General features: G+C 40.6%; 2 protein-coding genes across 3 annotated transcripts in view; both read right to left on the bottom strand.

Annotated features, from left to right (window-relative positions):
* The window catches only part of GCGR (glucagon receptor), a 23740-nt gene extending 16805 nt beyond the window's left edge, over window positions 1–6935 (bottom strand). Inside the window, exon 1 of one of the 2 annotated variants that reach the window (XM_031965641.1) lies at window positions 6770–6935. The gene's annotated coding sequence lies outside the window, so the exon portion shown is untranslated. The remainder of the gene's footprint in view (window positions 1–6769) is intronic. The other variant, XM_031965640.1, reaches the window with a different exon arrangement.
* A 31535-nt stretch (window positions 6936–38470) lies between these two features.
* On the bottom strand, window positions 38471–71835 carry LOC100922058 (mitochondrial dicarboxylate carrier). The gene is made up of 11 exons (XM_003768608.4): window positions 71502–71835; window positions 54539–54658; window positions 48938–49052; window positions 48760–48808; window positions 47033–47074; window positions 46282–46325; window positions 44896–44966; window positions 43697–43789; window positions 43074–43151; window positions 42589–42645; window positions 38471–42415 (listed from the first exon to the last, which is right to left on the bottom strand). Exons 1-11 carry the CDS (start codon window positions 71589–71591, stop codon window positions 42320–42322), a joined length of 855 nt encoding a protein of 284 aa, XP_003768656.1. The 5' UTR covers window positions 71592–71835; the 3' UTR covers window positions 38471–42319.
* Window positions 71836–72089: the final 254 nt, after the last annotated feature.

The following is a 72089-nucleotide window of genomic DNA, read 5'->3' as shown; positions in this document are numbered from 1 at the left end:
TGGGAGGTTTGTAGGGAAGAGAAAAAAGAGCAATTCAGGCTAAGGGAAAGACAGAAAGAAGCAATGTCTTAATTTGTCCCCAAGGCCTCTCAGACTCCCCTAGGCTCTGGGGAGGAAGGGCCAGAGAGGACCAGTGGGCACCTGACCTCATCCTGATTTCTAATCAAATAGCTCCATTTGCTTTGGCTTCTCAGACCAATATCTGCCTGGCTTTATTGCAGCTTTATAATGGCTTTATTAAACCAGAATTGTTCTTATTATTTGTCCTTCCTTCTGGAAGAGACTATGACATCAGGGAAGTGACGCCATGACATACACATCAATTGGATTTAGGGGAGAAAGGGCTGGGCAAGTTGGGCAAGGTCACCTTGTTCCTCCAGAGCATCTGAATGCATTGACCAGATACAGATCAGGATGACTAGAAATGGCCCTGGATGAAATGGGAGACCTTTAAGATAAGGTCTTCAGCAAGTTTCAGTTTGACTGAGGCTGCACCTATTTAGTGATTAAGGGTGGGCAGCAATTAAGCTAAAGATAATTTTCAATGAACTTCACCCCTGCAAAACCTTGTGTTCCAGATTTTTTTCTTCCCTTCCCCCCACAATCTCCCCATAGATAAAAAATAATCCAATATATGTGAAACATGTTCAATTCTGCTATACATATTATGCTGCACAAGAAAAATGAGATCAGAAAGGATATTTGGATGTATTTTAAAAATAAAAAGCTATTTAAAAAAAAAAGACTTTCCTCTTTCACCTGGTCAAAAAAAAAATCTAAATAAACCTGGAAGGGGAAGGTCCTCGGGTTTCTGGCCAAAACAGAACTGATTGCTATTTACATTCAATCTGAGTCAACAGACCCTCCTGGTCCTCTCAGTTTCCTGGATTGAGAATATAGTCACTTTTCAGGAATGTTCCTATGGGAATTCTCCAGTGCATGTAGCTGCAATGATACTCAGGTTGTTACTGAACTGTATTCTTATAATTAGACCAGTGCCCTCACTACCCATTCCACTAAAGCTCTAACCCTGAAGATGCATGGACATTAAAGGTCTGCCTTAAAACTTTTAGCATGGGAAGGGTGGGGTATATATTAGGCAGAAAAGGCAGAGCTCTGGGGCCTGGCAGAGTCATCTGGCTAAACCTTGGACTGTACCCCATATTACCTACTCATCCTATCTTATCTTTTTTTCTCCTATTTTATTCTCTGCCAATCTAGGGCGGACAGAGCCAAGTAGGTGAAGGTGAAGCTTGGGATGGATGGACTGAGTAAGGGAGGTAGGGAGAAAAAGGAGCTGAGAGTAGAATAAAGAGTAGAGTGAGGAGAGAGGGAATATGAGGCTAGGGGCAATGGCTAAAAAAAGATCCGGCTAGACATCCTGGATCAAGTGCTGGAAAGATCCAGCGAGGGATAGGAAGAGAAGAAAAAAGAGGAAAGAAGAGAAAGGTCTTTTTAGTTAGTTGGGAAGAAACCTCCTGGATAGTCCTGAGAAAATTTCTTAAATCAGAGGGAAGATGGTGATGGGTACCACAGAGCTCCCAGCTATGAGACCAACTCTGGTTTGGGCAGCTGGGCAGGCCAGTGAGTCCCTGGTCTCTGGGATTCTCATCTAGAGATGGATCTTAGGGAGCAGGTGGGGTATGTTGTGGAACAGGGAAGAAAGGTGTCAGTGTTAGCACTCTGCAGAGAACAACTCAAGTATAATTATTTCAGATTGAGGCAGAAAGAGAGAGAAAAATGTGTGGGAGGAAGGATTGAGCTCAAAAGCCCCAGGCTTCACTCTGGAAACACTGTCCCGTCTCCAGCGGCCTGGACCAAGATGTCTCCAAAGCATCACAAGTTAGGCAGTCGGATTGGGACCAGAAATATGGAGATGAGGGATAGACACTTTGGGTGCCCACTTCTGCCTTGCTGCCTGACCCTTAGCCAAGGAGGGAAAGTGAATCTGGACCAGACGGCCTGAAATCACAGAAAACACTATGGTGGCCACACCTCCTTGGGTCACATCCCTCCTCACTAAGGCCTGCAGGTACCATGCCAAGGCCTTCCATGTGTCTGGCAGAGGAACATGCCAGCCGATGGCAAGTGCCAGGAGGAAAAGTTCCCTCTTTTCTGGTAGGACATATGGGGTTCTGGCTGGGCTTCTTGGCACTGAGGGCAGAGAAACCCCTGGGGCAGAGGGAGAGCGTGACAAGGAGCAGCTCTGGCCCATCCAGCCCAGCACAAATATTCTCACTTTCTCAGATTCCAAGGAACCTGACCTCAATGTCTTAGCAGCGCCAATCCCAAGCTCATGCCAGTCCCTGGCAAGGTTTTCTAGGTCCACTTAACCCAATGCAATGAGAATAGAGTAAATAGGAGGAAGAAATGTAGCTGAAAGAAGGAATCTGGTTCAGGATGGCTGGATCCATAAAATTATTGATTTAGAACTGGATGGGGGCCTTAGAAGCCACCGAGTTCAGTCCCTTCATTTTACAGATGGGGAAACTGAGGCCCAGTTAGTGACTTGTCCAATTTCACTTAGGAGTCACTCATGTCTAATTCATTCTGCTATCAGTTGATTTTTGGAATGGCTAAAAGAATAGGAAAGTTGAAAAAATGTAGCAAAATTATCCTTTGAATATTGACATAATATTTTTCTTGTGCAGCATGATAAATATGGAAATATGTATAGAAGAATTGCACACATGTTTAACATATATTGGATTAGTTGCCTTCTAGGGAAGGAGATGGGAGGAAAGGAGGGAGAAAAACATTTGGAACACAAAATTTTGCAACAGTGAATATTGCAAACTATGCATGTGTCTTGAAAATAAAAAGCTTTATAAAAAAAAGGAAAATGACATCACAGCAGCAATTAATCCTTCCGCCCAACACTGACCACATTGGAATCAATGAGCTAGCACCATGCAAATAACTCCAGGGCCACTGTGTACTAATGAGTCAAATTTCCAGGAATATCACTTTCCCACCATATTTCCCTTTTCTCCTAGTCATTTTAAAGACTTAGTTTCCTTTCTGTATTCCTTGTTAAAGGATTGAACTTCTTCTCTATAGATAAACTGCTTTCTGGGATAACTTTGAGATATGAATCTCAATTGAATGTTTTGGATGAAGATCTATAAGGAATTGATTCAAACTTATGTCTAAAAGTCCTTCTCCAATAAATAAATGACCAAAAGATATGGACTATTTTCAAAACAACATATCCACATTATTGATACCATGTCAAAAATGTTCCAAAACACTAATAATCAGAGATAAGAAAACCAAAGCAACTCTTGAGTTTTCACATCCCTACGATTTGCAAAGATGATGAAAGGGGATAATGACGAACGTAGAAGGGCTGTATGTACATTCATACACTGTTGGAGCTGTGAATTGCTCCAGCCATTTTGAAAGGCAATTTGAAACTATATCTCTAAAGTTTTAAATTTTATACCCCTTGATCCTACTGTGCCAGTTCTATACCCCAAAGAGATCAAAAAAGGAGACAAAGGATCCATATTATAAAAATACTTATAGCAATTCTTTTCATAGTAGACAGAATTGGAAACTAATTTGACCACTTATTGGGAAACGGCTAAACAAACTGTGGAATGGGAATGTGATGGAATAAATATTCTCATGTTGTGAGAAATTATGAAATGGACAGTTTGGGAAGATACTGTTCATAGACCTCTATGAACTTGGTGCTGGGTAGAATAAGCAGAACTATTATTTATATAATGATAACATCATTACTGAGAAAAACAAAAAGTCCCTAGAACTCTGATCAATGTAATAATAAACCATATGTTCAGAAGATTAAAGATGAAACACATCACTCACCTTCCAGAGAGTGTGGGAATTTAGGGTTCAATGCCAAATTGCATTCAATTGCAATTATCAATGCAAATTAATGCAAAATAAGACATACATTCTGGACAAAGTCAATGTGGGAGGGATTTGTTTTGCTGGATTGTAAAAATTTATCATGAAGGGTTTTTTTTTTCTTTTGCTGAGGCAATTGGTATGAAGTGACTTGCCCAGGGTCACATAGCTAGGAAGTGTTAAGTGTCTGAGGTCATATTTGAACCCAGATCCTCCTGACTTCAGTGCTGGAGCTCTATCCACAGCACCACCTAGCTGCCTTCTATTATGAAGGTTGTTTTTTTTTAATTATTCAATTGATGGGGCAGTGGGAGAGAGTAGTAATAAATGCTTATAAAAATAAATAAATGGATGAATAAAGAAACAAAATAAAATTGGGAAGTAGGCTAAGGACGCTTGAATAAGGTGGGTCATGGTTAACCTTGATGGGCGGTACAGTAAGCCTCCTATGGTTTGGGGATTACGAGTCCTAGGAAGGCCCAAGATCTCAGAATTTCTTTTCCTCCCCTGGCCACAAGAAGGATACAGAAATCCATATTGGCAAAAAAAAAAAAAAAAAAAAAAAAAAAATAGAAAGGTGCTAGGGACTGAGGGCAATATTAGGACAAAAAAATCTGTATGTGTGGTGAAAGAAGCTAGATGGTCCTCAAAAAGTGTGTGTTTTTTTATATGTATCTTCCTCAGACTATAATTAACTTGAGGGAAAGGAATTTTTCCCTTTTTGTCTTTATCTCCTTAGCTATTTATTGAGAGTGTCCAAGTGCCTTAATAAATGCTTGTTGATTAAATGTATACATGTGTTTGTGTATGAGAGTGAGTCAAGCAGAGATGAGCCTAGATGGCTGGGAGAAGCATGAAGGAGGGAATAAATAGTGGCCATTCCTTGTTGTTTTCTTGTTTCAGTCATGTTCCCCATTCCATTTGGAATTACAGATGAGGAAATTGAGGCACACGGTGTTAAGTGACTTGCCCAGAGTCTAGGCCAGGGAATGTCTGAGGCCAGATGGGAACTCGGGAAGACTCATTTTCCTAACTCCCAGGGCTCTAGCCGCTGACCCATGCAGCTGCCCCAAGCTTCCTCGGAGCCCTTAAGGACTAGGCCGGGAAAAAGCCAAGGAAGGCAAGAGGAAGGACGTTGGGCACATTTTCGCGTCCGCCTGATCTGGGGTACCGCAGAGGCAGTCACAAGCACATGTGGGGTTGGCCCCGGGCCCGGCTTTTCACACTCACACTCCCTGCACACAGTTGCGTGCACACGCTCGTGTCCACGCTTGGCCGAACAGGCTCATGCATGGCTGCTCATAGAGTCTCTGCTGGCCAGGGCCCAGGCCTCCCACCGGGCGCTCGGGCCCTGCTGGACCAAGGTGACGAAGGTATCAGAGCTCCCAGGGACCATCACACTGGTCTCCGAGGATGCTGCAGGAGCCGGGAGCAGCAGCAGCAGACTTTTGAGGGAGTTAGAGGTAGGGAAAAGGGGTGGAGGATGGGAGGCAGGCGTGGACTATGGATCTGGGAAGTTTCCTGCCCCGCAGGAGGCACCCGAGCCCCCTCTCAGGGGCTCCTAGAAGGGGAGATGAAGTTCAGGGGGTATGTGTGAGTGTGAGGGGGGGTGTTGTTTGTGTGAAACCCAGTAGGCAGCAGGAGGTCATAGCCCCGAGGGCACTAGAACACGGGCTCCTGCAGTGTTGACACAACTAGATTCCTGGAGCCTACAAAAGGTTCCAAATAAGGGCTCCCGGGCAGCCAAGGGCTGGGGGATGATTCCATCCTGGGCTCATGGCCCTTCCCTCTAGAACCTCAGGGCTGTTAGCCCCCCACAGTGGAGGAAGCTGGGCTCTGAGGGTCAGAAGTCAAAGACAACCCAGGAGACTTGATGTCACCTTCCCTTCCCACAGGGCTACGGAAAGGCTCCATGATGGCAGAGGGCAATGACCTTTACTCTGGGGGCAAAATAGCATCTGGCTCCCAACTGAGGTGGCTGCCCCCAAGTGGGAAGGAAGGGAGGGACCTACTACTGGGGTCTGTTCACCCCCCCCCACCCCCGTTGGAGGCGGACAGAAGAAAGGAGGGTCCCAGGTGCTGAGATTATTAGGGCACACACCTCTGTTTGTGTATATGGGTGAGTGTGAACAGTGTGTGCGTAGCCGGAAAGACCAGATGGTGTTTAAAAGAGTGTTTTCTGAGTGTGTATTTGTGTGTGTGTGTGTAAACATGTACGGGTACATGTGTGAGGGTAAGTCAGGCAAAAAATAAGAATAAAGCCGGCAAAAGGCCTGGGAGAGCTGGGTCTCTGAGGGAGTGGGATGTAACGGCAGGGGGAAGAAAATAGTGACTACCGGCCCTTTCCCCCCCTCCTTACCCCAACTCCTCCCAGGAGTAGCTAAGGGGAAGGTAAGGGGGGAGTCTGGGCTCTTGGAGGAGAAGCCCGTTGGGTCCCGGAAAGATAACAGCGCCGTCTCCCCCAGTTTAGCAGGAGCTGAAGGGGGCCATCATTCCCGGGGGAGCTTTGGGGGCTGAAGCTCGTTCTAAAATGCAGCGTTGAAGCGACCACCCTGAGTGCCTCTGGAATTGGGGAGGGGGCCAGTCTCCGACCTGGGACTCGAGATGAATGACTGGAACAGGAAAATATTGGCCGGCGGTCTCAGGTGGGCAGACAGGTTGTCCCTGGCAGACCCCCGCGCCCGCAGCTTCCCCTGTGCGGAAGCTCCTTCCCCACGGCGTCCCCTCCTGCCCTGCTCTCCCCCTGTCCTGCTTCCTCTTCTCCCTCCTCCTCCGTTAGCCTCGTCCTTCTCTGCTTCACCTGCTCCCGGCTCCCTTCCCCGCTGGTCCCTCCCCGCAGCCCCGCGCCTCCGCTCCCCTCCCCGGCCCCTCTCCCGGCCCCGGCCGCGCTCACCCTTCCAGCCGCCCGCAGGTGTTGGCCGCGCGCCGGCTCCCGCGCCTGGCCCCGGCTCCCCGAGCCCGAGCGCCGCTGGCGGGATCGCTGCTCGCCACTCCCCGGCGCTCCGCACAAACTTTCCCGACCGCGACAGCCGGTGGCTGCAGAAGGAGGGAGGAGGAGGGGACGTCCCCGGGGGCCGCCCCCCCCCCCGCCCCCCCGCCCGGAGAGCGTCACCCGCCGGGCGGCTCCCGCAGTCCGAGACCCCCGCGAGCCCCGGCCAGCGCGTCCTTCCCACAGCCAGAGCGGGCGTGACGGCGATGCGGGCGCCGGGGCTCCGCGGGGGAGCGGGCTCTCTGAGGGGTCACTGATCCCTCCTTCCATCCCCCCCGGGGGTCCCGCCTGCCCCGCTCTCTGACCCTCAGCCCTTCCCGGGGGTCCCGCCTGCCCCGCTCTCTGTCCCTCAGCCCTTCCCGGGGGTCCCGCCTGCCCCGCTCTGTCCCTCAGCCCTTCCCGGGGGTCCCGCCTGCCCCGCTCTCTGTCCCTCAGCCCTTCCCGGGGGTCCCGCCTGCCCCGCTCAGCCCTTCCCGGGGGTCCCGCCTGCCCCGCTCTCTGACCCTCAGCCCTTCCCGGGGGTCCCGCCTGCCCCGCTCTCTGACCCTCAGCCCTTCCCGGGGGTCCCGCCTGCCCCGCTCTCTGACCCTCAGCCCTTCCCGGGGGTCCCGCCTGCCCCGCTCTCTGACCCTCAGCCCTTCCCGGGGGTCCCGCCTGCCCCGCTCAGCCCTTCCCGGGGGTCCCGCCTGCCCCGCTCTCTGACCCTCAGCCCTTCCCGGGGGTCCCGCCTGCCCTCAGCCCTTCCGGGGTCCCTGCCCGCTCTCTGACCCTCAGCCCTTCCCGGGGGTCCCGCCTGCCCCGCTCTCTCGCCCTCAGCCCTTCCGGGGTCCCGCCTGCCCCGCTCTTCTCAGCCCTTCCCGGGGGTCCCGCCTGCCCCGCTCTCTGTCCCTCAGCCCTTCCCGGGGGTCCCGCCTGCCCGCTCAGCCCTTCCCGGGGTCCCCTGCCCGCTCTCTGACCCTCAGCCCTTCCCGGGGGTCCCGCCTGCCCCGCTCTCTGACCCTCAGCCCTTCCCGGGGGTCCCGCCCCCCTCAGCCCTCCGGGGTCCCCTGCCCCGCTCTCTGACCCTCAGCCCTTCCCGGGGGTCCCGCCTGCCCCGCTCAGCCCTTCCCGGGGGTCCCGCCTGCCCCGCTCTCTGACCCTCAGCCCTTCCCGGGGTCCCGCCTGCCCGCTCAGCCCTTCCCGGGGGTCCCGCCTGCCCCCCGCTCTGACCCTCAGCCCTTCGGGGGTCCCGCCTGCCTCTCAGCCCTTCCCGGGGGTCCCGCCTGCCCCGCTCTCTGACCCTCAGCCCTTCCCGGGGGCCGCCTGCCCCTCTCAGCCCTTCCCGGGGGTCCCGCCTGCCCCGCTCTCTGACCCTCAGCCCTTCCCGGGGGTCCCGCCTGCCCCGCTCAGCCCTTCCCGGGGGTCCCGCCCTGCCCCGCTCTCTGACCCTCAGCCCTTCCCGGGGGTCCCGCCTGCCCCTCTCAGCCCTTCCCGGGGTCCCGCCTGCCCGCTCTCTGACCCTCGGCCCTTCCGGGGGTCCCGCTGCCCGCTCAGCCCTTCCCGGGGTCCCGCCCCCGCTCCTGACCCTCAGCCCTTCCCGGGGTCCCCCTGCCCGCTCTTGTCCCTCAGCCCTTCCCGGGGTCCGCCTGCCCCGCTCGGCCCTTCCGGGGGTCCCGCCTGCCCCGCTCTCTGTCCCTCAGCCCTTCCCGGGGGTCCCGCCTGCCCCGCTCAGCCCTTCCCAGGGGTCCCGCCTGCCCCGCTCTCTGACCCTCAGCCCTTCCCGGGGGTCCCGCCTGACTCGCTGTTGGAGATTCTGGACCCCCTACAATCCCCGCCACTCTGACGAATGACAGGAGTAACTATGAACCCCTGCTGACCGGTCCGTAGCGCAGACAGAGGTGATGGAGTGAGAGCGGGTGGGAGTGGGGGAGAAGCCAAGGGGGCCCTGCTGGAGGCCCGCTGCGGTGACCGGAGGGCACCGGACGGGCGCAGACCCCTGGCAACCGGGGAAGCAGGGCCAGAGCCCAGCGCTGGCCCCAAGTCCGGCTAGGAAAGGGGCACTTTTATCTTAGAACCGCTCCCTTACTCCTCCGCATCTGGGCCTTTTTAACCCTTCGACTCCAAGTGACCAAAAGTCTCACATCAACAACAATTACGATCGATCACATTTGTCCTGCCCTTGAAGATTTATCACTTCCACTGGTCTTGTTTCACTTATTTCTCATAAAACTTCAGGGAGGAAAATATACATTATTAACTCCATTTTAATCGAAGGGTCGTGCTAGAAGGGACCGTTAGAAGTTCTAATTTCACAGATAAGGAAATTAAGAACACTTAGGTTAAGTGCTTTGCCCCAAATCACCCCTGTAATAAGGAGGTCTGCAGTAGAACCCAGATAGAACCAGGTGATGTATCATTAATTCTATATTATAAAAACAAAGAATGCTGGTATTATTATTTCCACTTTACAAAGGGAGAAACTGAGGTTCACATAACTGAAGTAACAAGCCCAGGGTTTGTCATTAGCAGAGCCAGGTCTAGAATCCATGTCTTTTGGTTCTAAGTCTAGTTTTTTTCTCTCTCCTGGACCCTCCTAGAATGAAACCCCCTCCATTGCATCTGTTATTTCACCAACTTCTAAGAATATTTCCCCCTTTTTTGGTACCTGACTCATAGCAAAAAGGAGTTTATGGTTGCCGGGTCATGGATATGCTCTCGATCTCTCCCTCCTTTACTACCCAGCCTTTCCCCCTTTGTCTGGCCACTGCTGATCTAATAATCCTGTAATGCATCTTGGGCTTTGGGACCTCCCTTCCTTCTGCACCACTGGTCCCTGTGTGAAGTGTGATGTGGACCCAAGCAAGAGAATAAAGCTGTCTGGGAACGGCTGGGAGAGGATCACAAAATCCTCTCACCAGCTTCCTATGAGACAGACACTGAGCCTCAATGTAAAATAAAGTTGAACTTTACGACTCTTAAGGGATCTTCTAATTCTAACTTTCAATAAGCCTTTGATCAATCATCTACTGTCATGAATGGCCAAACCTAAGTCTCATGGACACATTCCTCTTTGCTTTTCACAGAGTCTGAGATCTGTGTATCTTGGCCTAAGACCTATTCAGCAGTCACAGGTCAGAGAGTAAAGGTCAAAAAATCCTGCCTGCACATGACTGGATATTTTGGCATAGTAGGGAGGTGAAGCAAGCTTGTTCGATTTAATTTATTAAATCAATTCAATTGAACAAAATTTTAAAATAAATAATATTTTAATTGATATATTTTGTTTCTATACCAACTTCTTTTCTGTGTGTATGTGTATATATATATATATATATAATCTTTTCTTCCTTCTCAATGAGTCATCCCTTGGAACAATGTTAAAAAAAATAAAGAAAGGAAGAAGAAAGGAAGGAAGAGGGAGAAGAAAGAGAGAAAGAATGCAATTTGGCAAAATAAACCAGAAAATACATCAGGAATAACCCTTTATACAATGTTCTACATCAATAGCAGCTCACCTCTAAGAAAAAGGGAGGAAGGTAAAAGGGATGAGCATGCAGCAGCATCTCACTCACTCAGGCACTGCTTCACTCATGAACTGAGTGAAGAAAGTGTCACAGCATAAAAAAGAAAGATGGACTAACATCCACAAAGGGATTTAGATAACAAAGAAACTGAGGGGGCTCATATCTGGTACTTTAAATGGTTTAACCCCCATGAGGGGCACAGAGAGAATAAAGAAAGAATGAGTCAGGGACCAGTGATTCTCAAAGTACGTTCTAGAAAATCCTGGGGATCTCTGAAACCCTTTAAGGTCTACAAATTCAAAAGTAGTTTTTATTTCCAATATGGTAAATGTCTATAAATATAATCCAGATAAACAAAAACGCTTTGGAGAGATCCTCGATAATTTTTAATAGCATAAAGATACTGAAAACAAAAGTTTGAGAACCACTGATATAGACTATATACCAAAAATAAAATTCAGAATAAAGTGGAAGGGAAGAGAAATAATGAAGAGACTAACAAAGAAAAATGTAGGAAAAGGTGCAATAGCTTTAAAAGATTTAACTCTTATCAGTGTAATCAATAACTGCTATAGAAGAGGATAGATCAGGAAGCATCTAGTCACCTACTATCAGAGAGGTAAAGTACTCAAAATGCAGAATAAAGCACACATTTTTAGTTATGGACAATATGAGAAATTGTTTTGCTTAGATATACAAATATATTTGTTGTAAGATTTTTATTTTTATTTTTTAAACTTTGGGAGGATGGAACAGAAAGAGGGATGGGGGCTAAAGTTGTCCCACCCCCAAACCTATCCCTCAAAAAAAGACAATTAAAAAGGAGCATCATTGAAGTATTTTTAAAAAATCTATAAAAAATAAGAAAAGAAGGGGCAGCTAGGTGGCGCAATGGATAGAGCACCAGCCTTGAAGTTAGGAGGACCTGAGTTCAAATCTAACTTCAGACACTTAACATTTCCTAGCTGTGTGACCCTGGGCAAGTCACTTAACCCCAAATGCCTCAGCAAAAAAAAAAAAAAAAAAAAAAAAAAGGAAAACCAAAAGAATAACAACAGATAAATAAAACAGCTTTGAAAAGTATCAAATCTATCATATAATTGAAAAGAAAAGCAAGCTGTACATAATAGAAATTCACATATTCATTTATAATTCTTATTTTCTGTCCTACTTCAGAATTTTTAAAGGAATTTTTTTAAAGAAAGAGAAAATTAGTAAACTTAAGAAAATGGAGAAAAAATTCTGAAATAACCACTTTATCTGAGTGGGAAAATTGAAAGGACAAAAGAGGGGGAAAATAAATATTATTTAAATTTTTTTGAACATTATATATCTTAACAACAATGAGGAAATATATTATTAAGTAAAGAAAATAAAAGAAAAGTAAAGAAAAATTAATAGCAATAGAAAAATAGATTATCTAATAACCTATTTTTCTATTACTATTATTTTTTATATTTATTTTATCTTTATTTAATAAAGAAAATAAAGAAAAAAATTAAGTAAAGTTCAAGAAAGTATAGACAAATCAGCATGGGGGAGGAGGAGAGAGCCTGTGGAAATAGATTAACAACAAAGTAGTAAATAAAACTAATCCAGGGACAAAGTGCTGATTTACAAGAGGAAGGAGAATTTTTTTTTAAAGCAATACAAGAAAACGCAAGCATTACTTTAAATGTGAATAGATTAAACAACCCAATAAAAGAAAATAAGAGTGACAAAATATATGCAAAAATGAATCCCAACAATCTATTAAACATGAAACATATCTACAAAATAAAAATATATACAGAATAAAAAAATGAAAGATTAGACTAAAATTTACTCTGAATCAGATGTTTTTCTTTTTTTGTTTTTTGTTTTTTTTTTTTTTTTGCTGAGGAATTTGGGAATGAATGTCTGAGGCTCCTGACTTCAGGGCTGGTGCTCTATCCACTGTGCCACCTAGCTGTTTTTTTTTTTAAACCAAGAATTATTATCTTGCTTTAGTCCAAACTTGAACATTGTAACTAGCAACATTTGATTTCTCCTTCCTCCCTTCCCTTCTCCTCCTCCTCCTCCTCCTCCTCCTTCTTCCTTCTTCCTTCTTCTTCTCCCCCTCCTTCTCCTCCTCCTTCTTCTCCCCCTCCTTCTTCTTCCTTCTTCCTTCTTCTTCTCTCCCTTCTTCTTCCTTCTTCTTCTTCTCCCCATCCTTCTTCTCCTTCTTCTTCTTCTTCTCCCCCTCCTTCTTCTTCCTTCTTTCTTCTTCTTCTTCTTCTTCTTCTTCTTCTTCTTCTTCTTCTTCTTCTTCTTCTTCTTCTTCTTCTTCTTCTTCTTCTTCTTCTCCTTCTTCTTCTTTCTCTCTCTCTCTCTCTCTCTCTCTCTCTCTCTCTCTCTCTCTCTCTCTCTCTCTATCTCTATCTCCTAGCAGGGTTAAGCAACTTGCCAAGGGTCACACACAGCTAGTGAATGTCTGGGGTCACATTTGAACTCAGGTCCTCCTGACTCCAAAGCCAGTGCTCTCTCCATTTTGCTGTGCTAAAATGAATTACCAAATCTGATAATATTTTCTTAGTCCTCATCTGTCTTAACATCTCTTGCATCTGATATTGTCATTAACCCTCTTCTTATGATATACTTACACCTCTCTTCTTGTTCTCCTACCTTTCTGACTTCCTTTTTTCTTCTTCTTCTTCTTTTTTTTTTTTTTTTTTTTTTGCTGAGGGGGCAATTGAGGTTAAGTGTCTTGCCCAGTCACACAGTTAGGAAGTGTTAAGTGTCTGAGATCAGATTTGAACTCAGGTCCTCCTGACTTCAAAGCTGGTGCTCTATCCACTGCACCACCTAGCTGCTCTCTGACTGTTTCTTTTCAATCTCTTTTTACACTTCAACATACATATTACACTCATAACTATGCCCATTCTCCAAGGCTTTGTTCTGGGTCCTTTCTTCTCTGTTCTGTCCCTTGAAAACCTTTTCAATTACCAAAGTTTAATTATTTCTATGAAGATAATTTACAGACATTACAATGTATGATGTGGTGGTAAATATTTAACAACTGATTGGAAAGAAAGACAGGAAGGAAGGAAGGAACTAACAAATGAACTAATGAACAAGTGAAAGGAAGGAACAAAGGAACAAATGAAGAAAGGAAAGAAGGAAGGAAGGAAGGGATGAAAGAAGGGAGAAAGGGAAGAAGGAAGGAGAAAAGAAATTTAGAAAGAAAAAGGAAGAATGAAAGGATAGAAAAAATAAAGAAAGGAAGAAAGGAAGGAAGGTAAGGGGAAGGAAATTTTAAAAGAAAGAAAGAAAGGAAGGAAGAGAGGGAGAAGGAAAAAGGAAGAAAGGAAGGAAAGAGAAATCACTTACTTTGGAGAGAGAAATTTCAATTGAGTTACCAAATTGCAATAGCTTGAGTACTGAATGAGAGGAGGGGCTTCAGAAACATTGGATGTGGATTTCTCTAAGATTTCTCTAATGTGGATTTCTCTAAGAGTTGGACTGAGAAAGTGAAGAGAGAGATAGAATGATAGCTTTAGAGGACAATGGGGTCTACTGAAATTTTTTTTTTCAAGATGGGGAGATGAGAATGTTTGAAGCCACTAGGAAAAAACTTACTACTAAAGATTAGAAGGGTGTGTGTGTGTGTGTGTGTGTGTGTGTGTGTGTGTGTGTATCATTGGGTGGAAATCTACTGGAGAAGATGAGAAGATGGGATCAATGGTATAGTGGAAGGGTTGCCAGAGAGAAAGGTCCCCTCATTGTTAAACACTGAAGAAAAGGAGCAGAGATTGGGGAATAATGTCAAGGGATTTTAAGATAAAAGTTGTAGAGAAAAAGAAGCCTCAGAGTCCATGACCTCAATTTTCTTTGGAAAGCAAAAACAAAAAAATAAACAAACAAAAACCTATACATGCACATATGTATCTATAAATATATATACATATATAAAGAGATATATACACACATACACACATATATTGGGCCTAGGGAAATTGAGAATTTTGGGAAATGCAGGTTAAAATGAGAAGTGGAGTAGAAAAGAGGGATGAGGAAAAAAAAGGAAGAAGAGAACAGAGGGGAGGAGAGAAAATGATAGGGAGAAAAGGAGAAGACCTAAAGGGAGAGAAGGGGAGGAAGGGGAAACATAGGCTAGGGGGAGAGAATGTGAGAGAGGAGAGAGAAGAGAAAGGAAAGAGGAAATGGAAAAAGAACCAGACATACATATTTTCTACTACCCTTCCCCCAATAGTGACAACTTTATTTACATAACCAAATTCATAAGATATAAACAGATTTTGAGCTAGAGAGCAATGTCCTGAGTTAAGACACAGAGGAGATCCCTAAATGGCCATCTAGGACAGGAAAGCTGCCTTCTCCTCAGTGCCTCAGATCTAGACAGGGTCAGCAGGGGGAAGAGATCCCTAAATTTACCCTATTAAGGATTGGATGGAAGGGCTATAACAGATCTTTAAATATTCTGCTCTATTTGAAATTCAAAGGGATTGATTAATATTGTTCAGGATTTAAAAGATCTAAGAAGTTTTGTGTATCAGGGTTTGTGATCAATGGGAGCATAACATCCTCCTCTTTCCTGACTTTCCCTGTATTCCCCAGCCCTATGTCCACTCATCCCTGAGATAAAAGATTGTTGCCACTCTTACTCAGAATGGTAGTCTTGGTATTAATATTACACATATGGTTCCAGAGCAACAATGGGATCATATCATCCTCCTGAGGGAAATTCTGAGACTGAGATAGAGACAAAAACATTGCACCTCCCCTGCATTTCAACTAGAAATCCCTAGTATATCTTACAGAGGCTAGCTTCCCCCTATTCTCACTCCCAGTTTGGGTGCCCCAGGAGGATGACTGCCCCAGGTTCAAGATCCTCTGTGGATCCAAGTTCCTAAAAGCTACAGTTTATGAGCCCCTATCTGTGTGCTTACCTTTTATAGTCAGCCAGTAGATGAAATTAGCTCAAAACAAAGGCATTTACTGAAATAACATTGTAAGAAAAATAGACAAAAAATTCCCCCATAACTTGGGGCACACTCTCTCATAACTACATATAATGTCAGTGGGGAGAGTGAGCACAAATGGAGTACCCTAGTACAGAGGTGCTCACTTAAAGAAAAGGGAGGGTTCAGGCAATTCACACCATCATCACCATCATTTCTTATAGTCTAGTAATATTCCATTACATTCATGCTCACATAATTTGTCCAATCTTTCACTAATCAGTGCAAGCTCCCCCCACTTTTAGTCACTAATGATGCCACTATAGCTATTGTAATGTTATAATATAATGGTTGTTATAGCATTGGACCAAAATTTCTACAAGAAATGAAGTTGTGTGGTAACTGAAAGGGCAATTTAAAGACACAGGCACAGGGCACAGGTAGGACACAAGTAGTTTACAGCACATTTCCAATGAGAAAAAGACTGGAAAAAACATGTTAAGATTCCCTTGTGTTTGGAGTTTGTCCAGAAGAGAAACTGGCTTTCTATATGTCCCTCAAAGTTCCATTTAATCAAATAATATCCATTTGCTTTTTACAAAAGTTTATTTATTGTAATGATTATAGTAAAAACAGAAGTACAAATATTTACCCCTAACAGTCTCGGAACACACTTTCCCCTATACTACTTCAGTCTTTGGGAAGAGTGGGCTCAACCTAACAGAAATTTTTGCATAGCAATCATCCTATCAATTTCACTTTTGAATAAGTCTTCATGTCAGTTACTGCTGATATACACACATTATATATACAATATATACATACACATGCAAAAATACACATACAAATATGTGTGTGCCTGTATATACTTTTATTTATGTAAATGTTTATGCATATACATACATACACACAAACATATTTCAGGTCATTCCTAGATGTTGTTGTTGGACTGAGTTCTGAATGTCATTCCTCTGGGTCTTGCTGATGGGCTAGTTGACTGCAAAATCAGCATGAACACTTGCTCCTGGACCTATGTTAGCTCGCTATTGTATTTTTTCCAAAGCTCACAACGTTACCCTTGTCTCCATTACTCTTTCCCTCAAAATGGGAAAGAACAAATGCAAACAGGAAACAAACAGAAACCTATATTCATACACCGTGTGTCAGATTCAGATAAGGAAGAGCAGAGGGCTTTTCTCAAGCGGAGGTCTACAATTTGTTTCTCCCCTCAAATACTGGAAAAGAGCAAGAACCAGAGACTTTGACTGATTAGTCAAAGATATCCTAGTTCCAGGTTCTAAGGACAAGCAAAATGACTCCCCTTTGCTGTGGTTAACAGACTAAGCAATTACACGTGTAATGAGGGACAAGGTCCTTCTATTATACATCATTAAGACTTTTCAGAAATGAGTTCCCCAGATTCTTCTACATGGGGATTGCATCAGCCAAGAATACTACGTCTGCTCTCCAGCATCAGTTTTAAAAAGTTTTTTTTTTTTTTTAGGTTTTTGGTGTTGTCAGCTTGCGATCAACTGTTTATTTTAACAAGTCAGCTTAAAGCTACTGCAATTATATTTAGTATCTTCTCATCATTATCCTTTCTTCTAAATTAATATGATTCTTGACCTTTAGTCTAACTATTTGATGTTCTGACTGCACACAGACAGCTGATTCTGCTATGACTCCCACATCAGTAACTAGTCATTTCCTGTTGCCATAATACTCCATGGTTCTATTTTAGGAAGAAAGAGAGAAAAAATGAGGGGATAAGGAGGAAGGTAATTCTGGCCATTCTATCCTAGTGTTTCTCTGTTCTCACAAAGCAAGTCAGATGAAGTCTGATCCATTTGAATTTTCCTTAAACCAGAAAAAGAGGGTCCATAATCCTGCTTTGGGAACAGAGGCATACCAATGAGTATAGGCTTCATGGAGGATATAGAATCTGAGATTAGAAGGAGGAAGGGTTAATTCATAAAGAGTAGAAAGTTCTTTATATTTAAGTCTGGGGAGAATGGAGCAAAAGCAAGTGTAGGAAGGGAAAACTGGAGGTACAGGGAAAACCATGAAGAATGATAAAAGGAAGGTCTTGGGGAGAAAAAGAATAAGATAGAAAATATGATTGGTTCTGAGGAGATGGTATAATAGATGAGATAATTAAGATTCAAAATAAGATCAAGTGGATTGAAGCCAAAAAGATAAAACTTAATAAAGGTATATGTAAAGTTTTATATTTAGTTGGTTTTTTTTTTTTTTAATTTGTTGCACACAAGTAGGATATAGAGATCTGACTGGGCAAAATTTGTACAGAAAAAGATCGTAGGTGATTACAAACACATTATGAAACAGCAGCATGAATTTTCTGCTAAAAATTGCTAAGGCAATCTCAAGTTGCATTCAAAGAAGGCTGATATATTAGTCATGGAGAGTCATTGTTCCAGTGTGAATTTGGGGAGAATGTATAATTCCTAGGGCACCTAGCTGGCAAGTGGATAGAATACCAGATCTGGAATCAGGAAGATTCATCTTCTTGAGTTCATATTGGATTTGGACATTTACCAGCTGTGTAACCTTAAGCAAGTTACTTAGCCCTCTCAGTTTCCTCATCTGTAAAATGAGCTGGAGAAAGAAAAGCCAGTCTTGTGTCTTTGCCAAGAAAACCCCAAAAGGAGTCATCAGAAAGTTGGACATGATTGACAAACCGCCTTATGAGAAGGTCTCCTTGACTTTTTACTTAGTCCCAAGGATCTCCCTGCATGCCTCAAGGGTCATTCAGTATTTATCATGTGTTTCTATATGTCTTCTTTACTAGATTGTTAGAGTAATTGAATTTTATTATAAACACATAGAGTATAGTAAATTCCTGAATGTGAACTCCCGAGTCCGTATCCTATCTCAGACATTTACCAGCTGAGAATCCATGAGTAAAGCTCATAACCTTGTTAAGTCTTATTTTCCCTGCCTGTAAAATGAGGATAATAATAATCCTTCCCTCTCAGTGTTGTGGTGAGGCTATAAGAAAGTAAATGTCAATAATGGAGTCAATAATCCACTGGTGTGTAATATTGTCCTTATCAGATCTTTTTTCTTAAAAAAAAAAAATCCTTTGTTACAAGGCATGGTTTTTGAGGAGAGAAATGGAAGAGTACAAGGGGAGATCTAAGTGAAATAAAAATAAAAGTTTTCAATAAAACCTATGCATCTATTTTGAATAGTGTCTGAAACCTTCAAGTACTATACAAACACCAGCTATTTTTCTTTGCATCTGTTGATGTTGAATATGGTGTTGACAGCAGCTCTTTTGGCTACCTAGGACTCTTCTCTGAATCTGTGAATCCAGACAGATGCTGGGATCCTCTTCATTTTCCCCAGATATCCTGTCCTCATGGTTTATTTTTTTTTTAATTTCACTCTTTCCTAGAGCTGTAACTCATCCCTTTTTCCTTCCCTGTCCCAACCTCTTCACCCCCTCACTTCCACTAAAACTGTTTAGAACCCACTTTGCTGCCTGCCTGCCTCCTAAGCTGAGTGCACCATGCCCCCTGGGCAGAGAGCCACCCTTGACCAGGGGTTGGATCTTAGAGCTAGGGGCTGGTACTGACCGGCTGGGAAAAGGTCTGCTTTCTACCTGGCCCAGATTAGCCTAGTTCTTAGCTGGGCTATGGAGGGCACATTTAGGTAAACAGCACTAGGGGAATGTCCATAAACACAGGCCAGACCTTAGTTACTTATTGACTCACCAATGGGGGGAGGGAAGTGACTGATGGCACCAGGAAGTGCCCTGCCTTGGGACAGACCCTCTTAGGGTCAGGACTGCCCATGAGTGGCATGTCCAGGGGATACAGCCAAGCCCCTCAAGAGGAGACTTTAATTAGCACCTGTCACTCTCTAGGGGTAAAGTTGAAGAAATGAACCCACAAACCAAAGTCCTGTTAGTCTATGTACTTTAGAGTCATTGTGAGGAAAACATTTTGTAAATCTCAAAGAGTTCCATCGATGTGATTTGTCATTATTGGGATCTCTTGAGCACACATACAATATGGTGTCAATGGAAAGAATAACATAGGCTTCTAATTAAAAGACCTGGATCTAAATCCAGACTCTGACGTCTAATTCTTATCTGATTTTGAGCAAATTGTTTAACCTTGGGCCTCAGGTTGCTTGTCTGCAAAATGGTTAAGGGAATAGACTAAATAACTTTCAAAGTCTAAACCTATTATCCTAAAGATGTATGCTATTCTTTGTCCACCAAAGCCTATAATTCAGCCTAAATCCCTGGGCCCATCCCACCACCCCCAGGTATAGGGGACAAGGGCTAGGAGAAGGAACGTACATGTTTACAAAGGCAGAGCCCATATTTTTAGGCAGAGAGCTTATGGCCCAGTAGGGTAGTCTACCCTCCATGAGGGCTCTTACTGCTCTATGGCACAGGGGCCTTATGAGGGTAGTTTTCTCCCCTGATCACTGGCGCAGACCGAATAATACCCCATACTTCCAGTTAGTATTTGTGCTATAGTCTCTGTCCCAAGAAAGAGGAAAGGAGTAGAAGGATGACTAGTGGCTCGGGTTGAGGTGAGCTCTTGGGTGCCTTTCGGTTCCTTCTGGCCGTTCTTGCTAAGCTGAGGGCAGGGGTTCAACTCCCTGATTCCAGGGCCGCATCTCACCCAGGAGCTAAGTGCTAAGTACATTATCCTCAGCAGACTGCATTAGCCAGAGCAGACAGCACCAGCCCTATCAAATCAGAAGCCATTTGAAGAGGGAAAAGATGGAGGCGGGAGGAAAGAGCCTGCAGGGGGCGGGTCAGCAGGCCATGCTCTCCCCAGCAATTTGAGAGGCGCAGAAAAGAGCTAGATCAGATTAAAAAAGGGAGAAAATGAGTTGTCCTTCCCCCTGCCTGTCTGGGAAAAGAAATGAGTGATGAAGTATGAGGTTAATACCGAATAGGGACAGGCCTCTGTTTCCCCACTAACACTGGATAATGTGGTTGTCCCTGAAGATTGCTATAATGGAAAGATTGTTGGACTCAAACCTCAGGAAGCCTGCGTTTAGAATCCTAGCTCTGACACTATGTGACTACTGGCAAATCATTTAATCTGTCTTAGCTTCAGGATCATGTGTAAAATGGAGGGTAATTTTACTTGAATTACCAAGGGCACAGGATGGTTTTGTAGAAAGGACTACAAATGTAAAAGTGCTACAAATGATGGCTGTTTCTCTTATATCCCCTCCCCAAGGGAGCTTAAAAGGGAGAAGGCAGGAGTCCTCCGGCTCCATCATGCCCATGACCCTGCTAGAGTTGTCCATTGCCCGGGGGGGACCCCTAAATCAGACCAATGGTACCTACAACCAAGTCTTCTCTCTCTTCCCCTCCTAGGGCCGAGTAATTTTTTTTTGAGCCACCCTGGGAGAGCAGCTGCAATTTTCTGGGTTTACAGATTGCATTTTTTCTTGCCTCTTAGTTGGGGTATCTTAGTCTCAGATTACAGATATTGCTCAGATATTTATGGTTCTGCTCAGACTAATTTTTGCAGATTAGAAAACTGTCTCCCATCTTTGAAATTTCTCTTCCCTTATAACAGATTGCTTGCTGAATTATGGGGGGAAAGGGAGAAAGATTTGGAACACAAGGTTTTGCAAAAGTGAATGTTGAAAATTATCTTTCCATGTTTTGGAAAAAAAATGCTATTAAAAAAATAAAAACAAGCAAAAAAGAAATTCCTCCTCCCTCTCCTTCAAGTGAAGTATATAAGTCAAATCAGTATTAATGGCCATTAAGATTTACATATACATTTTTTATGATATAGACAACAAAAGTAAAAAAGAAATAAATTAAACTTACTGCAAGGAGTTTTGTAACCTCTATAAAGGATATGGAAAAGAAACAGGAAGTTATATTTTTTACTGACCAAAAGCAAATCTGGGGGAACAAAGGAGGAATAGAAAAAAGCTATTAGCTGAACAAAAGTTCCTCACTGTTCTTGGTCATAGGTCACCATCTCCATTCCTCCTGTCTTGTATCTGAGGTCAACCATTGAATCCCAGTCTTGTCTTTTTTTTTTTTTTTTTTTTTTAAATATATATAGCTTTATATTTTTCCAAGTACAAAGATAGTTTTCAACATTCACCTTTGCAAAACCTTGTGTTCCAAATTTTATCCCTCCCTCCTTCTGCCCCCTCCCATAAACAGCAAGCAATCCAATATAGGTTAAACATATGCAATTCTTCTAAACATATTTTCATATTCATCATGCTACAAAAGAAAAATCAGATAAAAAGGTGAAAAAAAAAACAAAACACAAGGGAAAAACCCATGTAAACAAACAAGAGTGAAAATACTATGCTTTGATCTATAGTCAGTCTTTATAGTTCTGTTTGTGAATGGCTCTCTCCATCACATCTATTGGAATTGCTTTGAATTGCTTCATTATTGAAAAGAGCCAAGTCTATCACAGTTGATCATCACATTATCTTGTTGCTATGTACAATGTTCTCTTGGTTCTGCTCATTTCACTCAGCATCAGTTCATGTAAATCTTTCTAGGTTTTTCTGAAATCAGCTTGTTCATAATTTCTTATACAAAAGTAATATTCTATAACATTCACATACCATAATTTATTCAGCCATTCCCAAAATGACGGGCATCCATTCAATTTCCAGTTCCTTGTTACTAGAAAAAACCTTGTCTTTATCTCATGATCTTTAGATTTTACAAAAATAAAAAAGAAATAGAGAAATTAAATTTACTGCAAAGAGTTTTTGTTGGATAATGGGAAGAATGCTGGTGAAAAAATTGGCAATAAAGGGAAAATGACAAATGTTGGAAGGGTTGCAGGAAAACAAACTCATAAATACATTGTTGGTGGAGTTGTGATTCTGGAAAGCCCTAAACTTTCTATGGAACTATACCCTAAAAGTTACTAAATGGTATAACCCTTTGACCCAGTGATACCATTTCTCAGCCTATACACCAGAGATCCAAGAAAGAGGAAAAGGCTCTATTTATTGTGGGTTTTTGTCCTTCATTTTAGAAGAGGACCAGTGATGTCTTGACTTGCTTGTGAAATGGATTTAAGTGTGTCCTTTGCACAAAGCTTCACCCTTTCTTCCTGAATCATTAAAATCCAATGGCAGGATGACTATAGTTGGCCAGGGATGTGGTGGATGACCTTGACATCTTGGATGCTTGACCTAGCCCTAAGCTATCATCATGGCATTGGAACAAACCATTCTCATCCTCCCATTCCACTGAGGGAAGTCTTCACATGCTTGAGGTGGATCCCTCTAAGTTGCAAACAGGTTTGAAACCCATCAGTGATCTTTAACCTGGTTTAGCCAGTCTGCTGGAATGGCTTACCAAGGCGTTGTCATTGTGCACTCTTACTGCTAGGTCCGAATAGTCTGGCCTCATTCTCTCAGAGCAGTATCTTACTATCAGGATTCTGGGAGTGCCTTCCTGGACTAGGGGGTTTCCTTTTCACTACTCCTATTGACTCAAACCCCAACCGGATGGGTTCCCTCACTGTTAGGTATGAGTGACTATTTATTTAACCATTGAATATCAATTATATTTTGTAAAGGGATAGAATCTTCAAAGTTGTAGCAAGAACAGAAATAGACATTTTCCTCCAGTACCTCAGGGGCTAACCCACTTCTGTCTCTGAGAATAGTGGACTCAGACTTAGCTGTTTGCACCAAGCTCACACCTAAATGTGGCACAGTAGATAAAGTGCTAAGCTTGAAGTCAGGGAGATTCATCTTCCTGAATTCAAATCTGGGTTCAGACACTCTTCACAATGAGCAATGACATCACTCCAGTATCTCCCTCCCTCCCCCCCTAAAAAAACCCAAATAGCATCAAGAAGAATTGGACATGACCAAAATTGGACATGACCAGCAACAACAAGGATGTTCAGTGCTCACTCTTTGGACCTTTTGGAATTCATAGTTCCTAACTCCTTCACCTAACATGGAAAAGAATAAGTGACAATATAAAAAAAAGCCATTTGTCTGCTTCTCTAGGGAGGGCCCAAGGCTATTCACCCCTTATAGCATTATTTCTTACCAGATGCCATCAATAAAGGAGCTAAACCAAGAGCAGTCAAAAATAATGGCCAACACTATGGTTGCTCATCCTTCAGAACTATGATTCCAGAGGATGAGGATGAAGAATGCTGAGGGTGGATTGATATATAGAATGAGATGCACATTTTTGGATGTGGCCAATCTAGGATGCTTAATTATTTGTATTTGTTAGAAAGGTTTTTTCTTTATTTTTCCATGAAAAGGCAGGTGGTTGTTTTTATTCAGTCATTTTCAGTCGCATCCAACACCATCGGGAATTTCTTTGAAGTGCTTTGCCCCATTTCCTTCTCCAGCTCATTTTACAGATGAGGAATTGAGGCAAACAGACCACATAATGCTACCAACTAGTAGCCAAAGAGAGAGGAAGTAAGAGGGGGAAAAAAGTTTGATAATGGAAGAAAACTAATTTGAAAAGGAAGAAATGGCATTGGCGAGACCTGGGGCTAAATACTGCCTGCAAGATTATGTGATAATCAGCTATGAGAGAGACTTGGCTCTTTTCAGCAATGTGGTGATCCAAGATAATTCCAATAGATTTGGGATGGAAAATTCATTCAGAGCGGGAACTATGGAGACTGAATACTATTTTTACCTTGCTTGTTTGTTTGTTTGCTTTTTCTATCTCATGGTTTTTTCCCTTGATATCTGATTTTCCTTTCACAATCTGAAGAATATGGAAATATGTTTAAAATGATTGTACATGTATACATTTGGATTGTTAACTGTCTAGGGGAAGGAAGAGGGAAGATAGGGAGAAAAAATTCGGAACATAAAATCTTACAAAAATGAATGTTAAAAAGTATCTTTTGTTAAGTGAAATGAGCAGAACCAGGAGATCATTGTACATGGCAACAACAAGATTATACAGTGATCAGTTCTGATGGACATGGCTCTTTTCAACAATGAGATGATTCAGGCCAGTTCCAATGATCTTGTGAGGAAGAGTCATCTACACCCAGAGAGAGGACTTGGGAACTGAGAGTGGATAATTTCATTCCTGTCTTAGCTTCACTCTGACCCACCAGACTTTCTCATTCTATTACTCTCTTTTTATTGTGGTTTACTTAAATTTCATTTTCCTTCTCATTTTTTCCTTTTTGATCTGATTTTTTTCCTGTGCAGCAAGATAATTGTATAAACATGTATGCCTAAATATAAATACATATATTTTTATCATGTTTAACATTATATGCCATCTAGAGGAGGGGATGGGGGGAAGGAGTGAAAAATTTGAACACAAGGTTTTTCAAGGGTCAGTGTTGGAAATTATTATTGTATATGTTTTGAAAATAAAAAAAACTTCAATTAAAAAAGTATCTTTACATGTAAATGGAAAAATAAAATATTGAGGAAAAAGAAATACTTTTTATTCAGTCATTTTCAGTCACATCCAACACCATTTGGGGATTTCCTTGAAGTGCTTTTCCCCATTTGGTCAAATCTCTGTTTCTTTAGGCCTCAATTTATTTAACAGTAAAATAGGGATTGATACATCTGTAAAATGAGGGGATTAGTTTAGAAGAACTCTCTCTAAATCAGAATCCCATAAATCCATGGTTCCTACTTCTCAAGGTTGTTGTGAAAATCAAATAAGAAAATATGCAAAGTGTTTAAATCTTCAAGTGCTGTAGAAATATCAGTTTTCTTGTGACAATCTTGAGCTCTTGGACTCACAGGGATACTCAGTCCCTAGCCGAAGGATTGGCCTCAAACACACCAACTTCCCATTCTTCAGCAGAGATACAAGGGAGTGGAGATCAGTCCATTCCTAAAAACATTGGTTCTATCAAGTACACATCTAGACGTGACATGACTGTCAGGTGAGTCCTTATCTAAGCATTACTGTGCTGGGTCAATAAACAATGAGTGACCACTATGTACAAGTAGAGTATTTAGCCTGAAGTCGGAAAGTTTCTGAGTTCAAATCTGGCCTCAGACACTTACTAGTTGTGTGACTCTGGGCAAGTCACTTAACCAGTCTGCCTCAGTTTCCTCATCTGTAAAATAAGCTGGAGAAGGAAATGGCAAACCATTCCAATATCTTTGCCAAGAAAAGCCCAAATAGGATGACAAAGAATCAGACATAACTGAAAAATGACTTAAAAGAAATGTCCCACATGTATACTTATTTTGTATTTAATTTATACTTTAACATATTTAATATGCATTAGTCAACCTGCCACCTGGGGGAGGGGGGGAAGGGAAGGAGGGGAAAAATTAGAACAAAAGGTTTGGCAATTGTCAATGCTATAAAATTACCCATGCATATAACTTCTAAATAAAAAGCTATTAAAAAAAAAATGTCCCAGACACCATGCTAAATGCTAGGAATTCAAAGGAAGGCTAAAAACAGCCCCAGTTTAATGAAGGGGATAAGATGCAGATGACTATATACAAACAAGCTATATACAGAATAAAATGAAAATAATCAAGAAAGAAAATTAACATTAACAGGAAGAAAAGCTTCCTGTAGAAGGAACTTGAAGGGAATCAGAACAGGTGAAGTAGAAATGTTGCTCAGAGTGGTTGGTTGGTTGTTTTTGTTTTTGTTTTCATTAAAAAAAATTTAATTGTATTTAACTTATACTTTAACATATTTAACATGTATTGGTCAACCTGCCATCTGGGGGAAAGGGTGGGGGGAAGGAGGGAAAAAGTTGGAACAAAAGGATTTGCAACTGTCAATGCTGAAAAATTACCTATGCATATATTTGTAAATAAAAAGCTATTAAAAAAAACAAGAAAAAAAATTTAATAGTATGACATTGCTACAGCACTTGAAGATTAATTACACTTTGCATATTTTCTCATTTGGTTTTCACAACAACCTTGAGAAGTAGGAACCATAGATTTATGAGATTCTGATTTAGAGCTAAAAGAGAACTTCGAGTTCATCTCAACCAATCCCCCCGCCCCCCCCTGTTTTACAGATGTATTATCCCCATTTTACTGATAAAGAAATTGAGACTTAAAGAGACTGAGTGACTTGATCTTACTCACACAAGTAGTATTTTTTCCTCGGTAGTATTTTATATTTCCAATTATATGTAAAGATACTTTTTTAAATTTTAGTTTTCAACATTTCACCTTTGCAAAACCTTGTGTTTCAGATTTTTCTCCCTCTCTTCTCCCCTTCCCCTCCCCTAAAACAGCAAGCAATCCCATATAGGTTAAACATGTGCAATTCTTCTAAACATATTTCCATATTTGTCATGCTGCACAAGAAAAATCAGATCAAAAGGGGGAAAAAACCACGAGAAAGAAAAAACCCAACAACAAACAACAATAAAAAAGATGAAAAAATATGCTTTGATCCACACTCAGTCTCATAGTTCTCACTCTGGATGTGGATGGAACTTTCCAACACAAGTCTATTGGAATTGCCTTGGATCACCTCTAGGACAGGCTCACCATCCACCTGCCCCATCCCAGACATATCTTTTCCACGGCAAGATTTTCCCCATCAGAGTTTCAAAATATGGAAGGGGGACATAAAAATTAAATGGGAATTTTTTGGAAATTTTAAGATGAAGATGACAGAGCCTAGGACCAAACTCTTTTTTTTTTTTTTTTAATAGCTTTTTATTTACAAGTTATTTGCATGGGTAATTTTACAATTTAAATTCCAAACCTTTGTTCCAATTTTTTCCTTCCCTCCCCAGATGGGGTGGTAATTTAAATATATTAGCAAAATTAGATACAAAAATACAACCAAACCGTTATTTTGCTGTAAAAAGAATCAGACTCTGAAATATACAATTAGCTTGTGAAGGAAATCAAAAATGCAGGTGAGCATAAATATAGGGATTGGGAGTTCAACGTCATGGTTCTCCCATAGGACCAAACTCTTAACCCAAATTTTGCACTAAGGCAGTGTAAATGCCCATAAAAGAAAAGGGAAGTTCAGACTTCTCTGTGAAGACAGAACCAAAAACTTTTACCAGGAGTTTCCAAGATGGTGGGGGTGCTGCAGCCCCTTCCCCTCCCCCCAAATGGGCGGATTGGTAAAAGGCCCAATAAATCCAGATAAAAACCTCCCCTGGGGCCTTAAGTCAACAGAAAGGGAAATATTCGGTAGTCCGCTTCAGTTCTTCAGCTCCGGGGGTGGAGGGTTGGAAAAACGGCGCCCGCCTGAGCAAAGATGGGCGCCCCCGGCCTCAAATTTCCCGGGGCCCCGCACCTGGGAGGAGGTAGAACGGAAGCTCCCTGCGGGAGGCCCCGGTGGGTTTGGCTTTGCTCTGAATGCGGAAGGCGCGGCGCACCGCGGGGGCCGGAAGGCGCGGCGCACCGCGGGGGCCGGAAGGCCCGGCGCACCGCGGGGGCCGAGGCGGGCGGTCAGTGAGGGTCTGTTAGGCCGGCCTGGGGGAGCTGTGAGAGCGCTGAGGCTGAAGTCCTGACACCAGCCCCCTTGTGGCTGAGCTCGGGAAAGGTCTGCCCCCTTGGGGCCTCCGCTAAAGCCGGGGGTCGGATTAGGTAACGCTCCTCCCAGCGCCATCAGTTATCCCACGGGGGAGGAAAGGTTTGCGGACGGGGAAGCCCGGGCAGGAAGCGGGGAGAGGCTCTGGGGGCTCCCACCGCCACCAACGGGCCTTGACGCCTGGCCTTTGACCATGGGGGTTGCATTGGGGGATCTCGGGCCTTCCTTATTACAAATGGTGGGGGGGCCAGAGCCCCGGTCGGTGGCACTATCGCCACCCAGAGGCCGGGAGGGAGATGGCAGGCTGCACGAGGAAGAGAAGGAGTGTGGGAGGAAGGGAAGGGAGGAAAAGAGAGGGGAAGGGACGGGGGAGAAGAAAGGGAAAGGAGGAAGTGGGGGAGGAAAAGAAAGGACCGAGGGGAGAAAAAGGGGAAAAAGAAGGGAAAGAAGGGGAGGGAAGAAAAAGAAAGAGGAGGGGAAGAAGGGGAAGAAAGGAGGAAGGGGAAGGAAAAAGGGAAGAGAGAGAGGGGAAAGACAAGGGGAGCAAGGAAAAAAGAGGGAAACAGAAGAGGAGGAAGGGAAGAGAAGAAAGAAAGAAGGAAGGAGGAGAGGAAATGGAAGAAGAAAAGAGAGAGGGAAAAAAAGAGGGAAACAGGAGGGAAGGAAGGAAATAAAGGGAAAGAGGAGAGGAGGAAAGGAGTGAGGGAAGGAAAAAAGGAAGGGAGAAGGAGGGGGAAAGAGGAGGGCAGAAGAGAGGGGGAAACAAGAGGGAAGGAAAAGAGGGAGAAAAAAGAAGAAAGGAAAAGAAGGAGAGGAAGTGAACAAGGAAGGGAAAGGGAGGGAAGAAAAGGGAAAGAGAAGAGGAAGAAGGGAAAAAGGAGGGGAGGGGAGGTAGGAAAGAAAAAGGGAAGAGAGGGAGGGGAAGGAAAAAAGGAAGGGAAGGAGGGGAAAGAAAAAGGGGAAGGAGGGGAAGGAAAACAAGGAAAGAGGGAAAGGAAAAAGGGAAGGAGGGAGGGGAGGAAAGGAGGTAGGGAAGAGAATAAAGGAAAAGAGAAGGGGATAAGGGAAGGGGAAAGGGGGAAGGAGGAGGGGAGAAGATAAAGAAGGAAGAAAGGAGGAGAGAGGGGAAACAAGAGGGAAGGAGAGAAGGGAGGGAAAAGAAGGGAAAGAGGAGAAGATGGAAGGAAAAGGGGAGGGAAGGAAGAGAAGGAGGAGAGGGAGGGAAGAAAGGGAAGGAGGAAAGGAAGGGGAGAAAGGAAAAGGAAGGAGAAAGGAAAGAAGGAAACACACATTAAGCACCCACTATGTGCCAGTCACTGTGCTAAGCACTTACAAACATCTCATTTGATCCTCACAACTCTGAGAGGTGAGTGCTATTATTACCTCCATTTTTTAGTTGAGAAAGCTGAGGGAAACAGGCATTAAGTCACTTGCCCACGGTATGACATAACTTACTAGCCTGGGTGAGTTATTTAAACCCGTTTGTTTCAGTTTCCTCATCTGTAAAATGAGCTGGAGAAGGAAATGGCAAATTGGTCCAGTATTTTTGCTAAGAAATACCCAAATGGGTTATGAAGAGTCAGACATGACTGAAAAAAAAACAAAAAAACAAATTTACCTTGGAAATGAGCAAATATTACAAATCAGGACTTTATTGTTTTGTTGATTGCCTAGACTTAAGAAAGTGATGGAGAAAATGTTAATAAGATAGATTAAACTTAAAAGTGTGTCCTGTGCACTTTTTTTTTTAATTCCAGAGGCTGGATGTTAAAAAAATTTTTTTTTAGTATACTACTGATTAAGAGGCATAAAATTCAAAATGAGGGAAGCAATGACCCTAATTTTTTTGCCCTGATCTGGAATACTGATGTTTATAGGGTATATTTAGTCCTAAAGATCAAACATTTATTAGGCACTTATTATGGGCCAAGTACTGTGCTAAGAATCATAATTTAGGAAGGACATTGACCTGGAGAATATCCAGAGGAGGTCAACTAGGATAATGAGTGATCTGTGCCACATGAGAATAATTTGAAAGAATTTAGGATGATTAGCTTGGCGGAGAGAAGACAGGAAGGATGTCATAATTATCTTCAAATATTCCAAGGGAATATGTTAGTGGAATCATGTTGGTTTCATTTGCTCCCTAATGAAAGAACCAAATGCAATGAAAGGAAGTTGTAAAAACAGGTTTAGATTACATAGTAAGGAAAAAATTTCTCTTAGAACTGTCCTAAATGGGAATGGAATGTTTCCAGAAGTATTGAGTGTCCTGTCAACACAGAATTCCAAAGGAAATTAAATGACCACTTCTCAAGAATGTTTTTGAGGGGATTTCTTTTCATGTAGGGATTGAACTAAATATTCTCTGAGAAGCTCAAAGTAAAGGTGGGAGAGCACCTTTAAAATCTCTTTTGGGAGCTTCACAAGAAGATTGCTTGTAAAATATCTGACCTGTGCTTGAGATACCTGAATTTTCATTTTCTGGACAAGTCAAAAAAGAGTCTTATTCCTGATTTTGGTTTATTTCCATTTGAGCCAGCTAGATCCTCAAGCAGACTCTTTTATATGTTCCAAGCCTCTGAAGGAGTGAGTCTGGCTTTGTTTGTGCAAAATTTCCTAAAATTTGAAAGGAATTTTTTCATCACATTAAAGTGTTGTGGATTAGGGGATGTCTGCTTAAGTCTGTATTGTCCACATCCTGAAAAAGCGGGTTCATTTCCCACAGGACTTCTTCAGTGCGACCCCGATTTAGGTTTCCTGTGAGGGTACCTCACTTGTTCAGTACCTTAACCTGGGCTTCTAAAAGTAGCTTCTCCAGCAGGCAATGCAATGGGTTGAGCCTCTGGCAAAAACAAAAAACAAAAAAAAGAATAGAACACTGAAAAACCTCTCTTCCCTGTGTGGCTATGAAAGTGCTCCCCCAATTGCTCACCATGTCTCTGGTTTCTGAAATTTGATAAGGTTTGGACCCTACTTCTTCTAGTAGTCTTTCTGAAAATATCAAGTCTAAAATTACAGCTTTAGATGTAAAAGAGATTGACTGCTTCCCCAAATGAAGATGTAAACTTCTTTTTCAAGTACCCCTCCCCAATTATTTGAGGCAAATAGCTGCTTTGAAATGCCCCCCCAAAATAATAATCAACTTAAAATGCCCCCCAGGAATACAGGTGCAAAGGGGAAAATTCTCAAAATACGGTGTAGATCTCTGAAAGGAATGCTTTCAGGGAAGGGGGAAGGGAAAAAGAATGAGATGTCAGCAAAAGCTTGGCTTCTCAGGGTGTCTACATGTGTGATGTAAGCACTAACAATGGCAAATGAAGCCTTTAATTTCACGGCAGACAGCTTTGGAAGGATGGAAGAAGTACTTAAGCTAACCCTTGAGCAGTTGTGTGATTTTTCTCTTTTAGAGGAGCTGACCAAGCAAAAGAAAAAGAAGAAATAAATAAAGCAAGTCTGAAGAGTGGGGAAATGACCTCAAGGAAAATGAACAGTTGAAATTTATTTCTAAGGAATGGGAAGAATATTTGATTAAATTATTTCATAAGGAAATTACTATGGATTGCTAGAGAATTAAGATTTTGGATGTTTATAATCAGTCCTAGAATAAGCTGAATACCAGAAAGGGAGGTTGTGTTTTGCTAATTCACTGTGAGCTGTTTTATGAGGCAAAAATGTGTATAAGATTATTTTTTATTGAAACTAAAAGCTATTAACCTAACCCCTTCTTACTGATCAAAGTATGTTTGGTGTTTGGAAAAGACTGTGCTTGGTTGCTTTAAGTTTTTCATGGGTTTTTTTTTCTTAATACCTCCAAGTATGTAAACTGCAAATGTTGTTTGAAAAAAATCTTGAAAGCTGTGATTTGTAATGTTAGGGTTATACTTTTAAATGAAAAGAAAAGCAATCTTCAGGAAAAACAAAACAATGTTTGAGTCTATATACTAAATAAAGGGGGAAAATGAATTTAAAACATGTTGGTTTTTCTGAAAATGTTTAAATATTTGGATCCTTCATATGACAAGGAAAAAAAAAAAAACAACTTGAGTTAAACACTTTAAGTAACCCTGAATGTTTAATGTTAAATGTCTGATAATCAGTTTTTCTGTGAGGGAAAAAAAAAATGCCATGATCTGTAGGAATGTGTGTGGAAATAAGAAAAAATTTTTGGACTTTAACTTATGAAATATAAGCCACAATAATTAGAAAATTGACCTAGTTTCAGATTATTGGGTTTTATTTTAAAAGACTATATACATTTTTAGAAACTTACATATTTAAATATAAATTTTTTGGACAATTCCCTTCAATATATTAAAGTACTAAGATAACTATTCCCTTCCCCTTCCCACTAGAATTAAAAGGGAGAAGATTGGAAACTAGTGAGCATATCTTGAAAACAGTGCCATTCACAAAAATAGCGAATATTTAAAATATAATTCTGAAAACATTGTTTTTGCAGCACATAAATAATGAATTTACTAATGTATCACTCTGTACAGGATATAGAATCAATTATCTTTCCTCTTCTGAATGTCAATATTTTAGCCTGTGGTAAATCCATCACTACCTCCTATTTATTTTTGGAACTATGAATAATTATGGACAATTGTAAAAAGCAATCTAATTTCATATGACTCACCAAAGTATATGAGGAACATTCACTTACTAGATTCTTACTAGGGATTAAGGACCCTTTTTTTTTTTTTTTAATGATGTTTCCCTTTGACATTGTCTGATGAAATCTATAGATTTCTCAGAAGAATGCTTTTCAAAGAAAAAAAAAGTACATGGGATTACAAAGGAAACTAATTACATGGAAATACAAGCAGCTAGGTGACATAGTGGATACAACTCCAGGCCTGGAGTCAGAAAGATGAAAATTCAAATCTGACCTTGAATACTTACTAGCTGAGTGACCCTGGACAAGTCACTTAACCTTCTCTGCCTGTTTTCTCAGCTGCAAAATGAGTTGGAGAAGGAAATAGCAAACCATATCTTTGCCAAGAAAATTCCCAAAGGAGTCAGGAAAGCGACTAAACAAAAACAGTTATCAAAATATATTTTTCCCCCCAAACTTAAGTTCATGGACTCTAAGTTAAGACCCTTACTCTTGAATATATATATAACATATATATATATATATATATATCATATATAACTATATGTTAGTTCTTTTCCTCTTTTTTTTTTTTTCCCCTGAAGTAACTAGTATTAAGTGACTTGTCCAGAATTACACAGCTAGTGTCAAGTGTCTGAGACTGGATTTGAACTAGGTCTTGCTGACTCTAGGGCAAATGCTTTATCCAGTATACCATCTAGCTATCCCATTAGGGATACTTTATGACTATGATAGATCTGATTTTTCAGAAATATTTGAGATAAAATATTTATATTTATATATTACAAAAATATAATATTTCTGTAACAATAGATATTTATATATTTATTGCCTTAAATTTATGCATTAAACTATACATGATATAGAAAATGTAAATGTGACCTGCAATCTGCTACCAATATAAGAGAACCCCAGAAACAAACTTGTCATTTGCAATTAAATATATCCATGCAGTAAAACTAAAAGTTTGCTTTCTGATTAATTAATGTTGCTAAAACCTGCCCTTGCAGGCTTTGGCCAAGCTCAGCTTTGATGTCCACTGAGCCCAGGAGACACACTTAAAGGAGCATCAGTATAAGGAAGTACTCCTGAGGCTGCAAAAATTTAGCTCTGTGAAAAATATGTATAAAAAAGAGAAGAGGAAAAATCCAGAATCTAGAGTCCCAAGACTTGTGTTTCTGTCAACTGCCTGAGCAGGGTCCCAGGATGAAGTACCATCCAGTATTTTGAGAGAGAAAAACAGTCTTCAAGGAGGGGGAATCATTAATCTTCTGATCTCCTGCCAGTTTTGAAGGAAGGGACTAGGTACCAGGTACCAGGTAAAAATGAGGGACAGGCCTGAATATGAATAAATCCAACTGAATATAGTATATAAAGACCTGTTAGAGGAGGTGGGAGGTTGGGTATCCCAGTTAGAGCTATTGGGTTCGAACAGCACTCAATACCAATAGGATTGACCCCTTTGATTTACTCAGACCAGCCTGCATAGAAAACAGTGTTTCATTCTAAGAGGAGTTAAGCAGATCACTGTACTTAAAATGGGGAAAAAAAAAAAAAACTGGCATTTAAAAGCAGTAGTACTAATCTTTGTATGCTTTGGCTCCATACCATCTATGATATAAGCAATTGGGGCATCAAACATGTTTGTACTTGTGGATAGAAAGCAGACCCCAATAAAATTTAGGCTTGTAACTTCTGTGAAATTCTTGAGACTACTTAATGAGCGGAATCCTTGCAGAGCACACAAGCCCAAATCCCTTCTTATTATTAATGACCACCAAGAAAGGCCATCCACACCCGCCTCAAGGCCCATGCAAGTCCTCATCTCCTGAGTGAATAGGAAAAGCCTCCTGATCTGACTGCTAGCTTTGTTGCTAAGAAGCCACTGAAGATCAGTGTGGCAAGCTTAACTTTTTCATCTTCTGTCCTGCAAGGATCCTGTGCCTCCCCTTGCTAAGCAGAAAAAGCATACTTTTATGGGGAAACCTCGAAATGGCCTTTAGGTTCTGCAGCTGGTAATTCCAAGGCAGGCACTGCAAGCACTGCCTTTTAGAGACAACTACTGGGCACATTACTGGGACCTAGTCTCCATGGAAAGGTTTATTCAAGGACAACCCATCACTCTTCCTACCAGACTGAAATACATCTTGGGGTGGATCACACAGTGATTCCCACAAGGTGGAAAATGGCCAAGAGTCCTGCAGACTGAAGGGGAAGACAGAACCAGGCCAAGCTGGGCCCCAAGGAGCTAAGGGCACTAGGTGAGAAGGGAAGGAGGGTTTCTTAGGGTAGCCCACCACATGAAAAGTGTAGACTATTAAGTGGCCCTTGAAACAAGAAAGCAGCTGCCCCGAGGACTGCTATCAGTGGGCCTAGGCTCAGTCCAGGTATCATCCTTGTCAGGGCTGGTATTAGTTCAGCTTGCTCAGGCCACGGTGACTGGGACATCATACCTTTGAACCCATGGTTCCTCTAACCTAATCCACTGTCACCACAGCTGGTTTGCCAAGCAATGCTTTCCTTAAATTCCTTAAAAACCAAGTGGATTTCAAGTCACCCACTCTGGGAGGTTGATTGGGAACAAGATGACCTGTGGCAGACACACATTCAAGATATGAATTCCAGTTCTAACCAACACCACTTTTCTCAAGCATAGACTATGAAAAACTTGATTTTTCATTAGTACTTATAAATTAGAGCATGTCTATAACAAGATATTTATATATTTACTGCCTTAAACTCATTAAAATATTAAAATATGATATAATGTGTATATATATATATATATATAAAATTTATGGATAACCAAACATAATATCCTTGCATATTGAGTAACAGCTAAGGGTAGGTAATACTCAAAGCAACAAATTTGGAGGAGGCTCCCTCAGGGAGAAAAAATTAATTGTAGAGTCCAGGTAACACAGAACAGATGGCAGAAATAGGAGCCTGTGTCTAAGAGACAAACCTGCAAAGGAACAGATGAACCCTTAGTAAATACAAGTCATCTTTGGATTACTACACCAGTTCAATGATAAGGGCAGTGTGGCAGCTATGGGGGACCATGGGAATAATCAAAAGGAGGCATCCCCTTGAAAAAGAATGATTTCCTTAAAGATAGTGTCAATAGCCATAGAGCACAAGCTAGGCTGCCAGAATGGAATTCTTATTCTTCTAAACCATTCTACCTACCAGTAGATAGCCTGATAATAAATGGAATGACCCTATAGGACAAATAGGAACTTTACTCAGTGGTAAATAAACAAACCACATGGCTTCTGAAAGCCATCACTGTTCTTCCAGTAGGAGGAACAAAGAGACAACCTGTGGGGTGATTTCCCCATATAAGCTGGCAGGTTCCCTTCACTATGACTGATGATTGATTCCATGTTACTATAGCTTCTGAAGTGAGGAAATCAGGACTCATGGATCTACCAGCATCAGAATTGGGGGAGTGGGGTACAGCGAATTACAATCTGAAATAATGACCTAGCTCTTTATTCATTCTTCTCTAAGGTCCATTTTGGGCTTTCTTTGACTATGGTTCAGAAACTTCATCCTGGAAATTCAGTTCAGAAATAGAATTCACACACTGGAAATATATTCCTATTTTATAGCCTCTCCTGGTTGAATGGATGGCTTCTTTCGGGACTTCCATGGAAGGAGGGTGCCGGGAGAGCCATTATTTCATTCCTTTACATGGTGCACTCCAGACTTTCGTTCTGCTTTATCCCCATAATAAACTCTTTGGGGACAGAATATGTCTTCTTGTACTTGTATTCCCATCACTTAGCACAACAGTAATTATTATTGGTTGACTTGTTGATAAACTACTGAAGCTTTGGAATGCTCTACTGGAAGTCTGGTTTCTGCCACAAAGCAAATATTTTTAAAATTTTTACTCTAAAATTAATTAAATGAAATATACTTACTTGTATGTATATGAATAAAATTTAATAACTAAAATATTTTGGTTTTATACTAATATCTTCTGGACTGGAGGGAGACATGTATATAGGAACTATACCCAAATGGGTAAGGATAAAGACCTTGGGCACGGGTTCCTACTCTCTATTCCCTCAAAAGGAAGAAACGGAAGAATCCCAGATGTAAAAGGTCCGATTATCCCATCCAATCCCTCATTCCATTCAACAACTTTGGGATATGGATCAACAATAAGTTCTACCAAGTGGCTAAAGCATCATTTAGACTGCTAAGGGTGACTGAGTTGAGGACAAAAACATTAAACACATCACTAACTTATTTAACAGTATTAAGGAAACTGAATTTTGCAACAAGAGCAATAGGTAGTAGCCTTCAGGCTGTTTGTCTTGTAGCTCACATTTACCCCCCAAACCAGTAGGCATTACTTGGAACAAATGCTAGCTTCTCAAGGTGAAATTTGCACCTTAAATCAGTAAAATATGTTGATTCTATATTAACCAAAGTAGGAAAACTGAGAAGGATGAATGAACTATAGGAAAGTGTAAGTACTATCTGTGCAATAGCCCTGGTAGATTAAAATCTTGGCTGGTTGGGATGCATAGCGAAGTTTATATTTGAAGATTGCAGGTGACTTCAGGAGTTTTAGCAATGATGACTATACCTTGGGATGTATTTAACTGGAATGGATTACTGTAATAATAGTCTTGTGAGTTTGTTCATTCCTGGTCAAGACTGAGCAAATCCCAGAAGTATACAGGAAAAATCAGGATAATTTATGAGAGACACAACTATGCAGAAAACAGGGCAAAATAGAAGGGGTAAAGTTTGAAGTCGTAGCCCCAAGCTGTGTTTCTGACAACTGAAATCCAACAACTGGGCTATAAAATCAGCCTTTGCTCTCCAGATTTAGTGAGGTAGTCACCAATGCATGTTCCTTTGAATATATACTTCTAATAGTTTGCCAGCACTTGGGTCGAACTGACATGTTGTTTTGTGAATAAATAAATCCCATTGAGTTTATACTTTTAAAGCAATTTACTCAAAAGATTTATATCAGTCTATTAGCACTGAGTCATTCATTTTTCAGAGTATATTATAAGGGAAAGTGTAAGACTTAAAAGCATTTTCACTGCCCATTATGCCCTGAGTCTTTTAGGAGCAGTAAAATGGCAAATTGCAAACCTTAACAATAGGAGAGTTAAATTTGTGCTACGGCTGGACTTCAGTGGACTTATCTGTACACTGGAAAAAAATAGGAATGGAAAGCTTAGCCAGATTTTTAAAAAATGCTCAAGACAGGCTTTATATGAATGCTTGTTAAACCTCTAGTTACCTATACCATAAAGATTTCCAATTATGAGACGACATTGATTTGTTAAGTATATTCATTAACAAGTATCCTTTACTTGTTTTACCTGATATCACCTGTCAAAATCTCTAATCAGAAAACTAAATTTAGACAAAGACCCAACATGAAAACCTTTGGATATTAATTCTCCATCTTAGAAAGTAGCCTTTATTTCAGTTAAAGGAGTCATGTTTTCCTTTGTTTCAATTCCCTTAAATGCATTTTACTTGTCTTTTTAAATTAAAGACAATCCTAGTTCTGGCCAATAATGTAAAGTTCTACATGGAAACAGAAATGTAAATTAGTCCATTTCTCAAAACTAATAAAACAGAGGCTCCTGAGGGACATTTTAGATTTCTTCAAGAACTAGAAAGGAAAAGTATCTTCCTGTGGTTAAATGTATTTCTATCTTCTGTAGTTCTTAAATAAAGTTCTACTAAACTGCTTTTGAGCAAGATGTGATTCTTTTATCATGACAAGGCTCTAGTCTTAATTTAGTCACTAACTCTCTGGATGATTTTAGCTAAGATGCATCACCTCTCCAGGGTCCCCATCTCCTAGCTGGAGATTTCCCCTTCATATTAATGACAAGACCGAAAGAGAAAGTAAAATGGAAATTAAAACTCAATGGCATTTGTCATGCAGTAGGATCAATTAATGGGGCCTAGGAAAACAGGCACACAAACTCATTGCTGTTAGGGTTATGAATTGGTTGAACTATTTTGGGAAAGCAATATAGAATTATTCCATCAAAGTTATAAAAACATGAATGTATTTTGACTCAGAAAAGGGACATAACAGTCAAAGGAAATTTGTGATAGGGGGAAAAAAGCTCAATCTGCACAAAAATATTCTCAGCAAATTGAAAACTAATTATATGCCCGACAATTGAAGAATCGGTTTATAAATTACTCTAACTATATGTAATGGAATATGCTATAAGGAATGACAAATAGAAGGAATGTCAAATAATGCAGGAAGACACATGAAACCATACAGTAGAGAAAGTGGAACTAAAAAACACACACAAATTACAACATTAAAGATGACAACAGCAACAAAATTCATGTTAAATATGAAAGATAATATTGACACCAACTTGTTAAAATTAAGTTTTTCTTAACAATTGGTAAATAACATTGAATATCATTACATGTACAATTACTTGCAATCACTTTTTTTTTTTGCATTGTTTTGTTCAGTAGTTTATATTTGTTTTTATCTCGTTTTTGTTCATGTATTTGGATACTATGTTGATGGAAATTTAAACAAAACTGAATAACCCCCCCCCAAAAAAATTGAAAATGCCAAGAAACAAATGAGAAATTGAACTAGGTAATTTTTAGAGTCCCTTACATGAGGTATTGATTGTAGTATTATGAAGAGGGGTCTTGGTTCAAGAGATCCAGTTCAAATCCTAATTCTCAATTACAATTGTTATATTGTATTATATTTGGCAAGTCACCTCAACCTGGCCTGTTTCCTCATCTGGAAAATGGTAATCTATTTACTCTCAATACTACCTTAATTCATGATGCTGTGTGAGAAATGCTTCATTATTGTTCAACATTGTATAAATATAAACATCATTCCAGCTCTAAAACTCTATGATGATGTTATTTTCAACAATTCCCCTGGGAAACCAGCCTTAGCTTTTTTTTTTGTTGTTTTTGTTTTGGGACGCGACAATGCTATATATTCATCCTTAATTTAGTCAGAAGTCTTTTAGATAAATAAATCCTTTTCCAAAGCTACTTCTTGGGGGAGAAAGGGTTAAACCCGGAAGCAGAGAAAGGCACAGTATCTGTGCCTTTATAAAGATACAGCGTAGTAAAAAATTAAATCCAGAAACAACCATTTGTTAGTTTTGTCACCCAAAACATTACCCATGTCAAGAAAATCAAGTTGGGCATTCAGCTCAGAGGAATGGCTCTTGTACCATATCAGGGAAGAGGAAGGAAAATCTCGGAAAAGACAAATCTCTGCACTCCTCCTGCTAACTACTTTTCCTGGCCTCATGAAGTGAACTCTTTAGCTATGGCCTCCTTTAAACGTAAGCTAGGGGCTCAGAGCTAAGAACATATGGCACTAAACCCTTAACATAGAAGCATCTATATACCACAAAGAAACTACTTAACACAGAAAGTGGGCAATAAACTCAGGGAAGAACTAGAATAAAGAACCAGCTCCATTTTCCTGGAATGAAGGGATGGACAATGGAGCTCACAGCAATCGAGGCTGCTCATCTCATTAAATCTTCAGGATCTCTGAGATTCAATTAATCTAATTTTCTGTTAACGAGGATTCTCCAATTCTGCAAATGCTTCCCTATTGCACATCAGCATGGAACCTAACATCCAGATGACTGTGACAATATCCATTTGGTCCTAGCTCTAGTTTAGCACACGGCAGGCCCTCAATAAGGGCCTGTTGATGTGAGGTATGTTTCTGGTCCAGGCCATGCTCTCCTCCCCAGCCCCAAAATCACTTTCCAGCTGCTTCCCCCACATATACTGTAAACTCAAATAGGGCAACAGCAATATCTTCTTTGAATAACTCAAGGCCTGATTGGTGCTGGTTTGCAGAGGGATAAATGCACTAAAAACTTATTTGACTTTGAAAGGGAAAACGATTCCCATTGGTTTACTGAAGTTATTTTGAATCATTAATAAGCTATCTGATACAACCAGAATTCCTACTATTATCTACCATAGGTATGTAGCAGTAATAATAGCAGCTCATATCTCAATAGTGAATAATATAAGTTAGCTAATGTGATCCTCATCATGATTCTGTGGTTAGGTGCTGTCCTTCGACTCATTTTTACCACATTACTTAATCACTTATGATGATATTCATTTTAAGAAAAGGAAATTGAGTTTCAAACAAGTTGAGTAACTTAACCAGGGTCAAAAAAGCTAGTGGCAATGGAAGGATATAAGTCCAGGGCCCTATCCACTCATTATGCAATGTGCCTCTCTTTAAATTTTCACAGTATCCTTCTCCTAAGGACCACAGAACAGGTAGTTGACAACAGGTGAAAAGAAACATGTCAGCTAGAAAAATAACAGGCCCAAGACAGGGGTGTGGAGACAGCTCCATTTGGGTGCCATGATATTTCGAGTGGAAATCAGGCAACTTGACTGATCTGATTTCTTTCTACCCAAGCAACATCAAATATCAGGGAGGTAGAGGATGGAGGGCTGAGAAAATTAAAAAGTTAAAATATGCATCTGTTTCCTTCTACCTCCAGGCCACCTGTCACTCAGGAGCTGTGGTGAAATGTGGTACCAAAAAATAAGGAGCGGGGGGGTGGGGTGGGTGCTGGGGAGAGAGGAGAAATCCCTGAAGATAGCAGCAGCTATTTGGTGCCTGAGTTTTGGCTAAAATTTGATCTTTAAAGCAATCACTGATCAGGAGAAGGGGGTTACAGGAGGCCTTGGGAGGAAGGGATGGGAAGCTGTGGTGGTGTGAGAGAATGCTACAGACTGGGTGATATGTTAGTCCCTTTGATCTGAATGGCAAAGGGACAGGACTCAGAAGACATAGTGGATTTAATGGCAGAAACAGTGAGAGGGGGAGAAAATGTCACCAGGAGGATGGGAGAGGGAAAAAAGAAGTAATTGTCTTTTTCTCACCAGGACCTATGGAGAGACCTACTGGCTATCAATTTTCCTCTTTTGAAGTCAAGAATGAGGCTCACAGTCCTCAACTCTACAATTAACACATCCCCAAATGAGAATAAAGTAAGAAGAAAAGTAGAAGTATGTTGGTCCGGGGTGCCAAGCCAAATCTGGATGCTCTATATTCCATTATGATCGACAGACTGAAGGAAGACCTTACCCTTCAGTCTCTCTTTGATGACTGAAATGGTAGGAAACTTACTACCCAAATTCAGTGTTAACTACAGTAGTTAAACTTTCCTCTACAAAATCTTGTGCGTTTAATAATTGCTCAGGGAAAGGAAGGCCTTGGAAAAACATCTTCAGCCAAGCCTTCCCCTGGAGGATCACCACCAGCAGAATGTACTTCACATTCCCAAAGAAGGGGAGGGGGAGTAGGACTGGAGAAGAGGAGAGTTTCTGTAAACATTTATTTTCCCCATTTGTAGAAAAGCAAAGGGAAATTCAGGATGGGATAGGATAGGGAGGGATAAGCAGGGGGAGAAAGGGACTGCTTTTCAAGTTTTTTTTTTTTTTTCCAGACTGGCTACAAAACGTATTGGATCTTCCCTTTCTGTGAAGCAGAGGTTAAGGTACAGACAGCATTCTGAGGGCCCAGATGAGGGGCCAATGGGACAATTAAGGCAAAGGAGGTTACATAGACGGGTTGAAAGTGACTGGTAGAATCAAGGGGCTTCTGTCAGGGTAGGATGAAAAACCATTTTGATCTCTAAGACGTAGGAGAGTGGAGGCGGAAACCATGCTCATGAGCCAAAGAAGTGGACACAGGTGACACAGAAGGGGAGAACAACACGGGAATGTATAAAGTACTGGCCCCTGAGAGGATGCTGGGACGCTACCTCCCTGGGTCTCTTTGGAAGAATCCTGGGTAGCCTGGGAGCCCTGTAGCATCTGCATGGCTCCCACTCAAACAAACCCAGCTCAAACATCTACTCCAAAGTATAATCGGAGTTGTTCCAAAAAGATGAAGGTGAGCACGGTGTGGGGGACTAGACGGATTCCAGCAGGTAGGAAGCCCTGAAATGAGATAATTCACAACAAAATTAGAGAGGATTGGGGGGGGGTGCTGAAGAGAGGATGTTGAACCCTACAGAAAGCGCCAGGGTCGGGCCCAAATATCCAAGTGTAGTGCCCACAATCGGAGCTACAACCCACCCCCCAAATCTTCCTGCCCCACAGCTCATTAATACCTTGTAAAAGGCCAGTGGTCCAAGTTTTGCTGTCTCCAAAGCACAGTGGACAACACCCTAGAACAGATAAATACATTAATGCCTCTGGAGGCACAAAGGTTTCATCACACCTTCTATAATAAGGCAGTTCATATCCTTAGACCTCCAAGCTGATCTCCCCAAGAACACCCATTTGGGAATCAGAATTAGGTTTACTTGACTATGTAGTCTTGGGATGGACATTTCTTTTTCTTTTGAGACTCAGTTACCTCCTCTGTCAAAGGAGATGGGTTAGACTAAATGATCTTTTAGGTCTCTTTCAGTTCAAAATTCAATGATACTAGCTCAGACACAGGAACAGCTCTCTGTAGCAGGTCAGCTGGGTTTCTGAGAAGGGAAGCTAGTGGATGGAGCTACGCCGAAAGCTGTAGGGCTCAGAGAGGAAGAAAAGAAGGGGAGGGCAGCCCATATGCCAGAATGGATCTAATATTTGTTGATGTGCTTACCTGATATTCCCCCTTGGAGTTCATCAGACGAGTCTTAAGTACATCCAAGGGTTGGCACAGAAAGGTGGCACATCCGCCCTATGGAGAAGCAAGGTTATGGGTTGCAAAACAATCTTTCATGGGTCTTTACTTTCTGAGGCTCTCAGAGGTGTTGCCTAGTAAAAAGCTCTATCAGCAATAGTCTGATATCAGAAAAATAATTATCTGGTTGTCCTGAGATTAACTAAGTGAAGAGCCCCTAAAGCTTCTCATCCTTCATGGAGGGAAATAACCAGACTCCCATCAAGGCATCCTGTCATCTGCTCTCGTCATCCTTCCCCCTTCCCTCTCCTCATCATCCCTCTCCCCATCCCCCTTCTTTCCATCCCCTTTCTCCCCCCATCCCCAAGCTCTATCAATGGTCACTGTATAGTACTGAGGAAGCAAAACCAAGATGGTGGAGTAAAGGCAGGAACCCATAATAGAGTGCCTCAGCCATTCCCAAGGGTTTTTACAAGCCAAGGCAAGTTTCTATTGGATAACAGAATTCCCTTCTTCTGTGGATCATTCCACAGTACAATAATGTCTGTGAAATACAGGGGGCCCAAGCTGGAATGATAACATAAAGGCCATGGAGAACTTACAGCAATGAAACTGGACAGGAAATGGGCAAAGATGTTATCTGAGATCATTTCTGTTCCGAGGACCAGCTGCTTGACTTGGTCATAGCAAGACAGCTTTGTGGAGTGAGAAAGGAAGGTTGTTAGTGGCTCCAAAACAAATACAGAGAAAGCAATTCCTGAAGACCAGAATAAAAAGGGATGTACTGCCCCAAGGAACACTTGCAAGAAGGTTTGGTGAGAGACTACTCCCTAGTCTATAACCCATTCTTCCTGCATCAGACAGTGTGTGTTAAATTAATGTAACCGAATTATCACTGATTAAGTATCCATGAAAGGGGGATACAAAGATAAACAGACATGGCCCTTGCCTAAAAGGAACTTCTTTTGCTCTAAGAGAGGGGCAGGGGTTTAAGGACCTCAAGTACAGAGTGGAATGACAGCCTAAAGTTCCTGGGTGTGTGAGGAGATGGAAAGGAGGGGGAGGAAAAAGGCAAAGTCACAAATATCTCAGGGGCCAGGAGTACAGCACCAGCCTCAGAGCCAGGAAACCCAGGACTGGAGTTTTGTCTTTGATACATATTACCGGGTGACTCTTAAGTAATTCACTTAACTTCTCAATACTCCCAAGCCAAGAATCTTAAGGACTGACACGTGCCAAATTTAATCAGCAAAGGGGGTTCCCATAGAAATGAAGTAACAGAGTTAGTTAAAATTTGGAGAAGAGAGGGGCAGGGAAATATAACCCACTATGAGAGACCAGGGTGAAGAGGCACCCTCTTCAGAGGCAGGCCTCTTCACCCAACTGAATATCAGAGTGCCAGATCTGACTGTGTTGATCCAGGACCAGAAATGTCTTTTCTCCTTTTTCTAGACCTCAGTTTCCCCTCTTTATTCAAGTACCTGAATTGATTCTTAAAGGTTGGCAAAGATTTGTGAAAGCTAAGGCTGGGATCGGAGTGAGGAGAAGAAAGAATGCATTTCAGGAGGGGTGGGAGGAACAAGGTCAGAGAATAACAAAGGTGGGACACAGTTTGTGGGAGAAAAACAACCAGCAGCCTTGCCCCCTCCATCAGGGACCTGAGAGCCACTTGTCACAGCTGAATTTCACAATGTTTCCCTAGCTAAAGAAAAACAAGAAAGTCAGTTCCCTTAGTTCACCCTACATTGTATTATCGGCCAGTGGCTCCATATAGGAAGCTTGCCGCTGAGAGGTCACCTACCTGCCCCACGGTGACGAGGGCCCCTCGAGAAGATGCCATTGTAGCTCCAGAAAACAGTTTCTTTATACCTTCTGCAATAGGGAGGAAAAGATTAGGTTAATGGTTTCCCTTAGCTCTCTTTGCTGGTGGTAAGAGAATAGATTCATTTCTCACTCTGGCCCCTGTTCTTTGGCAGCCCATGAGTCTACCTACCTAACCTGCCAGTGCGGTCCCCTACAAGAACTGAAGGCACTCATTCAGCATACTAGGGTTTCCTTTTAGCCCCCTGATACTGGAACCTGCCTGGGGAACATTTCACATCAGCAACACAATTCTACTGCAACACCGACTACAAAACTACCATGTACATGGTAGTATTTTATTTGGTAAACGAACAAATGAAAGTGTCTTTCTAGGACAATCTTATAATTAAGAAACAGAAAGAGAACCTTGAGTTAGAAACACCTAACTTCAAATCCTGCTTCAGATACTTACTAGCTGACAAAAGTCATCTAATTTCTGTCTCACCATCTATAAGATGGTGTTAATAACCTCATATATGTGTGATAGAACCTAACACATACATAGTGAGAAGAGAGACAACATTTGTAACATGCTCTACAAGTGTTAAAGCATCATATGAATGCTAGCTAATTAATATAATTAAATGCTAGCTAGTTAATCTAATAGAGAGAGGGAATAATACAACATGAATACAATAAGTTTGATTAAAAGTATAGTATAAAGAATAGAAATAAAGGAGTGATTTAGACAAAAGGATTTAAAAATTAATTATAAAGGAGACTTCCTTTAATTGAAGGAGAAGGCTCCATGGAGAAAAGAAAAAAGAGAGAAGGAAATAAGAAAGGAAGAGAGGAAGCAAGAGAAGAAGGAAGAATGGAAGAAAGGAGAAAGGGAGGAAGGAAGGGAGGAAAGGAGAAAGAAAGGAAAGAAAAGAGGGAGAGAAGAAAGGAGGGAGGGAGGGGTTGGGAAAGGAGAAAGAAGATTTTCAGCAGGGAGGAGGAAGAAGAGTATTGCAAATATAAAGAAGGTTATGTGAATTTGCAGGTGTCAGGGAGTACAGCAGACCAGGAAACTACACAAGAAACTGGGGAACCCTATGAAGTAAGTACCTCTGAATCAAGGGACATGACATGTACAACTTGGAGGACCTCAGGCAGATCATGTAACACTTCTGAGCCTCAAAATAAAATAAGTCAAATTATGGAGAGTCTTGAATGCTAGATTAGAATTTATCCTATGAAACCATCCTAAAGCAAAAAATTTGACAACTCTCCTCAATTCTGGCCCAGGGATATAAAGTGTTCATAGCTGAAAGGGCCCTAAAGAGACAGGCTGTCAGTGAGTAACCCAGAACCACGCCACCCACTCTGGAATGGGTCTTACCTTCTCGGGCTACACGGAATAGACCATCTAAAGCGTGAGAGTAGCTATGGGATGGATACAAAACAAGCCCAAATTAAGCTCCAACTTGAAGTGAATTTCCAAACACATACACTCGACCTGGCACCCTACTGATATTCTTTTCATACATCAGCTGGTTTCCTTCCAGCCATCTTTTTTATACTCTTGGGCTTCTGTCCCCTGGTTTCTAGACAGCAACTTGGGTAAAGGACTTTACGGTTCTCTTGTTCAACCCTCAGTCCCCTTTCTTCTGTCCCAATTCATCCTCCTCTCCCCAGCCCAACACCATGAGTCAGAGATTGTCGAGAGCAGGAAGGGGATTCTGGAGGTCTACAATTCAAGCCATGCTTGCTAACAATCTCCCCCACACCATTTCCGACCTCCAGTGATGGGGAAGAAGGGACTAGCTATCAAGGCAATTAATTCCACTTTGGGGCAGCTCTAAATGTTCAGTTGGTTGCTGCTGTGGCTATTTTATACACAAACATGAAATCTGTTTCTATGTAACTTTTTCAGCACTGATCCCAGTCCTCCATTTTCCATATAATCCGTGACCTATCTGAACACATCAGTGACATACTAAATTTTCTCTCTAGGCTAAACATTCTTTATTCTCAAGTAAAATTTCTGGGCTGTTCTTTGCCTGTTATGAGCAGGAGCCATAGATCTCCTCAATTCACAAATGGTAGTCTCCTACATACCTCAGCCACCCTGACCCTCCTTAGCTACTCACTTCCGCCTTTGGTGCACAGGTAACTTCATGTCATTCTGCATCCTGAAATCCAAAACCACAAACTGCAATCAAGAAAGGCAAGGCTATCTGCTGTCTGTACACCCAGGAAATCATAAAGGGAAAGGGACCCACATGTGCAAAAATGTTTGTAGCAGCTCTTTTTGTGGTAACAAAGAATTGGAAAATAAGTAGATGCCCAACAGTTGGGGAAGGGCTGAACAAGTTGGAGTATATGAAGGTAATGCAATATCATTGTTCTACAAAAAAATGATGGACAAGCTGATTTTAGAAAGGTCTGGGAAGATTTACACAACACTGATGCTGAACAAAACTAGCTGAATCAGAAATACATTGTACACAATAACAGCAAGAATGTGAGATGATCAACTATGAAAGCTTGGTTCTTCTCAATGGTTCAGTGATCCAAAGCAATCCCAATAAACATTAGACAGAAAATGCCATCTGCATCCAGAAAAAGAACTAAGGAGACAGAATGTAAATCAACATTTGCTATGTTCACTGGTTTTTTCTGGTTTTTTCCCCCCCTCTTATGGTTTTTCCCTTTTGCTCTAATTTTTCTCCTCCAACATGATTTATAAAGCAATGTGCATTAAAAATAAATAAATAAAGGATAGAGAGAAAAAGGCAAACAACAGATGAGAAAGAAATGAGAATTTTCCTGTTTCCAATAGTGAGGCCCTGAATTTCTAAAGCCTCTGGAAGTTAATAATTTTCAGACAAAATCACTTAATCAGTTTCTTTTTTTTTTTTCTTTTAAGGACAAAATTAGAAAAGTTTATTTTTTAAATATTAAACGTAGTAAAAATATATGTAAATTCAATATAGGCATACGTATTTATATAATTATCTCGCTGCAAAAGAAAAATCAGATCAAAAAGGAAAAAAATGAGAAAGAAAATAAAATCCAAGCAAACAATAAAAGAAGTGAAAATGTTATATTGTGATCCACACTCAGTTCCCACAGTCCTCTCTTTAAGTGTAGATGGCTTTCATCATCACAAGGTCATTAGAAATGGCCAATTAGCTTATTTTAAAGAATGCTTTCTGACCTAAGATTCATTAGGAAATCCCTTTATTATGGAATCAAGTTATCTCTGCACACTAAACCAGTTAAAACAGTGCAATGAAAGAAAACAGTTTGGGGATAGACTAAAAATGTAACTTTTAGCTATTGTAGGTTACTCATAAGATTTTTTGACTGTATTATCATTGTCCATAAATAAGTTATAGTTATATGACACAAGATAGAAGGGTTTTTTTTTCCTTTTTTTTGGGGGGGGGGGGAACATTGGACAGTAGTCAAAGTATTCAAAGAGAACCACTGGAAACAAACTCACAAAAAGAATATAAAATTGAGCTAAATGTCAGAAAAATAGGTTTGATTTAACAAGAAAATATTTTGTATGTAAAACAAGAAGAAAAAAAAGTGCTTTTTGACTTAGGACTTTCTTGCTATCTATGCTACTTAGGTCTTATTCTGAGAAAAGGAAATCAAATACCCATTTGACCTTTTTTAAATTAAACCAGACAAACAGGTACCTGTCTGGTAAGATCTTTTTTTTTTGTTTGTTTCTTTGTTTCTTTCCTTAACCCTGACATTGCCTTGTGCCCCATAGACCTATGACAAGAAAACCAAAATAACAATGATCATAAGGGAAAGGGTTGAATGAAAGTGACCAGTCACAACTAAGAGGGCACACACTTACCTGACATTCACCATATCTGCAGGAGTCCCCACAAAACCACCAGCAAAACCTGAAACAGAAAAAGAGAACATAAAATCTCACAGCCACCGTTTTTCAATGGACTCACTGAACAAGATTTCAGATCCTTCTGCTAAATCCGCCCTTCCTCTCCCCTCCATCCAAATGATAATTCTCTCACCTCCAAGAGATCCCAACAACACCTTCTTATAGAAAGGAATGGGCCCATGGCTCCCGGCAGTGAGCTTATCTCGGAATGACTCATAGATGGCAAATCGGGTAAGGGAATAGGTCATCTGTGGGCAATAACATCACAATTTAGAACGAAAGCTCTTGATGAGAAGTCTTCAAACGCAGCATAACTTCATACTATGATGGAAAGGTAGACAGGCCATACCTGGACATAGAGCCAACAGTTCTCAAAGCAATGGGGCAGTCTGCTAGGGCTGGTTTTCCCAATCTCTGGAGATTCCCAGTTAGGCTACCCCTGCTCTTGCTAGGAGCCTCCAATTGAATTAGGGTTTTTTTTTTTTTTAATTCAATTTTATTTTATTTTCAGTTCTGAATTCTCATCCCCAACTCCCTCCTCCACACGCTTTGAGAAGGAAAGTGCAAAATCCATTATAAATATAATACAGCAAAATAAATTCCATATTAGACAAATCTGAGAGACAGGACAGAGCCAGAGCCAGACAGAGAAACAGAGAGTGAGAAAGTGAGAGAGAGAAAGAGAAAATAAGCTTTAATCAAGTCTACCAGTTCTCTCACTGGAGAATAAAATGTTTTATCTCAAATCTTTTGAAACTGTGGTTGATCGCTGCATTGATCAAAGTCCTCAAGTCTTTCAAAGTTGTCTTTATATAATCCAATTGGGTTGGAGAAGAGGAGGTGTGGAAATCAACTAGACTTAACAAATTTTAATCTCCTGGCCATTTGCTTTCCAAGGCTCAAATCCCAATGCTCAGTACTAGTCGATATGTAGTAAGGAAAGCAAAAAACTTAAAATTTTAAAGAATGAATTTCAACATGAAAACTATGGAAATGTTTTACATGATTGAATTATTTACCATTTTAGAGAGGGGGGAGAGGAGGGAAAGAGAAAATTTGGAACTCAAATTTTTTCTTAAAATGAACATTAAAAACTATCTTTACATGTAATTGGAAAAAATAAAATATTATTTAAAAAAAAAATATGTGCTTCTTCTTACCAGGACTAAAACTCTACTGCTAGATCTTCATGACAAAGTGTGCAAGTAGGAAAACAGGGTTGAGTTAGGATGTTTTTTAATTTTTTTAGTTAAGCAAAGGAGGTCAGAAAAGTTGTTCTGTATGGTAGAAGCTCTTTGCAAAGTTTATAATTTTAAAGTTTAATTCTTTTTAATGTTTAGCTAAGTTTCATTAATTTGTTTAATGAATAAAATGATTCAATATTCAATAAACATTGACCTTAAAAAAAAAAAAAACCTCAAGTGCATACAATCATTAAATGGAGAACAAACATCTATGCTGTTCAAAAATAAAGTACAGGGACTAGAGAGTGTCCAGTTTAGGAAAAGTTTCCAGAAAAAGGTAAAAGACCCTAATTAATGATATTCAAACTCAGCTATTCTCCAGTCCTTCTTCTGATCTTTGTTGATATATACATTCACCCATTTTTATTAGTTGTACATAACATAGATGTACAAAACACTATTTCACAAACTCATTTCTATGAATCAATATAACCTAATTGATTAGCATATTGAATACAATCTCAGATTTTTAAACTTGCATGAAGTAAAGGGGCAAATAGACCTTTACAGGGAGAATACAAAAGAGTGACTCAGTCTCATGAAAACTGCAGCAAAATGAGCACAATCTTTAAGAAGCTCGAAGAAACATTTAAAATGGCTTTTAAAAAACTAAGTTCAAATGAGTTCAACCATTATAAAAAGCAATTTGCAATTATGCTAAGAAAGTGACTAAAATGTCAAGGCCCATTGATTGAAAGCGCCCACAGCTAGTCATATACCTCCAATGAAATCAATAATTTTTTCAAAAAGGTACCATATACATGAAAATTATCATAGTAGCACTTTTTATAGTGTCAACAATATGGAAACAAGATGATGTCCATCAATTAGGGGATGGTTAAACAAAATGTGAGCCTTGAGTGTAATGGAAAACAATAATAACCATTGGAAATTAAATTATATGTAAGAAATTAACTCTTTACATACTGAGGGAAATGAACATGACAACTACAAAGGAGTGCAGGTAAATATATATGAACTGATGCAACATGAAGCAAGCAGAATCAGGAAATCAACCTGTGTTGAAAGAACAAGAAAACAATCAAAATTGAATGCAGTGTAATTATAATACACTTTCTTCCCTTCACTTGGAAGGCCAGGGCTGGGAGGCTGAAGGGATGTAGGAGGTGTGGAAGGGTGAGTCTATATTAATGCTGAATAATTAATGTTGAGATTTCATTGATCCAGTGCTTAACCTTGGTGAACTGTTTTGTTTTTTCCTTTTAAACCTTTTAAAAAATGTGTTTCAAAAGATAGTTCTCTGAAAGATGAAGCAGTAAGGATAGAGGAGAAGATGTAAAAGGAGTTATATGAACTGACGCAAAGTGAAATGACCAGAATCAAGAGAACATTGCAGAGTAACAGCACTATTATATGACCAACTATGAAAGACCTAGCTATTCTCAGCACAGAATCCTGAAAGACTTTGATAAAAAATGCCATTCACCTTCAGAGAAAGAGTTGATGGAGTCTGAATGCAGATCAAAACATATTTTTTTTACGTTCTTTATTATTCTTGGTTTTTTTAGTTTCTGTTTTCTTTTGCAATATGGCTAAAAAGAAAATGTCCTGGATGACTGCTCAATCATTGTCTTCTTAGGAAGCAGGAAGAGAGGGAGAAAAGAGAGAGCTCAAAAGAATTTGGAACTCAAAATTTTAAAGAATGAATGTTAAACATTTTTGCTTACATACAATTGAGGAAAAAAAAAAACCAACATTTTTAAAAAAGAAGTTTCTTTATCTAGAAATTACTTGTGTCAATAAACCACAGATCCAATTCCTATTCTAATGCAATTAATGAAACAGAAAAAACAACTGGTTGGACTAAAACTAGTCATTAATGGGTTGATGCTGTCTTAGATGTTTCCTAGGAATCTGCCCTTAGATTCAGACTTCTCATTATTTTTATCAAAGACTTGGAGGAACAAGCTGAATTTGTATTTATTCATCTGTAGCTGCCACAAAGTTGAAAGGAACAGTTCATATATTAGCTGACACAATGAGGATCCCAAAAGATCTCAGTAGACCAAATCTAGTAAGATGAAATTTGATAAGAATAAATACAAACTCACATTTTAGTCCAATACCCTCATTTTTTCCCCTGAGTTGCACCATTTCATCAATACAAGGAACTCCCAACATGAAACAAGAATTCTCTGAAAATTCAGTTTTAAAGTGATGCCTAAGGATTTCCTTTGCTTCTAGAAACACATAGCTTGTCAGAGGCAAATCTGAATTAAAAGTCAGTCTTCTATCCGCTAAGAATACCTTTATTTTTTACAAGAGGAAACTCCCTTTTCAAGAGACATTAAGAAACTTCCCATACTTTTTTTTTTTTTTTTTGGGGGGGGGGGAAGAGCGGCAGAGAGAAAGGAGAGCCAGATCTTAGGTTTCTTCAGTGTTGGGAAGCTCCCTTTATTGATGCAGATGAGCACTGACATGTCATTTTTTATTTTGAAGCTTGTCTGGGTCACTGAGGGGTTAAGTCTAAGAGTCAGACCCAGTGCTTATCAGAGGTGGGATGGCCTTGAAGACCTGTGCTCAAAGAGAGCCTTCTATCTCCTCTCCCACCAGTGTCTATCACCCAGTATCGTACAGGTATTCAAAAGTAGAGCTAGGATTTTGATTTTAAATAGTCACATCATCATGTATGTATGTATGTGTGTATCTGTGTTAAACCAACAGAACTAGGTTCAGATAACTGAACCATGGCCAGACCACAAGCCTGTGGGAAAAGACCTCAGGATTCTGGTAAACAAGCTCAAAGTGTCAACAGCGTGGTCCTTAAAAAAGTTAAAGGAACCATGCCCAGAAATGGCCAGGTCAGAGTCCTTTTGTCCCTTCTCCTGACTGAATCCCAATTAAAATATTGGATTCAACTGTGTTTGCTACATTTGAGAAAGGACTTTGACAAGCCAGAGTACATCCGATAGGAAGGTGGCCAGGATGGTGAGGGGACTGGCAAAGATACCAGATGGGAAAAAATGGAGCTATCCAAGTTTAAGTAGAGAAGACCTGGAAGGTACCCTCAAGCATTTAAAAGTTCTTACCATGAAAAAAATCCAAAAGATTTGACTTAGTTGGCCTGAGAAAACAGAAGAATGAGCACAGGGTGAAAATTTCAGAGGCAAAGTTTGGGGGACAGCTAGGCCGTGGATTCAGGAGGAACTAAGTTCCTCAAATGACCTCAGACACTTAATACTTACTAGCTGTGTGACCCTGGGCAACTTAACCCCAATGGTTTTGCCAAAAAAATAAAAGAAAACCTGGAGGCAGAGTCTATTTCCTTAACTTTAATGATTCTGAAACTCTCTAAGTTGTCTTGACTGTTCTTATTTGCACTCTTGCTAGCTTAACTGTTCTTGTTGATTGATGTGGCTTTTTCTTATATGCCAGAGCATAGCAAACCAAGACATTAACAAATGTTTGCTGACACAACCTGAGATAGCAGAAAAATTTCCTAACAATGAGAACTACTGCAAACCTCAGGATCCTGTGGAGTTCCCACTCATTGCAGCTGTCCAAACAAAGCCTATGGAACCACTTTGCATCGGGGTAATGGGAGTATAAAGGGGATTCCTCATCAGACATGCAGGGGCTGGAATGGATGATTTCCAAAGTCCCTTCAAACTGTAATTCTAGGAATCACTTGTGTCCAAAATAAGGAATAGCCTTTTCCAGGGAGAATGCTGTGGAAGGAATTCCTAGAATCTAGACCAGTGGTTCTCAAACTTCTGTTTTCAGTATCTTTATCTTATTAAAAATTATTGAGGATCTCTCCAAAGCGCTTTTGTTTATCTGGGTTATATTTATAGACATTTACCATATTGGAAATAAAAACTATTTTTGAATTTGTAGACCCTCTAAAAGGGTTTCAGAGATCCCCAGGATTCTCTAGACCATGCTTTGAGAACCACTGATCTAGATTCTCAAGAAGTCTTTATTAACTTGAGGCATCTGTGATTTCCTAAGGCTGTCCTTACTCCAAAGTGAGCATTGCTTTCTGATCAAGAAAATCCCATATTTTAACATGTTTAGCATATATCAGATTACTTTCCATCTAGGGGAGGGGATGGGGGAAGGGAGGGAAAAATTTGGAATGCAAGATTTTGCAAGGATCAATGTTGAAAAATAATCCACGCATATGTTTTGAAAATTAAAAAGTAATAAAAAAAAAAATCCCATAGGCAAAAGTCACATCCTACTGTGTGGGAGACCAGGAAGCATCATGGACAGAGCACTAGTCTAGAAGACCAGAGTTCAAATCCATTCTCAGACACTTACTAGCTTGTGATCTTGAACAAGTCACTAAAATACTCTCACTGTCAATTTTTCCCAATCTGTAAAATGGGCATAATAAGAATTCCGCTTAGAGCTGTCAAGGGATCAAATAAGAACATCAATAAAGGATTTTTCAAAGGTTAGAAGCTTCTATAAATATTATTAGAATTATTATTATTATTCCTATGATTTCTATTAGCACCACTGACCTGCCGGCATATAGAAGCGCTGATGCCATTGTACAGGGCCAGAAAGCCATCCGTCCGTACCACCTTTAACGCCATGCCGGTCATCTTCATCTCTATCTTCTGCTGTGTCTGTAGATGGACCTGCACAAGTCAAATCAGCATTTATTAAGCACCTACTATGTACTTGGCAATTTAAGTTGCAAAGACAACCTTCTCCCTTCCCTCCCCCTCCTAAAAACACAAAAAGAACTATTTTCAAAAAGTTCATAGTCTAATGCAGTAAACAACATGCCAATTAGATATAGATAAAGAGAGATATCGGATAAATCGGAGGGAATCGTGGAGAGAAACAAAGCACATATGGGTGTCCCCAACATTAGGGGAGACTGGGAAAGGCTTCTAGCAGGTGGGATTTTAGCTGAGATCTGAAGGAAGCCAGAAGGCAGATGGGAGAGATGAGGAATGGGGGCAGGCCAGTGAACTTGCAGAGATAGGAGATGGAGGGTCTTGTGTAAGGAACAGGCAGAGAAGGGACAGCAAGGTGTTAAGAAAACTGGAAATATCCCTTCAGAACATGAACTGCCAATCAGCCAGGTCCCTCCTTCCCATGCTCTCCTCCTTCTCCTGCCCAGTCCTAGGCTTCCTATCACTACATTACACCTACCCCACCATACACCCCACAACTATCCCTTTAATCTCTTTGATCCCTTTAATCCACAGCTTCCAGACAGCCTCTGCTCCATTCATCCCCATCCATACAACCAGGCAGGAAGCCAAAAGGGAGCACATAAAAGTGAAGACTCCTTAAGAGAGTGTAAGCTAACTAGTTTCCATGAACTTGTTCTGGGGCTCCCGGGAAGAAGCTCTCATGTAGAGGTGTAGCAAGGATACCCCTGCTGTGCCCACAGGTACCTGCAGATCTTGTAGATATAATACAACTGCTGTTGGAAATTACTTATCCCCAGAAACAGTTGAAAATTACATGCTACCAGAAATAATTGCCTCTGGATATCTCTGAGAAGGGATGAAAATCAACAATTTGTGCTTCATTTACAGAAAGTGATAAGTAGTTTAACATTTATTGCATATAAAAATGCCAACTTATCCAGGTGCTGTATAAAGCTAGAAAATCATCCTGGGGATTCATTCTGGGGAACAAAAGATCAATAATCTCAAAGGAAATAATGGAAAAAAAAAGTGGAAAGGAAGGGGACTTGGTAATAACAGAATTCACAGTAATGACCAAAACAATTTTGTACTGAATAAGAAACAGAAACATTAATTAGTGGAACAGATTAAATATGTAAAATACAGAAGCAATTGCATAAAGTTATGTAGTATATGATAAACCCAAAGAAACCAGCTGTCGGAGTAACAATTCATTCATTCAACAAAACCTCTGGGAAATCTAGCAGAAACTATGATTAGACCACTATTTTATACCATACACCCAAATGGACACATTACTTAAGGCATTTTGTTGTTGTTCAGTTGTTTCAATAGTGTCTAATTCTTTTTGGCAAAGATAATGCAAAAGTTTGCCATTTCTTCCTCTAAAAGGAAACTAAGGCAAATAGGGTTAAATGACTTGATCAAGGTCACACAGCTAGTCTCTGCTAACATATTTGAATTTAGCAAGATGAATCTTCCTTAATCCAGGTCTGACATTCTATGCACTATGATGCCATCTAGTTACTGTATTTAAGACATAAAAGGTAAAATTGTAAACAAATTAGAAGACCAAGGAGGAAATTACCTGTCAGATGTATGATACAGAACATGAACAAGCAAACAAAATCACAAGTTTCTAAAGTCTCATTTCTAAATTTCTGTACTGCAATTTCCTATATATATAAGGAATCTTCAAATTCATAGGGATTTGTTATTCCCCAATTGACAAGTAGTCAAAGCATATGAAAAGGCCTTTTTCAAAGGAAGAAATCATAGCTGTCAATAGCTATATGAAAAAAAAAAATGTTCCAAATCACTAGCAGAGAAGTGTAAATTAAAACAACTCTGAGGCAGCTCCTTACCCATGATATTAGAAAAAGTAACAAAAAAAGGAAAATGACAAATGTGGGGGGGGGGGGCCAAAAAAAATACTGATATAACTTCTGGAAAGTGATTTAGAACTATGCATAACATGTTTATATTGGATTACTTGCTATCTAGGGGAAGGAATAAGGGGAAGAGAGGAAGAAAAATTTGGAACATGTTTTGCAAGGGTGAATGTTGAAGACAATGCATTTATTTTGAAAATAAAAAGTTTAACAAAATAAAAAGATATTATTTTTAAAAATTATGTAAAAAAGCTATTAAAACCATGAATACCAGGTTCATAACACCAAACAGATCAAAGATATGTGCATATTACATATTACAAAAATATTTAAAGTACCTTTTTGAGGTGGCAAAGAATTAGAAACTGAGGGGAGATTCACCATTGGAGAATGACTAAACAAATTATATAGTTTATGAAGAAATGATGAAGAGGATGGTTTTAGAGAAATCTGGGAAGATTTATATGAACTGATATAAAGTGAAGTGAGCAGAACCAGAGAACAATTCATACAATAACAATATTATAAAGACAAACAATTTTGAAGGACTTGAGAAAGCTAACCAAGCATGACCCCAGAGGACACGTGGTGAAACATGTTGCCTGCTTCCTGACAAAAGTGATGGACTTAAAAAGTGCAAATTGGGACATATTTTTTGGGACATGGCCAACGCAGGAATTTGTTTAGTTTGACTATGCTTGTTTGTAACAGGGCTTTTGTTTTTCTTTCTTTCTCAATGGGAAAGGGGAGGGAGGAAAAGAAGATAGATTTTCTATTGATTGAAAAAAAAGGTTTAATTTTTTAAAAATCTCCATTTAGTTTAATAGTAAGGTTAGAGAAAGAAAGGTAAAGACAAAGGAAAAGGCAGGAAAGATATTACAAAACCCTTAAGGCCAGATGATCCAGTTGATAAAGCCCAGCTATCCGATGGAACACTAAGAACCTTGCTTGCACAGGCTTGGGTATTTGTTGAGACAAGACAGAATATTGAGAAAATAAAAAATAAACAAACAGAACCTGAGGTACAAAGGTCTTTACCCAAACCAATTTTTTTCTGACAAAAATAGGAAAATCACCAGGAAGGCTGCCACCCTATGCCAAACACATTTAGCCAAGCTCCCACCAAGTGCAACCACAACACCCTCCCTTGCCAAGAAGCTCAAGTCACAAAACAAGACCTCACACTTTCACCATCTTATTCTTTCTTCCCCTGAAGGAGTTTGGGGTTTTTTTTTTTTAAAAAAATTTCATCCTAAACTTAATCACCAAATAAAATGGGCATCCATACACAGAGTAGCCAGAGAAAAAGGCTGCATAAGAAACTGTAGGGATCCATTCTGCACAGTTTGCTTTTCAAGTCTTGGAAAAAATTCAGCCTCATTGGGATGATTATGGATTTTGCTGAAGTTTTTACTTCTCATGCTGGTAGCTTTTTTTTTTTTTTTTTTTTTGCTCCGAATGAGCAAAAGTGAATATCCTCAACAGAGGTGCACAAAGGGTTTTTAATCACCTCAGAGAATTCCCTACCTCTACCATTTTGGGGGTTGCTGCCATTCCAGTTTCCACATCAATAAGGAGCTCAGTCATTCAGCTCCAATCTCCCCCCCTTCTCCATCAAGCTTTCATTGGTCATTCTAATAATGATAATTCACAATTATATAGTGCTTTACAACTATTTCATTTTATCTTGACAACAATCCTAAGAGTAGGTACTATTATTTCCCCCATTTTTAGGGATGAGAAAACTAAGGTAGACAAAGGTTAAGTGATTTAAGTCACAAAGTAAGTAATCTGCGGGTTGCATCTGAACTCAGGTCTTTCTTCCTGAGAAGGCAACTAAGTGGCAAGACCTGGAGTCAAGAAAACCTGAATTTATTTTTTATTTTTTTTATTTTCAAAACAAATACAAAGATAGATTTCAATATTCATCTTTGCAAAACCTTGTGTTACAAATTTTTCTCCCTTCCTTCTCCTCACCCCTCCTTCCCTAGACAGCAAGTAATCCAATGTTAAATATACAATTTTTCAAACATATTTCAACATTTATCCTTATTTCAACATTTTATCCTTATCCTTATCAACATTTATCATTATTTATTTATTTATTCAACAAGAAAAATTAGATTAAAAAAGGAAAAAAAATGAGAAAGAAAACAAAAAGCAAACAAACACCAACAAAAAAAAAAAAAAAAAAGTGAAAATGCTATGTTGTGATCCACACTCAATTTCCAGTCCTCCCTCTGGGTGCAGGTGGCTCTCTCCACCATAAGATTATTGGTACTGGTATCAATCATCTCATTGTTGGAAAGAATCATGTCTATCACAATTGATCATCCTATAATCTTGTTGTTGCCATGTATAATGATCTCCTCTTTCTGCTCATTTCCCTCAGCATCAGTTCATGTAAGTCTCTCCAGGCCTCTCTGAAATTATCCTGGTGATCATTTCTTATAGAATAATAATATTCCGTAACTTATTCAGTCATCCTCCAACTGATAGGCATCCACTCAGTTTCCACTACAAAGAGGGCTGCCACAAACATTTTTGCACATGTGGGTCCCTTTCTCTTTTTAATGATCTCTTTGGGATGCAGGCCCAGTGGAGACACTGATGTATCAAAGGGTATGCACAGTTTTAAGCCTTTTGGGCATAGTTCAAAATTGTTCTCCAGAATGGTTTAATCAGTTCACAATTCCACCAACAATGTATTAGTGTCCCAGGGAAAACCTGAGTTTAAATCCAGACTCAGATACTTAATAGCTGTGCGACTCTGAAGAAATCAGTTAATCTTTATCAGCCTCAGTTTCCTCAGCTATAAAATGGAGATAATAGCATAGCATCCTCTCCCAGGGTTTTTGTAAGGATCAAATGAGACAATGTGGGTACAATGCTTTGCAAACTTTAAGATGACTTATAAATGCTAGCTATTATTATTATTACTACTATTACTGTTATTATCCACTGAGACACTAATTGCCTACTACTGCTCAACTTGTATCCCCAGCATTTAGCATACAGCTTAAAACTTTTTCATACATTCACAGGCAACTCTGGCTCTAAGAGTAGTTCTAGAGTAGGGGGAAGCATTCTATGTACTACGGTGCCACCTAACTGCCCGCTTCACCTGAGAAATCTTCTAATCCAATTCATACCTGAAAAAGAATTCCAAGAAGGTTATATAGACTCCAATGGTAGGGAATCCACAACCCACTCTACTTTTAGATAGCCAGTTATCAGAAAGCTTTCCTTCACAACTGATCAAGTTAAAAAGAAAAATTCATCAAGGTAACAGATCAAGAACATTTATTTTGGAATGTACAATAATATTTATGATTGGTAAAGCAAATACATATGGAAAATACAGGATAACTAAGTGGCTTTGACGATGAGAAAAAAATCATAAAGCTAAAAAGAAACTCAGATTACTTGCTACAAATTTCTCACTTTACAAGGGTTTCGTGATGAGACTAAAAGAGGGTAAATAATTTGTCCTACGGACAGCTGGGTGGTGCAAGGATGGAGCTTCAGGCTTGTAGTCAGGAGAATGGAGTTCAAATTGGGCTCAGACATTTACTGTGTGACACTGGGCAAGCCACTTAATGCTCTTAATTTCCTCATCTGTAAAATGAGATAAAGAAATAGCAAGCCACTCTAAATAGTTTGCCAATAAAACCTCAACTGGAGCCACGAAGAGTCAGACACTATTGAAATGACTCAACTATAACAATTAACAATTTGTCCCACATCAATCACAGCTGTTAATAGCAGAACAGAATTACAATACACATTTCTTGAGTGTTACTGGTTCAGTACTCTTTCCAACTCTAAATTGCAAGATAAATACCCAAGTGTCATAAACTTGTTTTAAATAAAATAATTTTAAAGGGCTTATATGGTTGTTGTTGACAGCTATGCCAACAATATATATAATTGCCCTATATGTTTCTTAAATGTATCCATAATTATCTTTTATGAATGGGAACAACTTCATATCTGGGGACTTTATTGCTTGTTAGCTTCTGTAAAAAATTTTTTTAAGTTCGAAGTTTTCTAATACATGGCAAAATTTACTAGGATAAACCAAATTTAGAGGTCTCTAAGAGTGTAGAATCCTTTTTATTGCCAGATATTTTAACATGTAGAAGTATCATGTCATATGTATCTGCATGTTTTAGTAATCAATGAAATTAGTGATATTTAGATAATTCATAGTGTATTTATAAAATGAGATTAAAAAACCCTCGAAAATATACTTCTCAGAGGGTGACAAAAATCCAAGTAAAACTATCTATATAAAGCTAGAATCAACTTAGGTAGATTTCAGCATAATAAATACATAGTCCATAACTTGCAAGTTTGCCCTTTTCAACTCCATTACTTCTCATCTTCTGGGCTAACAATTATTCAAAATTTTGGGAGGCAGCTAAGTGGCATAGTGGATAGAGCACCAGTCCTAAAATCAGGAGGACCTGAGTTCAAATCAGATCTCAGACACTTAACAGTTTCTAGCTGTGTGATCCTGGGCAAGTCACTGAACTGGAGTTCAGTGCCTAAGGAAAAAAAAATTTATTCAAATTTTTAAATTAAAATTTTATTAAGTTCTTAACCTCAATTGACTTCAGGGGAAAAAATTATTATGATGACATGTTTCTCATTCCACATCATCTTAGACCAAGCTCTGCACATTCACAATTTTTGGCTGATTTAACTGACAGCTTAGCCAGAAGTATCTGCAACACAGTGGAGGTGGAAGAATTGGCTGTTAAATTTTCAACAAATGTGGTGGCTGCCCCAGGTAGCATGGCATTTAACATCCTTTTTGTATTCACACTGTGCCAATAATTCTTAGTTGTATTTGTTCAAAGAAGAACTTCTGAACAGCTTCTGCATCTTTAAGGTCAAGTAATTTGGAAAGTCCAGTTCTCTTTTTGGCAAGTTTCTATTTCTTTCTTCCATCTTGGAGCCTGCTGTTGAAGCTGGGGTCACTCAGTCAGATGAAGTAAATACAGTAGCTGATGAAGAAGGCCCCCCAAATATTTCCTATTGAAGAACCATTCTGGCCCACTGTGTTTCCAATTGCTGCTCACAATAATAATGGTAGCAGTGGGGCTGTCCCCTGCTGATCAGGAGCCAGCTCATTCTGCTCCTCTAGAATTAATATGCAGAAAATACACTATATGACTCTGGGCATGTCACTTACACTTGAGTGCTTCAAAATGAATGAATGAATAAAATAAATTATATGAAATGTAGGATTACAGTTTCCCATACAACTTTCTTTTATTCTTTATATACCAGAATGTTTGTGCCATGTCAATTAAGTTCATAAAAAAAAAAAAGGAAAAATTTAAATGCTCAGGGAAATGATGATTTTCTAAGATATGGTTGGATATCTAAAAACTACTGTGTTTAAACGATGCAGGATTTAGCTACCTATCTGATCTTCTTTATTTTAAAATAAGTTTTGAAAGAAATAAGTCTCTTTTACATTATAACCATTTCTGGAAATGATCACCCAAGCTCCCATCTGACCTTTCTGGGAGAATAGTGAAAAAGAGACGGCAAACAAACCTTTGGCTGACCCTGGAAGACAAAAGAAATCCCTGTCTTCCTCTTGCCCTATACACATTTTGCCTTTTAAAAAAAATGTGAAAAGTTTCTTTTTGAAAGTCAGCCACCCACTCCTGAAAACCTTCTAGAACATTCTTAGTTCCAAAAGGAAATGTTTACAGTTTCTGCATGTGACAATTGGCTATTATTTGGCTATTATTTAAATGCAGACCTACTCGGTCAAATCCTTCTCCTAGTTTCCCACACCACTGCAGACAGAATTAATTTTTTTTAAATTTTATCACATTTTAAAAAATTTAATCAGTATTCATTAAATACCAAAGATATTAGGTACAAAGTATCACGTGGATGAGACGTAAAGATGCATCCTGCCCTCGAGTAATAATGACAAAATGATATTTAGAGCTGGAAAGCACCATGAAATACATTTAAATCCATCTTTTTGAAGAAAATGGGCCTTTAGCTAAAATTTGAAGGAAGCCAAAAAGGAAGGAAGCCCTGGGAGAGGAGGGGGGGAAGTGTTATGTCTGGCCATTCCTGGGATGGGGAGGGCAGCCCAACTTTTCTGGGAAGCTATGATACTGTATAGCAGGTAGAATTTGACTATAGTTTTCTCATAATCAAAAACTTTCATTTTATTTTTTAATGGTATTTTTTCCAATTATATGCAAAGACACTTTTTAGCATTTTTTTTGGTGAGGGTTAAATGACTTGCCTAGGGTTATCTGGCTGGTATCAAATGTGAGGCCATATTTGAACTCAGGTGCTCTATGCATTGCTCCACCTAGCTGCCCCTTCAGCAATCATTTTTACAAGATTTTGAGTTCCTCCGATTAGAAGAACTGCATGTTTAACTCATACAAACTGCAAAAAAACATTTTGAGTTCCAAATTTTTCTCCCTCTATCTTCCTAAAATAAAATCCCTCATTTCAGAGATGGGGAAACTGAGACTCAAAGGTGGGGAAGGTAATTAATTTGCTGAGGATCAGAAGTAGGATTACCTAGTTCCTCTGAGAACTCTGATGATAATAACAATAATACTTATGAATTTTATTTATATTAGCAACTAAGCATTTGTTAAGTACTTTACAAATATGATTTCATTTTATCCTCACAACCACCTTGGGAGAGCGATGCTACTATTTTTCCCATTTTACAGATACAACCTCTACTAAATTAGACATGAAAATAGGCAACTTCCACAGCTAGTTAAGTATATGAGGCTGGTTTTGAACCTGGTCTTTTTAGTGTGCTGCCTCCCATACCTTTGAGCTACTTCCCTGACTCTAAAGTTAGTGTGCTCCGCTACCTGCCTCTCCCAAAATCCTAGGTCCCAAACTTTTGGTACAAAATCCATATTTTACAATGTGGATTTTTAATTCATTTTGGCTCTCCTGCAATCTCCAAACAATGCAACCCCAGTGAACTTTGGATGGAAAAATGCCATCCATATCCAGAAAGAAAACTATAGAGACAATAATCAACACATATTATTTTCATCTTTTCTTTTTCTTGTTTTTTTTTTTCTTGTGATTTTCCCCTTTTGTTCTGATTTTTCTCTCCCTACATGATTCTTATGGAAATATGTAAAAAATGAATGTACATGTATAACCAAAAAATATTATTTTACATGTAACTGGAGAAAATGAAAAATAATTAGGGATACAAATGCCTTTTTTTCCCCTGTGCCTGGCATAGATACTTATCCTGAGATTATCCCTTCCCTCTCCTTCATCATGTATATATTCTGCTTGTATACAATTGTTTGCATATCATATTCCCCATTATTCTATGAGGTCCTAGAAAAGGGACTGGTTTTCTGCCTTTCTTATTCTTTCTCAATAATCAGCATATAATGTCATTCAGACATTTTTCAATTATGTCCGACTCTTTGTGATCCCATTTGGGCTTTTCTGGAGTAGTCTATCATTTCCTTTTCTAGCTCGTTTTACAGATAAGGAAACCGAGACAAAAAAAGGTGAAGTTACTTGCCTAAGGGGACACAGCTAGTAAGTGTCTGAGGCCAGATTTGAACTCAGGAAGAAGAGTTCAGGTACTACTATGCTCGCTAGTTACCCCTGCCTGGCACACAGTAGGCACTTAATAAAATGTTTATTGATTTGATTATTAAAGGCTTCTTAACAACCTGGGGTTTGTGGATAGATTTAAGGGATTCATGAAAAAGGATGGGGAAAAGATATATCAAAATGTCAATGACACCCAGAGGTTGGAACGTGCTTTATAACTAATTACCATTTGAATCTCTTGGCAGAATGAAAGATCTGGGTTCAAATGTTACCTCTAACCCTTGACTAGATGTGAGCTTGGCAAACTTAAGGTGCTTACATAAAAATCAGGATTACTGTCATTACCTAGCTGTGAAACAACGGACAAGTTCTCTCATCTCTTTTGGCATCCATGTTTACAGGTTCTCATAAAACAAAGAAATTGGACTCTGATCTCAAACTACTTGCAATTCTTTTATTTTTATTAGCACGACTTCCAACTGGTTCTTCTGGAGCACAGAAGTTTAGGATGCTGGGAACGCAGCTCCAGCCCTGGAAAAAGACCCAGACAGTCTGCCTCCGTTCATCTGCTTCCAATCAGTCCCAAGAATGTTTGCTGTGGGCTTGGAGGCTACAGAATCTGCCCTGTTATCTGCCCCATGGATCCAAGCCAAGGAGCTAGCGAGCTGCTCACTTGACCAGGCACATTCTGTTTAATAATCTGTTTGTACAAACTGCAACGTTACCACCCTTCACTGCCTGGATTACCAGTCAAGATACACAGCTTGAGTCCACCCCATCCCCTCCCCTCACCCTTTGCACCCCTATCCTGCAGAATAGTAACTAAATTCTACCACAGCTTCCAGAAAAAGTGAGGACTAATAGATAGATTGTTCCCCTTAGTATCCTGGGAATTTGCCACACACCATGACCTCCTTTACTGACACAGCAACCTCTTGGTTTCCTTCAAATCTTGATTAAAAGCCCACCTCCTTCAAGAAATCTTTCCCAAAGATGACTAAAAACCATCACATTGAATTCCCAATCCCTATATTTATGCACACCTGCATTTTTTATTTCCTTCACAAGCTAATTGTACAATATTTCAGAGTCTGATTCTTTTTACAGCAAAATAACGTTTTGGTCATGTATACTTATTGTGTATCTAATTTATATTTTAATATATTTAACATCTACTGGTCATCCTGCCATCTGGGGGAGGGGGTGGGGGGGGTAAGAGGTGAAAAATTGGAACAAGAGGTTTGGCAATTGTTAATGCTGTAAAGTTACCCATGCATATATCCTGTAAATAAAAGGCTATTAAATAAAAAAATTTAAAAAAAAAAAAAAAAAAAAAAAAAAGAAATCTTTCCCAAAAACTTAAGGGAAAAATTTTTATAACCAAGGGTTCTAATAAAGGCCTCATTTCTAAAATATGTAGAGAATTGACTCAAATTTATAAGAATACAAGCTATTCTCCAACTAATAAAGGGTCAAAGGATATGAACAGACAATTTTCAGATGAAGAAATTGAAACCATTTATAGTATATGAAAAAGTGCTCTAAATCACTATTGGTCAGGAAATGCAAATTAAGACAACTCTGAGATAACACTACATGCCTCTCAGATTGGTTGTTGTTGGATGTTGGAAGGGATGTGGAAAAACTGAGACATTGATACATCGTTGGTGGAACTGTCAATGGATCCAATCTTTCTGGAGAACAATTTGGAACTATCTCAAAAAGTTATCAAACTGTGCATACAGGTTATACAAACTGTGCAGTGTTTCTACTGGGATGATATTCCAAACAAATCCTAAAGGAGGGAAAGGGACCCACATGTGCAAAAATGTTTGCAGCAGCCTTTTTTTGTAGTGGCAAGAAACTGGAAACTGAGTGGATGCCCATCAATGGGAGAATGAATAAATTGTGGTATATAAATGTTATGGAATATTATTGTTTTGTAAGAAACGACCAACAGGATGATTTTAGAGGCCTGGAAAAACTTATATGAACTGATGATAAGTGAAGTGAGTAGGACCAAGAGAGCATTATACACAGCAACAAGATTATGTGATGATCAACTATGCCAGACTTGGAATGGAGAGAGCCATCTGCATCCAGAGAGAGGACCATGGGGACTGAATGTGGATCACAACATAGCATTTTCACCTTTTTGGTCATTGTTTGCTTGCTTTCTTCAATCTGATTTTTCTCATTCAGCATGATAAATGTGGAAATATATATAGAAGAATTGCACATGTTTAACATAAATGGGATTGTTTGCTGTTCAGGGGAGAAGGGAGGGAAAAAAATGTAGATAGCAGGTTTTGCAAGGGTGAATGCTGAAAACTATCTTTGCATGTATTCTGAAAATAAAAAGCTATTGTTGCCCCCCCCCCCAAAAAAAAAAAAAAAAACCTTTCCTAAATCCTGCTTAATCACCTTCCTTCTGAGATTACCCCCAGTTTATCCTGTTTGGACATAAGTTGCTCAGATATCGTATTCCCCATTAGACTGTTAACTCCTTGATGCTGTTAACTCATTTTCATATGACTAGAAATGGTTTCAATTTCATCTGAAAATTGGCTGTTCATATCCTTTCACCATTTATCAATTGCAGAATAGCTTGTATTCTTATAAATTTGAGTCAATTCTCTCTATATTTTAGAAATGAGGCTTTTATCCGAACCCTTGGATATAAAAGGCCTGTTTTCCTGCCTTTCTGGTGTCCCTATGCCTGGCACATAGTAGGCATTCCAAATGTTCTTAACCTGAGGTTTAGATAAATTTAAGAGTTTGGTGAACTTAAATGGGGGAAAAACACATCCTAATTTTAACTAACCTTTAAATGAAATTTAGCAACAAACATCATTAAGAGAAAAGATCCATAGGTTTCACCAGACTGCCAAAGGTGTCCATGATTCAAAAAAAGGTTAACATCCTCTGCCCTATAAGAATCTTAGCTCCTTGAGGACAGGGGTTATTATTTAGCATATATAGCTTTAGTTTCGCATATATAGTTTTTGCTATTCAATTGTTTTCAGTTGTGTCCAATTCTATATATCCCCATTTGGAGTTTTCTTGGCAAAGACACTGGAGTTGCTATAAGATTTCAGAAAAAACTGGAGAGACTTACATGAACTGACGCTAAGTGAAATCTTTAGAACTAAGAGAACATTGTACACAGCAAGATTATATAATGATCAACTGTGATGGATGTGGCTCTTTTCAACAATGAAGTGATTCAAGGTAGATTCAACAGAGTTGTGATGAAAAGAGCCATCTGCATTCACAGAGCAAACTATGGAGATGGAATGTCTATCAAAGCATAGTATTTTTACCTTTTTTATTGTTGTTTATTTGTTTTTCTTCTTTGTTTCTTTTTCCAATAAAATTATTTTCTTACTCCAAATTTTTAACTTAATTCCCTTGGAACTTAGCCCACTGTCAAGCACCATAATAAATCTTTGTCCCTTAACTTGGAAAAGGATGAATTTGGGAATTCTTCTGCCATATTGATGTGGGAAAGATTCCAATCTTTGATTCCCAACCCCCCCCAGCTAATGTATTGACTCACAAATCCTGGTTCCTTTGAATTCCAACAGAAGATCTGGACCTGTCCCAGCCCCATCCAGATCTGAGCCAACTTTGGGGCTACACCCAAAGGCCCCTCAAGCTAAGTCTCCTATTACAAAAGGGCCACGATGGGAACCCCTCTTTGCAGAGATTCCAAACATGCCAGCCATGTGAGGACCCTTTGTCCAGTGCCCTCCTTGTCTCTACCTTCACCTATCTCCTACTTCTAAACTCAATAATAAACCTCTTTTACCAATCTAGCTCTCGGGCTAATAAATGCTTTTATTGGGGACTCGCGCCCCTACTAGACCACATTTACCGCCATATCCTTGCGCCAAATCCAAGGGGGTTGCAGGGGAGCTTTGCTTCACTCCCTGTACCCCAAACTTGCCACTAGACCTTAATTAAACCCTAATTTCATTTAGGTACCCCAAATCTACACCTCAACATTCGATCCAAACCTCGACAATATCCAAGACACTGACCTGGGGACTCTAATATTGTTGGTCTATGTTCTGCCCCAACAGAATCAAGGCAGAGCAGAGTGGAAGAAAGTGAGTTAAAGTTAATGAGACATTCTTTTTTAGCCCAAACTGAGAAGCCAGAGTCTTCAGGAGCTTAAAATAGAGTAGGAGGCAAATACTAACATTAGAAAGTGCTTTAAATACGATCTGTAATTAACAAACTGGACTGTGGTGAGAGATAATTGATGGGCTGGAACATCTGGCAAAGTCCAATGGAAAAAACTCTGGATTGTGAGGGGAACTGGTTTTAATGTTAGAACTTCCATTATGTGGCTTCGAACAAATCTCCATCTCCCTCTGAAGGTCAGTTTTAAATGTCAGAATCCGGAGATAATCAATAAGAGAATTAGCTTGAGAGATGAAAGGACTTTAAGACTACTTCAAGTCCCATCTCCACTGAAACTCTCAGAATGTTGTGCCAAAGTTCCCTTTTTTTAATGTAGTGATCCAGTTTCTCCAATTGTCCTATTTATTCTGCCTCAGGTTATAACCTTTCCCTCTTAATGTTTGAGGTAAAGGTTTTATACCTTTAGGTTATAGACATTCCTTCTCTCTCTCTCTCTCTTTTTTTTTTTTTTTATTTAATAGCCTTTTATTTACAGGTTATATGCATGGGTAACTTTACAGTATTAACAATTGCCAAACCTCTTGTTCCAATTTTTCACCTCTTAACCCCCACTCCTTCCCCCAGATGGCAGGATGACCAGTTGATAGACATTCCTTCTTAAGGTTTGACAAGATAAAGATTTATCCATTTTAGATGTCATTAGAATATCAGTAACCCCCACCTCGGTACCTCCATTTTGCCATTGTTCTTATTCTATAAAAAAAAGCTTGCTGTCCTGAGATTCAGGGCTAGACTCTTTGAGATGCCAGTCTCATCTAGCCCTGGGATCAAACATGGATCCATTGGTCCCAGTATTTCTCTCCATTTAATTGGTCTCTAATTTCAGTTTCTTCGGCATTACAAGAACAAACTAACCAAGAATTTCCTTTGAAACTATCCACCCTTCTTTCTAGTTTATCACTACTCTTTTAAATATATATTCTTTTCTATCCCAATATTTATCTTTTTTTTAAGTGAGTAGAATGAATGTGGAGTGAAATATAGGATCAAAAGGTCTGGATTTGAATGCCCGTCTTGCCACTTATTCAGTCAACCTTTCCAAGTCTCAATTCTAATAGCCTACACCTACAATTAACAGGGAACTGAAACTCTCCACAGGAAGAGATGAATAAAGGACTGGCCAAGAAGTTGAGTATTTCCCAGCTGTATACATCAGCCCTGCCTCTCCCCTCCCCCTTTCTCATGGTGTGCTAAATTAACAAATCAACATTACCTTCAATATGGAGAGGATAATGCTAAACTTATGGCTCTGTTCTCTTCCCTGACCTCACTGCTCTCTCACCCTATCAGTTCAATGTCCCTGACCCACCCTTCTCTACCTCCTTTCACTGCACCCTCTGGAACCTTTGCTCTATTTTAAATAAATTTCTCTTCAGGGTGGGTAGAGAGGAACAGGGGGAAGGGGCAGATTAAAACTTCAAATGTAATCCCCCCCAAAAATAAATTTCCTCTTCATATTAGACTTATCTCCCCCCCCCCCCCGAAATGACATTGTAAATATTTTGCATGTCTATATTTTATAGCGGACAGAAAATGTTTTATTTTGAGTCTGTACTTTCCAGGTCCACCTAGCAAAATGTCCAGCAGAGTAAGTGATTAATAAATCCTTATTCAATTCAATTCAATTCAAATGGGTAACCAGGCGTCTCTATTACACAATCAAGATCTGCTTTGAAGGGGGAAAAAGACAACTTGCATAGTCTTCAAGGAGCTTATGGTACAAGCTTTATGAATACAGGTGATGAAGGATGGATTGAAACATTAAAACAGTGGTCAAGTCTACTAGCTTTATCTCCTAAACAATTCTCATGTATTTTTAAATAGTTTTGGGTTTTTTCAGGTTATACATTTATATTAACTTTTTAAGCACACATTTCTTTATGAATCATTGGGAGAGAAAAATCAAAACAAAAGAGGAAAACCCTGAGAGAAGAAAAAAAAAAAACCCACAGAAAAAACAAGTGAACGTAGCATGTGGTGATTTACATTCCATCTCCATATTTCTCTTTCTGGATGCTGATGGCATTTTCTATTCTAAGTTTACATTTCCCATCTATTTCCTTCTCCCCTACTCCCGGCCTCCATCACCCCTTCCTGGGACTTTCGAAATTGATCTCCCTATTCATCCTCCAGGTGTTTATCAAAGTAACAACCCGAAAATGCCAGGTCTGGCCGTGTCTCTTCTCTGCCCCAGAAAGTGTTTCTGGAGCAAATTTCTTGGTTTACTACTTAGCGGCCTTCACAAACTGAAGCTAACCGATCTCTGCAGGCTGGTAGCTTCACTCAGCACCTCCAACTTGTTTGCAGCTGCCCTTACGTTCCCTGCCATGCGGTCTGCTCCTTCCTTTACCTGTGGCCGGCACGCCCTCCAAGTCTCTCTGGGCTCGGGTCATGCCCTTTGGCATTCGTGCTCCCACAGGATTTTTTCTTACTGCACATCCTGACTTGATTTCTGACTGAATCATAAAGACACTCGGGGGCAGGATGGTTATGGCCCTTTCGGGACGCTTCTGATGATGCTTAATAAATGCTTATTACCTGACTGAGCAAGACCTTCATAAGCGGTGAAAAGAAAGGAAGGAAGGACAGAGAGCATGTAGATTGGCCTGGCCTGTTCCTCAAGCGCCAATGCTGATAGGGAAAAACATTCTCCGGGGAAGGAAAAGGAATTACTTCAGCAGCTGAAAGCCTGACCCCGCTCGCTCTGCACTCCTTAAACTTCTCGGAAAACGGACAGTTGAGTGGAAAATCCCACTCCGCCTCTCTTACGCCTCTCCATTCTTTCGCTGTGGGCACCTCACTAGCCCCTGGGGCTCCCCACCTTCCCAGAAGAGGACAGTTCTGCCTCCTCAGGGCTCAATGAGATAATATCGCTAGTCACCGAGATAATATCGCAAAGTGCACACACTGCAGTGTCCAGTCCACAATGGGCGTTTAACAAATACTAGTTCCCTTCTCATCCCCTCCTCCCGTCCTGGGGACTGCCAGATAGGAGAAGATGGAGAGGAGGACGCTCGCCACCGCTCTGGAGGACCCCTGGCCAGGAGGAGGCGCGGGGGGGAGGGGGAGGATGGACAGCCCGGGCCCCCGGCTTCCCGGGAGAGGGTGCCGCTCACCTTGAGCAGGTCCAGCGGGTGCGTGCAGCACGCTGCCCCGGAGGAGGCTAGCCCCCCGAAGTACCAGCGGGACACGCGCCTTTGGGGCATGGCTGCGCTGCGCCGGGCTGAGCCGCTCCGGGATGCGCCGGGCTCCTGGGGCCAGGGCCCGAACGAACGCGAGCCGGGGAAGGGCTGTGCTCACGGGGCAGGTCTCTGGGAGAGAGGCCCAGCTCCGGCTCGGGCTCTGGGGGAAGCAGGTTCAAAGCACCGCCCGCCGCCCCTAGCAGCCAATGCGCCGCGGCGTCCCGGAGGATCAGCCCCCGCCCCGCGCCGGCCCGCCCAACCCAGCGGAGCCCGGCTTCTAGCGGTGACGCCCGAGCGCGTCTTAAAGGGGCCGCAGACGCTCCTCGGGCCCGAGGCGAGTGGGGGAGAGGCCGGCGGCCACGGTCAAGGGCACCGCGCCGGAACCCGCGCAGCGGCTGGGGCTACGGCTGCGTGCGTGCGTGCGGGGCGAGCCCGGCTATCCCACGCAGCCACCCCCACTCCCAGCCCTTAGAGCGGCGGAATTCTCCCTGGGGCTAGTCGTATTGGCTGGTCGCAGTTGGG

The sequence above is a fragment of the Sarcophilus harrisii genome, chromosome 4 (assembly GCF_902635505.1).
Source record: "Sarcophilus harrisii chromosome 4, mSarHar1.11, whole genome shotgun sequence".
NCBI lineage: Eukaryota > Metazoa > Chordata > Mammalia > Dasyuromorphia > Dasyuridae > Sarcophilus > Sarcophilus harrisii.
Note: the sequence above shows the minus strand (reverse complement) of the source record. Positions and strands in the feature narration are given on the sequence as shown.

What these genes read in the sequence shown, in the direction of transcription:
- LOC100922058 (XM_003768608.4), bottom strand. Translation starts at nt 71,591, where the DNA reads ATGCCCCAAAGGCGCGTGTCCCGCTGGTACTTCGGGGGGCTAGCCTCC. An exon ending in CCTGTGCACCAAAGGCGGAA is followed by an intron (nt 46,326 to 47,032) that starts GTGAGTAGCTAA and finishes TCCATCCCATAG; the next exon opens with CTACTCTCACGCTTTAGATG. An exon ending in CCCTCGTCACCGTGGGGCAG is followed by an intron (nt 43,790 to 44,895) that starts GTAGGTGACCTC and finishes CACTCCACAAAG; the next exon opens with CTGTCTTGCTATGACCAAGT.